The sequence below is a fragment of the Ornithorhynchus anatinus genome, chromosome 5 (assembly GCF_004115215.2).
Source record: "Ornithorhynchus anatinus isolate Pmale09 chromosome 5, mOrnAna1.pri.v4, whole genome shotgun sequence".
Lineage (NCBI taxonomy): Eukaryota > Metazoa > Chordata > Mammalia > Monotremata > Ornithorhynchidae > Ornithorhynchus > Ornithorhynchus anatinus.
Window position 1 is genome coordinate 44,939,329 of NC_041732.1, and position 71,460 is coordinate 45,010,788.

At 47.8% G+C, this 71,460-nt stretch overlaps 1 protein-coding gene across 1 annotated transcript; it reads right to left on the reverse strand.

Moving 5' to 3' along the window:
* Positions 1-711: 711 nt before the first annotated feature.
* Positions 712-43,010, reverse strand: LOXL1 (lysyl oxidase like 1). Its single transcript, XM_029066441.2, has 7 exons — positions 41,320-43,010; positions 15,450-15,558; positions 10,651-10,788; positions 9,680-9,836; positions 8,554-8,649; positions 6,724-6,839; positions 712-1,019 (listed from the first exon to the last, which is right to left on the reverse strand). Exons 1-7 carry the CDS (start codon positions 42,569-42,571, stop codon positions 1,013-1,015), a joined length of 1,875 nt encoding a protein of 624 aa, XP_028922274.1. The 5' UTR covers positions 42,572-43,010; the 3' UTR covers positions 712-1,012.
* Between the last annotated feature and the right edge of the window lie 28,450 nt (positions 43,011-71,460).

Here is a 71,460-nt window from a genome sequence, read left to right on the forward strand (position 1 = left end):
GAAAGCTGCTGGAACAGCTTGTGTTGGGCAGATGCCTGTTACATAAGGTCCTGTTTGGAGCTGAGAAGCCCCCCAAACTGAGGCCCCCTGGGGTGAGGACTCGGGGTACCCGGCAATCCGTTCATAGAAAACCTCACTTCCACCCACATCTGAGCTCTTCCAGGATGTGGTCAGGTGGGGAGGGGAGCTATCTATGCCTCCAGATGTGGGCAAGACATCTGCCAGGGAACAGGGAGGCTTATTTCCTCCATTCATCTTTGGCCGGAAACTCACATCTGGGCCCAAGATGTCTCCTGCTTGACCCCAAGAGAGTTATTGACTGGCAAGAGAAGACATTCACATGTCATGGCCCGGGAAGACCTGAGGTCATTCTGGATTGCTAATACATTCAAGAGGTGGACCAAAGGGCTAGGCCCCTCACTTGGCTTTCTGAACCAGCTAGAACTGGGGTCTACACTGGTGGGTACCCCTAGGGAGGTTGGGCCTGGAAGGCACAAGATGGGTCCAGAGCTGGTCTGGATGAGTAGTAGTTTCAAAGCCCTGGAGACTGAGTGACAGAGATGTAAAAGGATTAACCATCCCTCTCCCTGGGCCTGATGATCCAGCACAGACCCGCTCGTCTTCCTTCTGAAGAGCACCTCGTTGCTGAGCTGGAGAGCTTATGGAAATTCTACTGCTGCTTCCCTAGGCTTCAGACGACCCAGAGATCAATGGAGAGTAGAAATCCTGTTTTATTCTACCTACATGATCAGCGATCTCCAATCAGCAATGGGGACAGAAACAAGTTTAAAGGAAAGTTAAGTACAAAAATATGAGCCAGAATCACTCTCATTTCCTTCAGCTTTGTAAAATGAAGCCAGGTTCCCTTTTCTGTTTAGGTGCCAGGGCCTGCTGCCGCCTGCAGTGTCTGTAGGAGGACCCAGGTCTCAGGAACATCTCCCCGGACAGAAGGGGGGCTGTGGGGCACAAGAGGGAGGCTGGGCATGTGTGGGACCTTCCAATCCTGAGAACATCAAGATCTGTGGAAGGAAAGCAAAAACCTCAATGAGTCAATAGGTAGTCATCCCCTTTCTCCTCAGTAAAATGCTTCCTTCCCCGCTTCACCAGTTGCTGGACATCCTGGGAGGATGGTATGGACAGAGGCCCGGGGATTTTGCCACACTACAGGATGAATTAGGATAATTTGCAGTCGGGGTGGGAGAAGGAAAGGTCAAAATTGTCCCCCTCCCTCCCTCCCTCCACTCAGAGATCAGAGACACTTCCTACTTTGGAGCCAGACCATTCTACGAGGCTGCCCAGCCAGCAAGGACTGAGACTTCCTACCCTCCGCCAAGACCCCAAACACTGGGGCACCTGGTATTCCGCCTTAATGGAGGCAGGTCCTGGGGCCAAGATACATTATTAGGTCCATCACTCCCCTTGAGTGATGCCATGACAGGTAGCCCATAGGTGTCATCAAGCCTACCAATATTAACCAACCCCTCTTTGACGGTCTGGCCCAAACCTCCACTCTCAAAGAAGCTTTATTGGAGGATGCCAGAGATCCTGTAATGGAGAACCCAAGTCTCCTGACACTCTGTCTCTACAAGATTAATCTTCACCAGTTTTGGCTCTCTGGATTATTTTCCATTCCCTAACCAAAACTGGGGCTGTCTGGAAATATTTTTTTCTAAGGCCATTTTTTCGGCCTCTCTTTTCTTTTTCAGAAACTTGGTCAAAATCAACCAAAGTCACGTGGCCTTTCTGGGAAAGCTTTACTCCTGGATTCCTGTTTGTCCTGGCTTCATTTTTGTGTGGTTAGCGAGGCAGAGGAGTATTAATAGACTTGCTTCGTTGAAAGCCCAAGTCCTTTCCAAGCACTTATGTAAAGGACTCAAAATGAGTGTCTGAATTGATTCCTGCCAGTGCTGATGATTTATCCCAGGGCAGAGGTGGCCCCATGCAGCAGGAGGAAGACAGAGAGGGTTGTGGACTGTGCCCGGGGTCTTTGCCCCAATTCTGCTGTGGGACTGGGAGTCAGGAACTCTGGGTTTTAGCTCTGGTTCTGTCACACACTTACTGAGGGTCTTGAGGTAAGTCATTTAGTCTGTGCCTCAGTTTCCTCACTTGTAAATGGGGGAAAAATATCTGCTCCAACCTGCCCTATGGGAGAGCAGTATGTCTTCATGGAAGGAGCATGGGACTGGGACCTATGGCAAGTATTATTATTATAAGAATTATTATAATATATTTAAGCGCTTATTATGTACCAAGCACTGTACTAAGCCCTGGAGAAGCTAAAAGTTAATCAGATCGGACACAGTCCCTGTTCCTCATGGGGCTCACAGTCTAGAGGAGGAGGAAAATGAGTATTGTATCCCCATTTTATAGATGAGGAAACTGAAACACAGAGAAGTTAAGTGATGTGCTCAAGATCACACAGTATGCAACTGGCAGACCTGGGTTTATAACCCAGGTCCTTTGACTTCCAGAACCTTGCTCTTTCCGCTAGGCCATGTTGTTTTTCCAATCTCTCTGGGCCTCAGTTTCCTTACCTGTATAATGGGGCAAGAGAGATTGGGAGCCCCATGAGGGTTCTCATAACCTTTTATCTTCCCCAGTGCTCATCCCTTGATAAATGACATAATTCTTATTGTGAGGATCCAAAAGAATATGTGAAAGGTGTGGAAAAATACAGAGCACTGTATACTGCTCTGAAATTCAGGCAAATTTTGAGTGGAGTGCTCAACAAAAGGCATTGTCTCAGTGAGAGAGCATAGGTGAAGAGACCTGGCAAAGCCAAGTGGAGGAATGAAGGTTTTTGTTTTTTTAATGGTATTTAAGCACTTAATATGTGCCAAGAACTGTACTAAGTGCTGGGGTAGATACAAGTTAATCATGTTGAACAAAGTCCCTCTCCTGCATAGGATTCACAGTCTTAATCCATATTTCACAGATGCGGTAACTGAGACACAGGGTAGTTAAGTGACTTGACCAGGGTCATACAGCAGACTGTGGAAGAGCCAGGATTAGAACCCAGGTTGTTCTGACCTCCAGGCCAATGCTCTATCCATTAGGACATGTTGCTTCACTAGTGAACCCCCTATCCGGCCACCACCAAACAGCAAATTGGAACTCTGGGTTCTACTTCTAGAGTTAGTGTGGCCTAGTGGAAAGAACACAGAACTGGGAGGTAGAAGACCTGGGTTCTAATCCTAGCTCTGCCATGTGTCTGTTGTATGACCTTGGGCAAATCATTTAACTTCTCTGTACCTCAGTTTACTTATCTGTAAAATGGGGATTCAACCCTACCCCTCTTATTTAGACTGTGAGCCCCATATGGGATAGGGACTGTGTCCTACCTCATTAACTAGTATCTACCCCAGTGCTCAGAAAAGTGCTGGCATAGAGTAAGCACTTAATAAGTGCCAAAATTTGGGACTCACCCCCCCCCCCATAAATTCAAGGATATTTTTTCCTAGACAAAAGGGATGATTTTCATGGATCAGAGATATCCATTGCTAACAGAAGCTACAATTCTGGGTGTAATCCAATAGTGATTCGTGGTCCTTACTCCTCCGGAGGTCAAAACACTTTTCATAGGTGGTTTAATGATCTGTCTCTACTGGATGGAGTTGGAGAGAAGGACAAGTGAGCTCCCTGCCCTACTGCAGAGAAAACAGGAGCCTGAGAAAAGGGAATGACTGGCTCAACTGCATCCCGGTGACAGCCCAGATATCCCAGGGTAATTTATGGCCTAGCCATCCAAAATATGTCTTCATTACCAAGTATGACAAGTGTCTCAACACTACCAGATCAGGCTGAACTCATCTGGATTAGGGAGGGTAGTATTAAGTCACTTCTGAGTGGTTTGACTATACACTGCTTGTAATCACTGGTCTTCACAGAAGTTGAAGGTGATGCTCTAGGAGTTTTATCCTTTAAAAATTAAAAAAGCACAGGCTAGATAATCTTGCATGTTGTGATGCATCTACCAGGAGACAGGGGACTGGACCTCTTGAAGTGTCTTTCTGCTCTTCGATTCCTCCAAAAACATTCTACCAGGAGTTTAACCCTGCTCTAGCTTCTACAAATGAGACCTCTAGTAATAACATTTATCAAATGCTGGTGATCAAAAGGACTAACTTTGGCAAGAACTTCCTTGGGGCCTGAGACTATATCCCAGGATATCTGCTTAGCACCCTAGAAATAGTTCAGGTCAAAGGAAACCTCAGCTTTCAGTAGTTACAAGGTGTCCACTTAGCTGAGGTAATCCAGTGGTATGGTTTGTTTTAAAGGCTGTCAGTGTCACAGCAGGTAGAAGACCTTTCATTATTATTACACTTACTATGTGTCAAGCACTGTTCTAAATGTTGGCTTAAATACAAGTTAATTAGGTTGGACAGAGTCCTTGTTCCACATGGGGCTCAAGTCTAAATTGGGGGGAGGAGGATTTAATTCCCATTTTACTGTTGAGGAAACTGAAGTATAGGGGAGGAGGATTTAATTCCCATTTTACTGTTGAGGAAACTGAAGTATAGGGAAGTTATGTGATTTGCCCAGGGTCACACAGCAAGCAATTAACCAAGCCAGGATTAGAATCCAGGTCTTCTAACTCTTGGGTCTGAGTTCTTTCCACTAGACCATGTTGGTTCTTTTTAATTCCATTTAATTCAATCCAGTTGCTAATGGGAAACGCTGAAGTGGGGAACAGTCAGGATTGGTGGAGACAGGATGAAAGGCTTCAGATTCCAACTCCAGGGGTTGATGGGGATGGTTGCCCTCCTCTTCCCCTCTGCCCCCATATGGGGTTTCCAGATGTCTGTGTCATGATTTCCACTTCCACGGCCTTGTGGGCTCCCAGTTCCACTCATCCTGGCTCTTACCTGAGGTGTGACTGCTTCTGAATGGGCCTGAAAGAGTCCTCCATCACATCTTTCTGGTTTACTAGTCTGCCTGTAGCCTGCCTGTCACCCCCATGCCTTGCCCTTTTGCTCCCCACTAAAGAGCCCCATTATTTCCCTGCTTTGCACTCACAGTGAAAATTGAGCCGCTGCCAAAGGGACACCTCATTCTGAGGCAATCACGTATGTATCTTTAAATGATCTATTATGAATTATATATTATGTGTTATAGTGGACAGAGCATGACCCTGGAAATCAGAAGGATCTGGGTTCCAATCCCGGCTCCAGCACTTGTCTGCTGTGTGACCTTGGGCAAATCACTTCACTTCTCTGCCTTAGTTACCTCATCTGTAAAATGGGGATTAAGACTGTGAGCCCTGTGTGGGACAGGGACTATGTCCAACCTGATTTGCTGTTATTTCCCTCAGGGCTTAGTTCAGTGCCTGGCACATAGTAAGTGCTTAACAAATACCTGTTATTATTATTATTATTCATATTGATGTGTCTCCCACTCTAGACTGTTAGCTCCCTGTGGGCAGGGAACATGTCTGCCAACTTTGTATTGTAGTCTTCCAAGTGTATAGTACACAGTAACTGCTCTATAAATACCAATGATTGATTGATAAGTAATGTCAATAAATCACTACCAAACCTAGCTGTGCAGGGAGGAGTCACACAGTCCAAATACATACAAGCAAATTACCCAATAATTCAATCTCCTACATTCACTTTGTTGAGCTAAGAAGCTGCTGGTCTGATGACCACCAGCAGGCCCTGGAGCTGCGGGACAAAGGATTCCCTCCCTGACAAGGATGGGGGCATTAGAGCTGCATAAATGAGTTTACAAGAGCCAAAAGGGGAGTTTCAAAAGCAACTTGGAAAACCCAGTTAAATGGAGGTGGTGTTCTACAACTGCAACAATGGTCCTGAAATTGTGTTAGTAAGCCCTCTCACAGTGAGAGTGGTGTGGCCTACTGGAAGGAACTCAACACCGACCGTCAGGAGACCCAGGTTCTAATCCTTCCTTGGCCATTTCTTTGCTCTGTGACTCTGGACAAGACCCATAACTTCTCTACACCTCAGTTTCTTCATCTGCAAAATGGAGATTTAATACCTGTTCTCCCTCTCCCTTAGTCTGAGAGCTTCATGTGGGACAGGGATTGATTACCTTCTGATTACATTTTTCCCAGCACTTAGCATGTAGTAAATGCTTAAATACCACAATTATTATTGTTATTATTAGTGGTGGCTTGCTCAGTTTATTTTTTGTCATAATTACCATCTAGGAAAAGATGTCAGCTATTGCCTCAGGAGGCAACTCCTGTTCTACCCAGGAAGAAAGCAGAGTTTTTTAAGGAGGAAAACAGCCTGTACTCTGTGGGCAAAACAGAACCAAAAGACCTGAATTGTTCCTTGTCTTGTCTTTTGCTGTTGAGTCATCTCCGACCCATAGCTACCCCATAGCCACATCTGTCCCAGAATGCCCCACCTCCATATGCAATCATTCTGGTAGTGTATTTGAATCATCCTTATAATATCCCAATGTATGGTTATTGATTATTTAGCGACTTAATATCTGTCTCCCTCTTTAGACTGTTAGCTCCTACAACTTTGTTGTATCTTACGTTCACAAGAATTTCAGTGCTGTGCACACAGAAGTGCTCAATAAATACCATTGATTGATAGATCGATTTTGAGCAAAGGGTGTGTTCTTGGGGTCTGAATTCTCCATATCGTTTGTCAGTGTGGACCACCCATTCTCAGCCTGGGTGACCTGTCCATCAGACTGGAGCTGCTCCGTAGGGACCCAGGAAGACAGGAAGCAGCGAGGGGCTCTTACTGGGCGATTTTGCAGTTCGTTGCGGCAACATAGCGTCCCGTATAGTGGATGTTGCATCTCACCACATTGTTGGTGAAGTCCGACTCCAGCACGATATATTTGGGGTTCACTTGCACCTGCAGGAAGGGCGGAAACAAAGAAGAAAGTCCAAAATCAGCATGGCAAAACCAACAGAAAGAAGCTCTTCCTCATTGAATAGATGGTAGATGCATGACATTTGTTTCTTTAGGAAGTGGTTCAGGCAGAAAGTGGCAGGAGACTCATAGAGGTTTAGATAAATTCTCAGAGGAGAGGTTCAAAACAGGTTACTAGAGAAGAAGTCAGACTTGGTACATAGTACCTCCCCAACAATGAGGATGGAGCCAAGGAAGCAGCATCGCTGAGTCCCTTCAAGCATCTGTTCAGAGATGGACTATGGGGTCATGGGTTGCTGGATAGATCCAGTAATGGCAGTGCTAATGTGTTTAGGACATCTCTTTATCTTGTCATGAAGCAGGGGTGAGGGTGGAAGACACTGCTTGTGAGAGAGAGAGAACAGAAAAGGAGAATCCAAGGAAGTTCAGTTGTGTGTTGGGAGAGTTTATTCATTTGGCTGGAAGTTCCCTCTGGTTCCATGATCTGTGAAAAGCCCATTTTTTGGCTATCAGGAGACCTTGAACTCCAAGTTAACATGCTTAGCCCTTATTTGAGTTGTAAGTCATTGCCAGAAAGGAGTTATTGAGTTATTTAATAGTAGTAGTAATAGTATTTACTAAGCTCTATGTGCAGAGCATTGTACTAAATACAGGGATAGAATACACAGGGGGAATAAGACATAGTTCCTGTCCCTTGAGTGACTCACAATCTAAAAATAAAAAGGGTAAAAGAGGACTAATGACAGATATATAAGGAGTTGGGAAACAAAACATTAAGACATGTAATCATTCTGACCATTCATAAGGGGCCAATCATGGCACCCATCTATCACATGGGTGGGCCAGAGTGACAGAGAAAGATCTCTTGTTTCCAAAGGGCAGATTAAGAGGAGATGGGTATAAATTCCAGCCAGGAGGGATTTAAGTTAGATGTGAGAGAGAACTCCTTGTGGCTATCCCTTGTGAAACATCAAGAGGGGTCATCAGTTGAGGTTGTAGACTCTCTTTCTTTGGATATTCTTTGGAAAGAGAAGGAAGGGAAGCAGGGTAGCCGATTGGAAAGAGCACAGGCCTGGGAGTCAGAGGATTTAAATTCTAATCTTGGCTCTGCTCATGATCTAGACCAAGTCATTTTAATTTCTCTGTGTCTCAGTTCCCACATCTGCAAAATGGGGTTCAATACCTGTTCTCCTTCCTACTTGGACTGTGAGCCTCCTGTGGAACCTGATTATCTTATATCTACCCCAGTTCTTAGTTCAGTGCTTGGCATATAATAAGTGTTGAAAAAATGCCATTTCATTATTATTAGCTATCAAGGATGGTTGAGTGCAATCATACCTAGAGGCAGAGGAATGGACTAGATGACTTCTCAAAGTCCCTTTAAACCCCAAGTGGCATTGAAGTTAGCTTTCAGTCTGGTATCCCAACCCTAAAGCTTCCTTCCCCTTACAGATAAACTTTCATGGACTAGGCTCTTTGGCTATAGACTCAAAACAGTCCTCTAGACTGTAAGCTCACTGTGAGTAGGAAACCAGTCACCAAGTCTGTTGCACTGTACTCTCCTAAGTGCTTAGTTCAGTACTCTGCACACAGTGAGCACTCAATAAATACAATTGATTGATTGATTTGGTTCTGTCAAAGAGGGTAGCAACCCTCCAGGCTCAGAGATGCTCCCTCCATGATCAAGGAGACCTACCTTGAGGATGTAGTTTCCTGGTTGAACATCTGTTATATCAATCCACTGGCAATCAATGTCAGCGTTATACGTATCATAGCAACCTGGACTCAGGCCCTGAGAAAAGGAAAAATTGTTGAGGGGTCAGTTGGCTTCCACCTTTCAGAATTTCCCCCTTCCCTCATGCTGGGCTACCAGATGCTAACGCTGAGCCCCATTTTCCTCTGGGTCTCTGTTCCCCAGGAGTCATTCTGAGTTGGTGCCGAATTCAGCTCTGAAACCTTTGTCCTTGCAAACAGACTTGGGCCCCACAAAGCAGACAAACACACCCCCGCCATCCACACTTCTCTCTCTCAGCCATTTCTATTCCTTTCCAGACTTAAGCACCCAGACAGGCAGCTCCTCAGCACGCTCCCCAAGATCCCAAGTCCCATGAACACTGCCCCACTTTAGCAGAAGCTGGAAGCGGTGGGGGGCAGAGGGCTGTGTCATCGGGTAAGTGGGTGAGGAATGGAGCAATGAGCAAGCTGCCGTTTCTTGTGGTAGTTCAGCAGCAGCCATGTCCCCACGGGGCTCCAGAATCCCATTTTATTTCACCCTTCACCTCGGCCACCTTGGTATTCTGGCTCCCCAGAGTTCATCTGCCTCCTGAGAAAGGTAGGGGTGACATCGGAGAGTGACACAGGACACCCAGGATGCAATGAAGAAGCAGCATTGCCTAGTGGAAAGAGCACGGGCCTGGGAGTTGGAAGACTTGGATTCTAATCTCAACTCTGCCAATTGCTTGCTCTGTGACCTTGAGCAAATCATTTAACTTCTTAGTGCCTTAGTATCCTCAACTGGAAAATAGGGATTAAATAGCTGTTTTCCCTCCTATTTAGACATGAGCCCCGTGCTCGACAGGAACTGTGTCCTAGCTAATTAACTTGTACCTACCCCAGCGCTTATAACAGTGTTTGACACATTGTAAGCACTTAACATATACCATAAAAATTTAAATAAAAAATGAGTTGAAGTCTCCAGAGCTCCGGCAGCCAGGGCGGGCCACTTCAGAAGGATGTTGGCAGTTTCCAGTCCACACTGTCACTTTCCTGACCTCTGCCCCCTCATTCACATTTCCCACTATGCTCCGTTCCCTCCTGCTCACCTGTGTATGAGAGGTGCAGGCATAGCGCTTCAAGTTGCCAAAGTCACAAGTGGTGTCCTCTAGGCAAAAACTGGCCTTGTGGCCCTCTGCCACCTTCCGGCCTGTGGCTGCATCCAGTAGGTCATAGTGGCTGAATTCGTCCATGCTGTGGTAGTGCCTGCCAGACACAAGGATGGACAGACGGTCTTGTAGGGGTTTCACCTTGGAGTCAGAACACCCTGTTTCTTCTTCTAATCCTGCATCTGCTCCCTCATGTCTGCTTAGTATCCTCTTTCAGAAAGCAAATTGCAACTCCTTTAGTTTAGTTTAGGCAATACATAGTGATACCTCTGGTCACCCTTCTGTAACTATCCATTAATTTGTTTTGGATTCACTTCTTTAAGATATCTAAATCTCTTCTCTCACTCATCATCATTAGTGGTATTTATTGAGTGTTTACTGTGTACAGAGCACTGTACTAAGTGCTTGGGAGAGTATGATAAACAGAGTTGTTAGACAAGTTAACTGCCCACAGTGATCTGGCAATCTTATTCACTGTCTGCACACTAGCTAAGCTCCTTGAGGTCCGGGATTCTGTGGACTAACTTTATAGTACTCTTCCAAGTACTTAGTTCAGTACTCTGCACACAATAAGTACTCAATAAATACCATTACGATTAACTGATTGTCCATCAGAAAATAAATACTTCAAGGATAGGGCTCAGAGCCTTAAATGCTCCTAAGTGCCTAGAACAGTGCTTTGCACAGACCAGATGCTTAGTCTGGTGTTGTGAACACTAATACTAATGCCAGGGTTTGGCTAGATGCTATGAACCTTTGAAGCTGGTTGGTCACTAGGATTTCCCCAGCTTCTCCAAGGGGTAATACCTCCCTTCTCACTTCTCCATCCTGTACTCCTCTCAACTACCCTCCTCCCCACCTCCAAAGCCTTCCTCTCCACCACCCTCCTCACCACACCCAGTGCTTCTCACTGATGGCAGCTGTGCCATTCCCAAGTGTGGCGGGGACGATTGGGTAGGAAGTCAGCTGTGCCCTGGTTCTTCACCCTCTGAGGAAACCGCAGAAGCACTCGAATGTCATAGTCTGTGGCCTCGGAGGTATAGGCCGTGCTGTCGAGAGGGGAGAAAGAGAGGTTAATTCCAGACCAGATCACTGCTGCTTCTCAGAGCTCAGGGATTCGGGGGTGGGTGGGTGGATGTGGGTGTTTGTGTATGTTTGTGCATTGGCCCAGACAGGGAGAGTCAGGGTGGTGAGAGTTGTGGGCTCACTTGAAGCCAACCTTGGAAATTGACCTAAAGTGATTAATAGGAGACTAGGAGGTTTCTGGGACTCCTGAGTTCTAGCTGGGCAGAATGATTTTATTTTTAGACAATGAGCAGCAAATGGGAACTGCCCAAAATGACCCTTGTCAAGGTGGCCCTCCTTCCCAGAGAACTGTAGCTGCAATGGATCAGGCCTGGAGGGGCCCTGAGCCTTGGGCACAGAAAGGACAGGGATCTTGTGATCTCAGGAATCCCTTCTCAAGAACTCATCAAAGGAAGCTGATGCCACTTTAACCTGCTCAGCTGCCTCTGGGGCTGGAGAGGGAAGAAGCTAATCAGGGCACCAGCACTTGAACCTATAAGCAAAGGCCTTTCCTGGGTTTTCTGCACTTCTCCACCACTCAATTCCACCTCTCCCAGGAAAAATAAAGATCAGACAGAACCTCCTAACATTCCCCTACTTGCTCCCTGTAACATCTATCAGACTGTGAGGACAGCAGAGCTCCTGAGAGGCTGCAGGGATCACATCCCCCAAACAACATTGGCTGAGAAAAGGGCTTTCACTACCTCTTTTAGATTGTAAGTCTCAATGGGACAGAGACTGTCTCCCATTTAATGATCTTCTTATTGACCTCAGTGCTTAACACTGGACTTGGCATATAAAAAGTTCTTAATAAAGGCTGTGGGTTCCAGTCAAGTCAGAAAGTCCTTACTGATGTCTAACTCTAATCTTCCTGGCTGAAATCCTCTCTCCTTTCCTCTGGTTCCACCATCAAGGGAAATAGGGAATGCCTAGTTCCAGGACTGTGAGTTGAAAAGATAAGGTTAAGAAGCTTCTCCACAGGACACTCCCCTGGCACAGAGGCTGATGACTAGAATCTTTTTATGACTGCATCAGTTCTGAGTGACCTCAACTCCCGCTTTGGGCATGGCTCTGTTTTAAGAAAGGCTCAGCTTCAGAGCCAATTAAAATGGTGACAGCACCCTGGAAGGCTGGCACAGAGCTACAGGGCCCAAACTGATGGGCAGAAAGTGCTGATACTGAGAGGGGCTCTCTCCTCATGTCATGAAATTCCACTTGCACCCCACCTCTGTGCCCGTCCCTTCCGCTTGCTGTTCCCACATCCCCCATTATCCTGGTGGCTTCACTCTGACTTTGGAGGGAGTAAGGGGGGTTCCAAGATGGGACCAACTCTCAGGGGCTGGGGACTGATCTATCACTGGCTGAAAGAGTTCCCAGCAGCAGGCTGCTGGTGCAGCTTCTTTGTGTTTCCACCCAAAGCAGGATAGGCTGGAGCTCTGTTGGAAAACCAGGCCAGATACAAAGCACTGAACTCACTCACTCAGAACAAAATGTTTAAGGGAAAACTAATGAAAAAGGTTCTTAGACTCAATCTCCCCTTGATCCTTGATGGCATGGTGATAGAGTAAGTAGGAGAAGGCCTGCTTCCTGACCTAAGGCCTTCTCATGGAGGGTCTGGAAGGAATTCAGGTTCATAATAATAATAATAATAATGTTGGTATTTGTTAAGCACTTACTATGTGCAGAGCACTGTTCTAAGCGCTGGGATAGATACAGGGTAATCAGGTTGTCCCATGTGAAGCTCACAGTCTTAATCCCCATTTTACAGATTAGGGAACTGAGGCAGAGAGAAGTGAAGTGACTTGCCCAAAGTCACCCAGCTGACAAATGGCAGAATGGGGATTCAAACCCATGACCTCTGACTCCCAAGCCCGGCCTCTTTTCACTGAGCCACGCTGGTTTATCCAGGGAGAGGCAGCCTGCAGGAAGTGGAGCAGGCTCAGGTCCCTCTCCCCACCACTCTAACTCAGGGGCTTTAATCGTCTTTCCCTTGGTGCTTCAAGTTCCCCTCTCTTCCCTCTCCTTCTCCCTCTCTTCCCTCTCCTTCTTCTCCTCTTCTTCCTTTTCCTCCTCCCTGCTTCTTCCTCCTCCTGTTCTTTCTCACTGTCTCTCTCCTCTGTTCCCTCTCTGTGTTCTCTCATTTGCCCGTCACCGTCTCTCTTTCATTGGGAGTTCCCTGCTTTCTTGGAACAGCCTTGGGGTCTTGGGAGAAGGCTTTGAGTCATCTTGGATGTTTCCAATGGGATGGGATCATTATTTTAGGGAGGGAACACATTCTGGACCACAGAGCATTTCTTAACCTCCCACTGTCAAAGAACAGCCGCTCCATTTCGCTTTTTATTGAACTCCTTTTCCACAAAAACCCAAGGCTCACTTCCAGACACCAACAAAGGGGTAGTGGGGGCCCAGAGAATCTGAGTGACTTACCCGAAGTCCATCAGGAGAGTTGGAGAAACACACTGGCCCTCTCCTATAATCCTGGCCCGAGGGTCTCCCATTTCCCAGTTCCTGACTCTCATAGACAAATTATCAAGAAAATAACTTTAAGCACAAGAGAGAGAGAATAGGGGCTTACAGCAAGAGTTTGGAACAGAGGACCCTACGATGAAGGCAGCAGGTCTTAGTGAGTGCTTCAGGGCCAACAAAGACAGCCAACGGGTGATTCTTTGGGCTCAAAGAGGACACTGTTCACAGTGAGCACCACATTCCAGATCCTGAGCCTGCCTTATGGACATCTGGTGGACATCATCACCCTATACAGAGCCCTATAGGCAGAGGATGTTTATCAGCTCTAGAAATCTCTGGCTTGACCAATAAAGTGGAGTCTGGTTCCTTTCCTCTGAGCACAGTGGAAGGCCTCAGCAGGAAGCCATCAGCAAGAGAAATGTGATTTTCTTCTGCTGTTGGGAAGCCCCTGCAAAGGGGCCAGAGGCCACTTAGGACTGGCACCTGGGACTCCCTTTACTCCTGGATTCCTGCTTGTACTGGTGGAGGCTGGTGTGTCTGCAAGGTCCTCAGTCCTGAATACTGTCTCAATACCCCAGCATTCCTTTCAATAACAAATGATCTGATTAAAAAACAAACAACAACAACAATAAAATGGAGACCACCCCCCAAGAAGTAAGTCCATCCCAGGAGCATTCCACCAAACTGCCCTTGGGAGATGGGATAGCCAAACTTTCCTGAGAGGAGTCTCAGGGAATCCTTTTTTCCAGGGTCACCCAAATTTTCAAGAAGAAAATTCTACAAAATGCTTAACCTAAGCCCTGCCCCCGTCTTTTCTTCAAAGGCAATAAAACAGCTGTCCAGAGCTTCAGATCTCCTGGGTCCTCCCTCAAAGAGGAGTTGATAACAAGAGGAATTTTGACAGGATTTCACTGAGGTTGCTGCCAGCAGAACTTTGCTGTGTTGAGTGAAGTCACTTAAATTCTTTGTGCCTCAGTTACCTCATTTGTAAAATGGTGATTAAGACTGTGGGATATGGACTGTATCCAACTTGACTAGTTTGTATCTACCCCAGTGCTTGTACATTGCCAGAAACATAGTAAGGTCTTAACAAATACCATTTAAACAACCCCCACAGCATCCTGACTTCCTACTGGAACTCTCACAAAGCCTGAACACTGGGTAGTGAGGAAAGGACCATGGAAGACACTTTTCCCTCTAGTGGTTTCCCCTGACACTCTTCCCACTTCTGATGGGCCCTTCAGAGCAGCAGCTTGGTTTAGTGGATAGAACACGGGCCTGGGAGTCAGAATGTCATGGGTTCTAATCCCACCTCTGCCACTTGTCTGCTGTGTGACCTTGGGCAAGTCACTTCACTTCCTGTAGCTGAATTATCTCATCTGATAAATGGGGATTGAGATTGGGAGCACCATGGGGGACAGGGACTGTGTCCAACCTGATTTCTTGTATCCACCCCAGTGCTTAGCATACTCACTGGCATATAGTAAGTATTATCGTCATAGCCAATAGCATTGACTGAGTGCGTACTGTGTGCACAGCACTGTACAAAGCATTTGGAGAGTACAATGACATCATTATTATTCACAGCAGTAGACGTAGCGACTGAGGCACAAAGAGCTGAAGCAACTTGGCTGGAGTCATGCAGGAGCTGACCTGCGGAGCTGGGTTACAAACTTGGATTTACTAATGCCAGAACCTGAACTCTGCATGCCCTCACTTGCCTAATGGATAGAGCATAGCCCTGGGAGTCAGAAGGACCTGGGTTCTAATCCTGACTCCACCACATGTTCACTGTGTGACCTTGAGCAAGTCACTTCATACTTCTCTTTGCCTCAGTCCCCTCATCTGTAAAATGAGATGTATCTACTCCTTGTCTCTACCCCAGTGCTTAGAGCAGCGCTTGACACACAGTAAGCGCTTAACAAATACGAAAGGCTTCTCTGACATGGCCATGGCTAGGAAGACAAGTCATCTCCTAGTATGGCTTGGAATTGAGGGTTCCATCCTGAGAGAGGCGGGTTCCCTTACCAGCATGCCAAGATTGCCCAAGACCTCTGAAGCCAGTGGATCCTGGTCAGGACAGCACGTCCTTGTCAGCAAGTGCTCAACCTGAAGAGGAGCCCTAGCACTCTTACTCCACCTAATTCTGCTTCAACCCCGAGACTGCACACCTCTTTACCTGGCCAGGCATTTCTCCTCTGCTGCACAACGGAGGGAGTAGAGGTGGGCTCTCTGGACATAGGTGGAGGCCTGCACGTAGTTAGGATCTGGCACCAAGTCAGGGAGGCCTGGAAGAGAACAGTTGAGTGGGTGAGACCTAGGCTGGTCACATTTCATTCGTTCCTGATAGTGGTCACCTGTTCCACCTCCCGACCAATTCCAGCTCCCCTTGTTCCTTTCTCCAACTTCACCATTATCACTAGCACCACCACTACTAACACCACTCCACTACCGCTATTGCCACCACTACCACTACTACTGCCAACACCACCAACATGGTCACCACCATCACCAACACCATCATCATCACCACAATCCACCAACAATATCAGTACCACCACTGCTATTTGTTGAGGATTTTTGGTTTTCAAAACACTGTAGGAGGCCCAGAGGAAAATGATCAAAAATAAATAAGAAGACATTTCTCTCCCACAAAGAGCTTTTAGACCAATGAAGATTGGCCAAACCAAAATATACCATAGATACACCAGAAGAGATGCAAAATGACTTTTAAAAAAATCCAGTATCAGAAGTGCACAGCTCAGAGTTACACCTTATAAAAATAATTGCTCCTTCCCTCCTCGCCTCAACTTCTATCTTTAACCGCTCACTCTCCAATGGCTTCTTCCCCTCTGCCTTCAAACATGGCCATGTTTCCCCCATCCTAAAAAAACCCTCTTTTGACCCCACTTCCCCTTCCAGGTATCGCCCTATCTCCCTCCTACCCTTCCTTTCCAAGCTCCTAGAATGAGTCATCTACACTCGCTGCCTAGAATTCCTTAACTCCAATTCTCTCCTGGACCCCCTCCAATCTGGCTTCCGGCCCCTCCACTCTACCAAGACTGCTCTCTCAAAGGTCACCCATGACCTCCTTCTTGTCAAATCCAATGGCTCCTACTCTATCCTAATCCTCCTTGATCTCTCAGCTGCCTTTGACACCGTTGACCATCCCCTTCTCCTCCACACCATATCTCACCTTGGCTTCACGGACTCCGTCCTCTCCTGGTTCTCCTCTTATCTTTCTGGCTTTTCATTCTCGGTCTCCTCCCACTCCCATCCTCTAACTGTTGGGGTTCCTCAAGGGTCAGTTCTTGGCCCTCTTCTGTTCTCCATCTACACTCACTCCCTTGGTGAACTCATTCACTGTCATGACTTCAACTATCATCTCTATGCAGATGACACACAAATCTACATCTCTGCCCCTGTCCTCTCCCCCTCCCTTCAGGCTCGTATCTCCTCCTGCCTCCAAGACGTCTCTACCTGGATGTCTGCCCACCACCTAAAACTCAACATGTCCAAAACTGAGCTGCTCATCTTCCCTCCCAAACCCTGTCCTCTTCCTGACTTCCATATCACTGTGGATGGTACGACCATCCTTTCCGTCTCTCAAGCCCGCAACCTCGGTGTCATCTTTGACTCAGCTCTCTCATTCACCCCACACATCCAATCCGTCCCCAAAACCTGCTGGTCTCACCTTTATAATTTCGCCAAGATCTGCCCTTTCCTCTCCACACAAATGGCTATCTTATTGGCACAGGCTCTCATAATATCCCGGCTGGATTATTGTGTCAGCCTTCTCTCTGATCTCCCTTCCTCCTGTCTCTCCCCGCTCCAGTCTATTCTTCCCTCCGCTGCCCGGCTCATCTTCCTTCAGAAAAGCTCTGGGCATGTCAATCCCCTTCTTAAAAACTTACAGGGGTTGCCTATCAACCTCCGCACAAAACAAAAACTTCTCACTCTAGGCTTCAAGGCTCTCCATCACCTTGCCCCCTCCTACCTCTCCTCCCTTCTCTCTTTCCACTGCCCACCCCACATGCTCTGCTCCTCTGCCGCCCACCTCCTCACCGTCCCTCGGTCTCACCTATCCCGCCGTCGACCCCTGGCCCACGTCCTCCCGCGGTCCTGGAATGCCCTCCCTCCTCACCTCTGCCAAACTCTCTTCCCCTCTTCAAAACCCTATTTAGAGCTCACCTCTTCCAAGAGGTCTTCCCAGACTGAGCTTCCCCTTTTCCCTCTGCTCCCTCTGCTCCCCTTCTACCCCCCCTTCACCTCCCCTCAGATAAGCCCTCTTTTCCCCCCTTTCCTTCTGCTCCTCCCCGTCTCCCTTCCCCTCCCCTCAGCACTATGCTCAACTGCTCAATTGTATATATTTTCATTACCCTATTTATTTTGTTAGTGAGATGTACATCACCTTGATTCTATTTATTGCTATTGTTTTAATGAGATGTTCATCCTCTTGATTCTATTTATTGCTATTGTTTTTGTCTGTCTCCCCCGATTAGACTGTAAGCCCATCAATGGGCAGGGACTGTCTCTATCTATTGCCGATTTGTACATTCCAAGCACTTAGTATAGTACTCTGCACATAGTAAGCGCTCAATAAATACTACTGAATGAATGGAGAAATGTAAGTGCTCGGTTATTAGGGTGGATGGGGATGGAGAGGGCAGGCCAGTGGGATAGGCAATCCTGAAAAGCATCTTGGGAGTCAGAGGTTGTGGGTTCTAATCCCAGATCTGCCACTTGTCAACTGTGTGACTTTGGGCTAGTCAACTTCTCGGTGCCTCAGTTACCTCATCTATAAAATGGGGATTAAGACTGTGAGTCCTACATGGGACAACCCCACGTTTAGAACAGTTCTTGGCATATAGCAAGCATTTAATAAATACCATCATTATTATCATTATTATTATCTTGTAGGAGGTGGGCTTTTAGCTGAGCTTTGAACAGATGGAGGGAATGAGGTGAGTAAAGGGGAGGATGAAGGGCTTCTCAGTGGGAGCCATGGCACGAGGAGAGTCAGTCATCAATGGTATTTATTGAGTACTTACTGTGTGCTGAACAATGTACTAAGAGCTTGGGTGAGTACAGTATAACAATAAGCAGACACATTCCCTGCCACAATGAACGTATAGATAGAGGAGGAGACAGACATTAATATAAATAAATAAATTACAGATATGTATATAAATTGTGGGACTGGGAGGGGCATGAATAAAGGGAACAAGTCAAGGCGATGCAGAAGGGAAAAGGGAGAAGAGGAAAGGAGGGCTTAGTCAAGGAAGGCCTCTTGGGGCCGAGAGGCAGCTATTTTCATCCCTACCCTCTTTTCCTGCAGTGGGATCAGGGTGTGGCATCTTGGTTTAGTGGACAGAGCATGGGTATAGGAGTCAGAAGTCGTGGGTTCTAATCCTGGTTCCACCACTTCTCTGCTGTGTGACCTTGGGCAAATCACTTCACTTCTTTGGGCTTTAGTTACCTCATCTGTAAAATGGGATTAAGACTGTGAGCCCCACGTGGGACAACTTGAATACCTGTATCTACCTAGCGCTTAGAACAGTGCTTGGCACATAGTAAGTGCTTAACAAATACCATCATTTTTTTTTATTATTTCTACAGAAACGCTCTGGGCATGTCACCCCCCTCCTCAAAAATCTCCAGTGGTTGCCTATCAACCTTCGTATGAAGCAAAAGCTCCTCACTATTGGCTTCAAAGCTCTCCATCACCTTGCTTCCTCCTACCTCATCCCCCTTCTCTCCTTCTACAGCCCGGCCCACACACTCCACTCCTCTGCTGCTAACCTCCACATTATGCCTCATTCTTGCCTGTCCCGCCGTCGACCCCTGGCCAAGTCCTACCTCTGGTCTGGTATGCCCTCCCTCCTCACATCCAACTCTCTCCCCGCCTTCAAAGCCCTACTGAGAGCTCACCTTCTCCAGGAGGCCTTCCCAGACTGAGCCCCTCTTTTCCTCTGCTCCTCCTCCCCTCCCCATCACCCCTACTCCCTCCCTCTGCTCTACCCCCTTCCCCGCCCCACAGCACTTGTGTATATTTGTACATATTTATTATTCTATTTTGTTTATTAGTGACGTGTATATATCTAATCCCGGCTCCGCCACTTGTCAGCTGTGTGACTTTGGGCAAGTCACTTCACTTCTTTGGATCTCAGTTACTTCATCTGTAAAATGGGGATTAAGACTGTGAGCCCCAGGTGGGACAAACTGATGACCTTGTATCTACCTACCGCTTAGAACAGTGTTTGGCACATAGTAAGCGCTTAACAAATACCAACATTATTATTATTATCTATAATTCTATTTATCTATTTTGATGCTATTGAAGCCTGTCTACTTGTTTTGTTTTGTTGTCTGTCTCCCCCTTCTAGACTGTGAGCCTATTGGTGGGTAGGGATTGCCTCTCTCTGTTGCTGAATTGTACTTTCCAAGTGCTTAGTACACTGCTCTGCACAAAGTAAGTGCACAGTAAATACAAGTGAACGAATTGAATGAATGAATGAAGTGTTTGCCTAACCTCAGGTGTCAGAGACCCTGGTTCATACCTTATTACATTTCAAAAGCTGCCTGCTTTCACACCTACTCTGCCCAACCTAGGCTTAATCCTATTCACTGGTCTCTTCACTGGTAAAGACCCAAGATTTCCCTAAATGCTGGTCTCTTCACTCTCCCCATCCATAGTACAATTCAACCATCACAATTCAACCATCGTCTCAAGGCTTCCCTAGTTCCTGGCCTTTTCATTCTCAACTACCCAAGGACAGTTCAACTATCTGCTCTGGGTATCATAGGATTAAGTTGTTATTGGGGCCATTTACCTTATTGACCCCACCATGACCCTTCAATTTCCCCCCCTCCTGTCAGCCCATCCCAGTCCTACTCTCCCACCCCTCCTCTTTCATTCATTCATTCAATAGTATTTATTGAGCGCTTATTGTGTGCAGAGCACTGTACTAAGAGCCTGGAATGGACAATTCGGCAACAGATAGAGACATTCCCTGCCCATTGATGGGCTTACAGTCTAATCGGGGGAGACAGACAAAAACAATAGCAATAAATAGAATCAAGGGGATGTACATCTCATTAACAAAATAAATAGGGTAATAAAAATATATACAAATGAGCGGATGAGCACAGTGCTGAGGGGAGGGGAAGGGAGAGGGGGAGGAGCAGAGGGAAAGGGGGGGAAGGGGGCTTAGCTGAGAGGAAGTGAAGGGGGGGCAGAGAGGCAGCAGAGGGAGCAGAGGGAAAAGGGGAAGCTCAGTCTGGGAAGGCCTTTTGGAGGAGGTGAGCTCTCAGTAGGGCTTTGAAGAGGGGAAGACAATGAGTTGGCAGAGGTGAGGAGGGAGGGCACTCCAGGACAGTGGGAGGACGTGGGCCAGGGGTCGACTGCGGGATAGGCGAGAATGGGGGACGGTGAGGAGGTGGGTGGCAGAAGAGCGGAGCATGCGGGGTGGGCAGTAGAAAGAGAGAAGGGAGGAGAGGTAGGAGGGGGCAAGGTGATGGAGAGCCTTGAAGCCTAGAGTGAGAAGTTTTTGTTTTGTGCGGAGGTTGATAGGCAACCCCTGTAAGTTTTTAAGAAGGGGATTGACATGCCCAGAGCTTTTCTGAAGGAAGATGAGCCGGGCAGTGGAGGGAAGAATAGACTGGAGCGGGGAGAGACAGGAGGAAGGGAGATCAGAGAGAAAGCTGACACAATAATCCAGCCGGGATATTATGAGAGCCTGTGCCAGTAAGATAGCTGTTTGGGTGGTGAGGAAAGGGCAGATCTTGGCGATATTATAAAGGTAAGACCAGCAGGTCTTGGTGATGGATTGGATGTGTGGGGTAAATGAGAGAGCTGAGTCAAAGATGACACCGAGGTTGCGGGCTTGAGAGATGGAAAGGATGGTCCACCATCCACAGTGATACGGAAGTCAAGAAGAGGACAGGGCTTGGGAGGGAAGATAAAGAGCTCAGTTTTGGACATGTTGAGTTTTAGGTGAGGGGCAGACATCCAGGTAGAGACGTCCTGGAGGCAGGAGGAGATGCGAGCCTGAAGGGAGGGGGAGAGGACAGGGGCAGAGATGTAGATTTGTGTGTCATCTGCATAGAGATGATAGTTGAAGTCATGACAGTGAATGAGTTCACCAAGGGAGTGAGTGTAGATGGAGAACAGAAGAGGGCCAAGAACTGACCCTTGAGGATGGGAGGGGGAGGAGGAGCCTGCAAAGGAGACCAAGAATGAATGGTCAGAAAGATAAGAGGAGAACCAGGAGAGGACGGAGTCCGTGAAGCCAAGGTGAGATAAGGTGTGGAGGAGAAGGGGATGGTCAACGGTGTCAAAGGCAGCTGAGAGATCAAGGAGGATTAGGATAGAGTAGGAGCCATTGGATTTGGCAAGAAGGAGGTCATGGGTGACCTTTGAGAGAGCAGTCTTGGTAGAGTGGAGGGGCCGGAAGCCAGATTGGAGGGGGTCCAGGAGAGAATTGGAGTTAAGGAATTCTAGGCAGCGAGTGTAGATGACTCATTCTAGGAGCTTGGAAAGGAAGGGTAGGAGGGAGATAGGGCGATAACTGGAAGGGGAAGTGGGGTTGAGAGAGGGTTTTTTTAGGATGGGGGAGACATGGGCATGTTTGAAGGCAGAGGGGAAGAAGCCACTGGAGAGTGAGCTGTTGAAGATAGAAGTGAAGGAGGGGAGGAGGGAAGGGGCGATGGTTTTTATAAGGTGAGCAGGAATGGGGTCTGAAGCACAGGTGGAGGGGGTGGCACTTGAGAGGAGGGAAGAGATCTCCTCTGAGGATACTGCAGGGAAAGATGGGAAAGTAGGGGAGAGGGTTGATGGGGGAGGCAGAAGGGGGAGGGTTGACTTTGGGGAGGTCAGACCTCCCTGCCCCATCCCGTTATCCTGTCCCAGCGCCAACCTTCTCCCCCTCGCCCTGCGCGGGCCCCTGTCAACTCACTCTCAATCAAACCCTCCCCACCCCTTACATTGTCCCCTCCCACACAGCCCCCTCAACAGTTTCAGCCAAGTGTGCTCTGTGCAACTCCTGCCCTCTCTTGGAGAAGCTTCCCTTCATCCTTGGCCTGATCCTGTCTCAGTCACTACTCCTCCTCGCCAACACTGAAACCTGGCTCTCTGAATGCGACACAGTCTCCCCTGCTGCTCTCTCCAGAGGGGGCTTCATCTTCTCCCACTCCCCCAGACTCACTGGGAAAGGAGAAGTTGTTGGCTTCCTTTTCACTCTTCAATGCTGTTTTCTCACCATTCCAACTCCCCCATCCCTTTCTTTTTCTTCATTTGAAGCCTCTATCATCCTTCTCCACCGCTTACTGTAGATTCTAATAATAATAATCATGGTATTTGTTAAGCCTTTACTGTGTGCCAAGCACTGTTCTAAGCGCTGGGGTAGATACAAGGTAAGCAGGATGTCCCATGTGGGGTTCACAGTCTTAATCCCCATTTTACAGAAGAGGTAACTGAGGCACAGAGAAGCAAAGTGATTTGCCCAAGGTCACACAGCAGGCAAATGGCAGAGCTGTTATCTACCACCCCCATGGTCCCTCCTCCAATTTCTTTAACCATTTTGATCCTTTTCTCACATTCCTTTTCTCTTTCTCCAAGCCCACATTGATCCTTGGGGACTTCAATAACCACATAGATGTTCCCAGTGACCTTTCTGCTCACCACCTTCTATTACACCTCAACTCCGCTGACCTCCTGCTCCACCCCTTCTTGCCCAATCACCAATTTGGACACACAATCGTATCATCTCTATCTCTCCCCTCACCAGCTCTGAAATTCCTCTATCTGACCACAAGCTCCTAACCTGCCTCCTCTCCCAAATACCTCCTCTGCATAAATCTGTACTATTCCTCCACAGAGATCTCCAAATCTTTTGACCCCATCCTATTTTCTCAACTCATGATGCCCATTTAGTTTTCATACCCAATCTACCCTCACCTGATAATTAAATAGATGCTCTCAACACCACCGTCACTACTGAACTCAACTCACTCGCTCCCCAGTCCCTCTGCTGATCTCATACCACTAACTGACAGCCCGGATCACCTGCAGAGTTTACCTCCTTCACTCTTGTGCTCAAGCTGCAGAGCACTGCTGGCAGAAATCTAAATATAAGACGAACTTTGTCCACTTCAAATTTATCTTTGCATGCTTTAATATTGAGCTGTCCTCTGACCAGCAAAACTATTTCTCCACCATTATTGATACCCATGCCTATCACCCTCATCAGTTGTTCCAGACATTTAACTCCCTCCTCAGTCCCCCTGTCCCCCCCGCCTCCCCTCTCCCTTTCCCCAAATGACCTGGCCACCTACTTTATTTAGAAAATTTACACTATCAGGCATGAGTTCCCTGCTCCTCTTTCGTCTCTCCCCCTTCCTATGCCCTCTTCAACTCACCCATCCTTCCCAGCAGTATCTCTAGAGGAGATCTCTTGCCTCCTCTCAAAAGCCACCCACTCCACACACACATCCTACTGCATTCGTTTGCACCTTATCAAAACTCTCGCCCTATCCCTTCTTTTCTCCCTAACACCTATCTTCAACTGTTCGCTCTTCAAGGGCTTCTTCCCCACTGCTTTCAAACTTACCTTTGTCTCCCTTAGCCTAAAAAAACCCTCCCTTCACCCAGGGCTCCCTCCAGTTATCGCCCTCTCTCCCTCCTACCATTCCTCTCCAAGCTCCTTGAGGGATTTGTCTACACCTGCTGCCTCAAATTCCTCTCCTCCAATTCTCTTCTTGACCCCTTCCAATCTGGCTTCCATCCCCTTCATGCCACAGAAACTGCACTCTCAAAGATCACCAATGATCTCCTTCTTTCCAAATCCAATGACCCCTACTCTATCCTAATCCTCCTCGACCTCCCAGATGTCTTAGACTTTGTGGACCACCACCTTCTCCTAGAAACCTTATCCAACCTTGGCTTCACTGACTCTGTCCTCTCCTGGTTCTCTTCTTGCCTCTCTGGCCATTCATTCTCAGTCTCCTTCATGGGCTCCTCCTCTGTCTCCTATCCTCTAACTGTGGGGGTCCCACAAGGGTCAGTTCTGGGTCCCCTTCTATTGTCCATTTAAACCCACTCCCTGGGAGAACTCATTCACTCCCATGGCTTCAACTACCACCTCTATGCAAACGATACCCAAATCTACATCTCCACGCCCCATCTCTCCTCTTCTTTCCAGTCTCACATTTCCTCTTGCCTTCAAGATATCTCTAATTGGATGTTCTCCAGTCGCCTTAAATTTAAAATGTCCAAATCAGAACTCATTATCTTCCCACTCAAACCCTGTCCTCCTGCTGACTTTCCCAACACTGTAGACAGCATCCCCAACCTTACTTTCTCACAAGCCTGTAACCTTGGCATTAATCTTGACTCCTCTCTCTCATTCAGACCACATATTCAATCCATCACTAAATCCTGTCAGCCCCACCTTCACAACATCACTAAAATCCTCCCTTTCCTCTCCATCCAAACTGCTATCATGCTAATACAATCACTCATCCTATCCTGCCTGGATTACTACATCAGTCTCCTTGCTGACCTCCCAGCCTCCTGTCTCTCCCCACTCCAGTCCATACTTCACTCTGTTGCCCAGATCATTTTTCTACGAAAGCATTAAGAACATGTCACCCCCACTTCTCAGAATACTCCAATCGTTGCCCATCCACCTCTACCATCAAACAAAAACTCCTCACCATTGACTTTAAAGCACTCCACTACCTTGCCCACCACCACCTCATCATTCTCCTTCTACAACCCAGCCTGCACATTTGGCTCCTCTAATGCTAACCTTCTCACTGTGCCTCAATCCTGTCTATCTCACTGCCAACCTCTAGCTCACTTCCTGCCTTAGGCCTGGAATGCTCTCCCTCCTCAAATCCAAAAGACAATTACTCCCCCACCTTTCAAAGCCTTATTGAAGGCACATCCCCTCCAAGAGACCTTCCCAGACTAAGCCCCTCCTTTCCTTTCCTTTCACTCCCTTCTGCATCCCCTTTGTTCTTCCCCTCTCTCAGCACCACAGCACTTATGCACATATATGTAATTTATTTATTTATATTGATGTCTGTCTCTCCCACTCTAGACTGCAAGCTCACTGTGGGCAGGGAATGTGTCTATTTATTGTTGTATTGTTATTGTTATACTGTATTGTTATTGTTATACTGTACTCTCCCAAGCGCTTGGTACAGCCCTTGGCACACATTGGGCACTCAATAAATACAACTGAATGAATGAATGAAAGGAGATGTGCCTTCAATAAGGCTTTGAAACTGGGAAGAATAATTGTTGCATATGAGGAGGGAGGTAGTTCCAGGCCAGTGGCAGGACACAGGTGAGAGGTCTGTGGAGAGCTAGACAAGATCAAGGGACAGTTAGAAGGTTAGCATTAGAGGAGTGGCATGTGCTGGCTGGGTTGAGTAGGAGAGTAGCAAGGTGAGGTAGGAGGGGCAAGGTGATGGAGAGCTTTAAAACCAATGGTAAGGAGTTTCTGTTCGATGCATAGGTAGATGCACAACCACTGGAGTTCTTGAGGAGTAGAGAAACATGGCCTGAATGTTTTTGTAGAAAAGTGATCTGGACAGCAGAGAGAAGTATGGACTGGAGTGGGGAGAGACAGGAAGCAGGGAGGATAGCGAGGAGGCTGATTCAGTAATAAAGGTGGGTTAGGATAAGTGATTGGATTAAGATGGTAGCAGTTTGGATGGAGTTGAAAGGGCAGATTTTAGTGGACTTGTGAAGGTCGATCCAATAGGATTTAGTGATGGATTGAATACGTGGGTTGGATGAGAGAGAGGAGTCAAGGAAAATGCCAAGTTTACGGGTTTGTGAGACAGGAAGGATAGAGGTGCCAACTACACTGCTGGGAAAGTTAGGTGGAGGGCAGAGTTTGGGTAGGAAGATAAGAAGTTCTATTTTAGACATGCAAAGTTTGAGGTGACAGGAGGACATCCAAGTAGTGATGTCTTGAAGACAAGAGGAAATGTGAAACTGCAGAGAAAGGGAGAGATCAGAGCAAGAGTATGATCAGAGAAGGGCAATGAGGGTGGGGAAGAATTAGGGGAGAACCTGAGTGTCTGTGGTCCAGAGTTGACATATAGCATTAGCTGCTGCAAGAAGTCCCATCAAGTTTTGGAGCCGGTAGCTGGGAGAGCTGGAGCCGAGGAGGCCTGTGAAGATGAGGTATGCAGCTGGGAGGGAATAAGGGTCCACTCTTTAATCTCTTGTCCCCATTTCTTCTTTTCTCTCCCAGGCATTCCCCAGCTCTGGGTTTCTCAGCCCTTCTGAGCCCCACTAAGGTGGAACCCCCAGATCTGTACCTTTAGAACAGACTCATTGGTCCTGGGATTGGCTGACTGGCTTTCTCTCTGAGCCCTGTTATACCTAATGTCAACAATAACAATAGTGGTATTTGTTGAGCGCTTATTATGTGTCAAGCTCTGTTCTAAGCACTGGAGTGGCTACAAACTAATCAGGTTGGACACAGTTCCTCCCTATATTCCAGAGCTGTTTCTTCCCCTCCCTTTATCCCTTCCAAACCATCTCCAGATCTCTGCTCCTTCCTTCTGCAATGTTTCCCTGACCCTGTCCTCTCACTCTCCTTGGTCCTTTTTGGACCTCTGCACAGCTCCATCGGGGTAGCCCATCCCTTCCCCTTCACCCCGACTCTGGCATGTGAAATGGCAGCCCCAGAAGAACCTGGGCGGTCGAGGGCAGGGCGTGGGGCTGGGGCAGACAGGCAGGGAGGCAAGAATCCTGGACAGCACATCTGCCGGTATGGGTGAGTCCCTGGGGAGGAAATGAAAGGCCTTCTCCTGGGGCCGCTGACACGGCGAGATTCTCAGACTTGGCGGCAGGGCTGACCTTTTCGGCGTTTGCTTTGGTCGCTGTAATGTTTTCTTAATTTTAGCTGAAGATGGAAAAATACTTTTTTTGGTTCCCTCTTTCCCCTGGCAGCCCCCTCCCTGCCTTCCTGTTCCCCTGGTCCCTCTCTTTGCTGCTCCCTACCCGGCCTCTCTCACCCTCTGGAACCAATTAAACATAACCTGCCCCAGCCAGTAGCTGAACTGGAGGACCGCTTAGCCCAAAAAAAGAGGTGACAAGACCCAGGTAGAGGGTCAAGTGGGCCAGCAGCTGTCCACCTGGGCATGTTGGTCTGACAGGTCACTGCTCCTGGCTGTGAGTCAGGGGCCCATGGCTGCTTTTTCATTCCCAGAGGCCGGTGGTGTTCTCCTTCCCAGCTGGGAAGTTCTGAAGAGAAACCCCCAGGACCCATGTCCCCTACCCTTTATCTACCTGTAATTTATTTTAGTGTCTGTCTCCCCCACCAATTCTAAGTTCCTCAAGGTTGGGAATTGTATCCACCAACTCTACTATACTCTTTCTTAGCACTTAGTACAGTGCTTTGCAAATAGAAAGTGCTCAATAAATACCACTGATTGATGGATTGGTATAATGACCCCAACAGAGTCTTTTAGAATTTGTCCTTTGGCATCTGGCTAGTCTCCTCTTTTTGGATATCGACCCTTCTGGAGGCGGACATTATCTCATCCTGGGAAAAGGAACAACCACTCCCCGAGAGTCTCAACTTCTTTACTTTCCCCTTTTTTCTGTACTGGAAAGAGAGATGGGAGGGGAGAATGAAAAGGGTGGGTGCATGGGGGAGGGGAGTGAGAGAAAGGGGGACCTAAAAGTCCTCTATGGGAGGGCTGTATCATAAACTCCAGCTTACTGTCCTCTCCAAACTGAATGTTCTCCCATCCAGATGAAGAGGTCCAAGCCTTTCAAATGAGCAAGAGCACCTTGAGATAGAGGTAGACATAGAAAATCCAGGCAAACTGGGGAAGTTTCAAATATTTATATATTTTCCTAAGATCATCCAGGACAACCCATGAAAACCCAGAATTTCCCCAGCTCCCCCAGGATATACAATCAACCAACATGCAGACACAGGGGAAGGTGAGTCATAGCATCCCTGTTCAACTTGCTGGTCTGTGGCAGCATCAGAAATACAAGTCAGGTGTCCTGACTCCAGGACTGGGTGGTCTCTGCAGGACAGGCTGGCCACTGACTTTCTCTGAGCCTGGAGCACTGCCATCCCAGAATGGTTGGCCACAGCCCTCACTGGCTCCTGGAGGGGCCCCTAGGTGAGGGACGACCAATGCAAAGCCCCAGTCTCCCTTCCGGGGCATTCCCTGGGCCAGTGTTTGGAAGCAGCTTAGCCTGGTGTGCACAAAATGGGTCCCGAGGGGCTCTTAGACCCCAGGAATGAGGCCCAAGATTAGGGAGCAGGGAGAGCGGGAGGAGGGCTTCAGAGAAGCCTCAGAGGGGAGGGAGGGAGGGAGTAAGAGGATTATCTCGACAAGGGACAGGTGGGGAAGCCTTGGCTTTCAGAATGAACATTACCCAAGGCTGCTGGAACGATTGCCTTTGGAACAATTGTCTCATTCCCTCCTGCCTCGGCCTCCAGAGCCCTGGAGGCTAAGTACACTCACTCATCTGTGTGAGCTGGGGGCAAGATGCCTGAGGCCCTGCTTCTGGCTTTGTGATCTCCACAAAGCCCAGGGAGATAGTCTCTGCTTGGTCACTTGCCGCTGGCCCACCTGGGAAGTGAGCAGTACCAAAGCGAGCTACTGTAATTCAGAGAGTAGGGCAAGGGGAGGAAGAGGGTTGGGAAGAGGAGGAGGGTTGGGGGGAAGCAAGAAGAGGTGGGTGGAGGGGGGGAGATAAAGAGGAGATGGGAGGATAGCGGGGAGGGAGGGACAGGGAAGTGTGGCGCAGTCTGGCTTCAGTCAGGCCTAGCATCATTGCTGCAGCCCTCCCCTGTCTTATGCTCAGTGCTGAGGAAGCCAGGAGTGCCCCTCACCCATTCCCTTTCCCTGGAACCCAGGCCTACTAGGGCCCCGACTCATCCTCCTGGTCCTGGATATTAGGAGATGAAAGAGAGGCCCAAGCCTGGGAGGTTTGGCTCAGGAGGAACAGGCAGAGAAGCCGACCTTCAGTCTTGGGAGGATTCTCCAACTCCAGGCCTGGCCCAGGGCTCTGGCTCCTGTCACTGTGAGCCCCCTTTCCCCTTCTTGCCCCCGATCCCTGACCCCCCTCTGCCCCTCTCCGGAGCCTCAGGGGCCTCCGGGGCTTACTCCAGAGTTTGTTTTTCTGAGAAGGAACAATGCCTCCTTATTTCTTGGCCTGCTCTCCCCCGAGGAATCCCGTCAGCACTGTGGATCTCGTTTCCTGCCGCTCTGCTGGGTCACGACTAGTGATGTAATACACGGGGGGAATCCGAACAAAGTGGAGGGGGAAGGGCCCAGGGGGTGGGGTATTGCATGGAAGGGTTGCAGGGAGGGGGAAAAAGGGGAGGAAAATGTCTGCTTAAAGGAGCTGCTCTCCAGAACTGCAGCCAGGGGAAACCTCACCCAAACTCCTATGGCATTTTCCTAGCACTTGTCCCGAGCACGAAGGTCCCTTTGGAGGTAGAGCCCAGTAAGCAGATCAGCTCCCAGGGCCCTCCTCCCACTCCCTAGAGCACCTGGGTGTAGCCATGGAAGACTGGATTCCAGACTTCTGGCTGAGTCCTTCCTCCCATCACAGCTCACATAAATGACAGCTGGCATCTCTCCTCACAGATCTCTCTCCCTGCTACCTTCACTCCTCTCCCACTACAAGCTAGCCCACACATTTTGTTCCTCTAATGCTAACATACTCATTGTTCTCTGCTCTTCCTTACTCATCATCCGACCCCTTACTCACACTGGCCCTCCTGCCTGGAATTCCCTCCCCCTTCATGTCGGACATGTCAAACAGACCACCACCCATTTTAAAACTTCTAAAATATCTCCTCCAGGAAGTCTTCTCTGCCTAATTCCTCATAATAATAATAATAACGGTACTTGTTAAGTGTTGGGGGAGATTCAAGTTAATCAGGTTGGACACAGTCCCTATCCACATGGGGCTCAAATCTTATCCCCATTTTACAGATGAGGTTCCTGAGGCACAGAGAAGTTAAATGACTTGCCCAAAGTCACTCAGCAGTCCTTTAGAAGCCAGGTTCTTCTGACTTCCAAGCCCATGCTCTATCCATTAAGCCACACTGCTTCTCCCCTCCCCAACCCATTTTCCCTCCCTACTGCTTCACCCATGCACGTGAGTCTGAACTCCCTAATCAATGAGGTACTACCCCTCCTACCAGCCTTTCTGCACATAGTCTTATACTATTACCCTGTAATTTATTTTAAGATTTGTCTTCCCCACTAGATTGTAAGCTCCTTGAAGGTTTATTCTACTGAGCTCTCTTGAATGCTATTGTACTCTTCCAAGTGCTTATACAGTGCTCTGCACATAGCAAGCACTCAGTATATACCAATGATGGATTGATAGATCAAGTACAGTGTACATCCTCCTAACAGACTGAGCCCCAGATTGGCCATGCCAGTCAAAACTTGAGCCCCAATTTTTGCCACCTGGTTCATTACACCATTACCATAAGCTTCATGGAGGTAGGGAGCATGAAGCTGGGGAAAGATCCCTGGTTGCCAACCGGTCTACTCTGCTCCATCCCAGGGATTGAATAATTCCAGGGCCTTGAGATCTTTGAGGAAGATGAAAAAGTAGCAATGACTGGGCTAAGAAATAAAAGGATTCAAATACTGTGAACGAGGAGTGTGGCCTAGTGGATAGAGCATGGGACTGGAAGTCAGAAGGACCTGGGTTCTCAACCCAAATCTGCCACTTTTCTACTGTAACCTTGGCCAGGTCACTTAATTTCTCTGTGCCTCAGTTATCTGTAAAATGAGGATTAAAACAATGAGCCTGGTTAACTTCTATCTATACCACCACTTTTAGTACAATGCCTTGTGCAGAATAAGTGCTTAACAAATACCACTGGAAAATAAAAACCCCAAAAACCAAGCAGGAGAAGGGCAAAGAATAAGTCTACTGTAGGTCTGACTTTTTGATCCAGCCTCAGGGACAGGATCTTCCAGACAGGGTCTAGGGTGGATGGAGGTGCCTTTTGCATGGAGTGCTGCAGCCGGCCAGGCACGGGGCAGCCTCAAAGACAGCCTGCAGTGTCCTGTTATTGTCTGGGTTTCTGAGGCCAGACAGCCAGATGTCTCTCTTTCTCGGAGGAATCGATGAAAGACCTTGGCTTCCATCCTTTACCCTTGAAGCCAGTATTTAGTGCTGACCTTAGAACGCATCTGTACGGAAATGGAACTGTCAATTGGGGTGAGGGGGTCACCACCTGGCAGCTCAACCCAGCTCCTCAGCGATCCACCCTCCCAACAGAGGCCTGGCTCAGCTCCTCAGTGATCCACCCTCCCAAGAGGGGCTTGGCCAAGCTCCTCAGAGATCCACCCTCCCAACAGGGATCTGGCCGAGATCGCCTTTGCAGTGAAGAACAGAGGAGCTCCTTCCAAAGTGAGAGGATGTTCCACTTTGAATTAACTTTTTGTTCACTTTTCACTTTGTTAACTATTTAGAGCTGACTGCCTCAGGAAAAATGACTTTCACTCTATCATTTGCAGCTACAGGGCATCCAGTTTCAACTACTTTAAGCTAGTTCCAAAGAAATGTGGCTTCACAGGGTGGGAAGGGGCATAGAGTCCCACCCCCAGCCTCTGAGCCAGACTAACCTCAAACTCTCCCAGAAAGATCACTGAGATGCCACCTTTCCTAATTCTTGTTACTGCCTGATTTAAATCTCCCTTTGCTACAGTTTAGGCCTTCTTCCCAATTCCCTATGTCTGGTCTACTTATTGCTGAGCTTTTCCTTTTGAAGCTTACAAGAACTAAGCCTCAAGGAGAGTGAGAGATGCTGGAAGCTGGTGGCTTTAGAATCTCTGCTCAATCTGAGCTGTGCCAGGCCTCAAGAGGCAAAGGGTAGCAGAAAGCTGGGGTAAATGAGAGTTCCTCTGCCTGAATCACCCGACACTGAACTTCTGAAGGGAATCTAGCAGGGTGTTTGAGTCCCAACAAGCTTTAGCTTTAACAAAGACTAATAAGAGGCTGCCCCAGGGCCTGGACTGGTGTCTCAGCTCTGGAAATGATTATTATTTAATAATAATTAAATGAAATTGGCATCACCCACCACCACCGCTCCATAAAACACTTGGAGATGCTCTGAGCATGGCAGGTGGCTGGGAGAAACCGCACTTCCTTTCATTATTAATGCTGGAGAGCTGGAGGAGAAGGGTGGCATTTATATTTGAAATCAATTATTAAAAGCAGGATCATTGGGGCTGAACTTGGTATTAGTTATAAACGTCTGGGATGCGTTTGTTAATCCTCAGTCAGTGTTTTCAGTCACTGAGGGGTGGCAGTGAGTGCCATTCAATGAGAATGGCAACTCCATCTAAGGCTCCTTAGCAACAGGCTTCCTTCCCAGGAGCTCCAGAAGAGGATGGGGCAAGCATCTTTCTCCACCTAGGAAAAGGAGAAGAAGCAGGGGAAAGAGAGCCACCAAGCTTGGGAGCTTCCAGTGAGGCTGATCATGGGACTTTTGAGGAATGGAGTCCTGAGCATGCCCCTGATTCATCTTCATCTCACCACTCAGGCTGGGTGACTCCGACAGGCCCATCTGGCCCACCACAGTGGTGAACTGAAGGGGGTCTGGGACTCCCGTGGCTTCTTGATCACCCCAGGGTAGCTCAGGGAGACCCTGGCTTCCAGTTTGGGGCCTTGCCTTGGGACCCAGGCAGAGGGAGTGGGATAGTTCCAGGGTTCCTAGCAGTTCTGATGGATTGTGGGTGAAGGCTGAGGGTGGAGGTGGGGCCAACTCTAAAGGGACCCCTGACCCTGGAGTCAGCTTAACCTAACTTAAACTCTCCCTCAGGCTTACATCAGGACCTCTGTCAGTGCCCTAAACCACCCAGGTGGTCCATAGAGTTCAGGACACTGGCCTCCATGAACTTTAGAGGGGGTATCCTATCACCATTGACCATTTGGCAGGGGGATAGAACAGATATGGAGGAGGTAGGGGGTGGTTTGGATGATGCGTGGTGAGAGGAAGAGTCTTGGACTAGATGAGAATCAATGTCTCTATGAACCTCCACTCTGGAGTTCTGTGTTTCCCAGTTACAGAACCAGAGCTTCATTCCTGCACCAATAGCAAAAGTAGGAAGAAAGATAAAGTCCTTGAGGGCAGGGATTGTGTCTACCTACTCTATTGTACTTTTCCAATAGTACAGTGCTTTGCACACAGTGTTCAAATACCATTGATGGATTGACTGATTGATTGAATGAAGCTGCACCTCAGCCCACCCTCAGACCCATAGCATTTATGAATCTATCCGTACTTTATAGTAAAGTCAGTCTCCCCTTCTAGACTGTAAGCTCCTTGTGGGCAGGGAATGTATCTACCAACTCCGTTATAGCATACTCACCCAAGCATTGACTACATTGCTTTGCACATAGTAAGCACTCAATAAATACAATTGATTGAAACTACTGCATTTAGCTTAACAATGTAGCATTTATGTACATATCCTGATACTCTACTATTTCTCCTATTTGTAATTTATTTTAGTGTCCATCTCCCCCCATGGGCTGTACGCTCCTTTTGTGCAGGAATCTCATCTTCCAACTTTATTATATTGTATTTTCCCAAGTGCTTAAGACAGTGCTCTGCATACACAAAAGCTCTCAAATACTATTCATTCACTGATTGTTTGGGCATTTAGACTGAGCATACAGAAGAGAAAAACAGGTTAAATACAGGGTAACTAATCAGGAAACTAAAGAATTTGAGAAGCTTTTGGTGAAATTTCATCTTCAAATTAGTGGGGCTCAGTGGGTTGGATCTACCCAAATCCAAAACGAGAGGATGACCCAGATAGTTGGAGCTAGAAAGCCAGCAGGGAGGAACTGGAGAATCAAGGTGACAGTTAGTGGATCCTAACACAGATTCCTGAGAATGAGTCATTGGTGATTGTGTTAAATGTTTTTGTGAGGGGATTTGAGACCAAGAAGGCACATTGATTCAATAAAGAATTCCTGGTTTGCTCTCTGCACCTGGCTCTGGATCTGTTCATTTGCTTCTTCATGCTCACAAGTGGATGGATGGAAAAGAGCTGGGAACTCTGTGAGATTGAGTGTGGCCAAGAAATCGTGGGTTTGGGCTGGATCTATATTCTCCAAAAGAAGCTGGTGACTTGTTTGAGTCTGCCTCAGTGATTCAGGCCCAGACTCACTGTGGAGTTTCATTAGAATATGGACCCAGTTTAGGGAGATCAGAAGGAAGGAGCAGGATTTATTTTCTAATTGGACTTCCTTTTGGAGGGTAAAATCCCCCTGGCACTTTGGTTTAAAGATATGAATCTAGATGATTTGCTTGCCTTCAAGGGTAACAGATCAACTGTTAGATGACTTTGGGACTGATCATTTGGGGTGAAGAAGGTGACTCTACCTGGATCTGGACTCACATTTCCTTTGCAAGACAAGAAAAAAAATAGTGACCCAGAGGCCAAAAACCAAAGAGCATGGCTTTGTGGCCAGCTGAATTCTTTGGGAAGTTTTTCTGCCCTGTGAAGAAGCAGCTGGGGTGAGGAGGGTCAGGTTTGCCAGAAGAAATGCAAAACTTTCTTCTCTCCCCTCATTTTTGTTCTTCTCCCTCTCCCTCCCCATACCCCCCTCTCACTATCTCCCCTTTCCCTCCCCCTCCTCTCCACCCTCTTTCTCTTCCCCTCTACCTTTTTCTCCCCCTTGATCCCAAGTGCTCGTCATAAGCATGGACAAATATTTACTTCGATTAATACCATAATTGAAAGTGGGCATGGCTGGTGAGAGGTCTACTGGGTGGAGAGGACAGTGGGTTTTTCTGCCTTTTCTCATCTCTTACTCCCAGAGCCAGGTGCCAGCTTAAGCTATGTTCAGGAATGTCCTCACAAAGTCCTGGAAAAACCAAGACTTGGATGGTGAAGAGGCTAAACCAAGAGTGACTTCCTTAGAGCAGAGTCTATTCACCCCAGAGTCATGATGTCCCAAGGGAGGGCAAAGACTTGAGGAGAGAAGAGTGGTGGTCACATATGCCCAGGTGTTTTGCAGCTGAAGGTGATGTCATCTGGGCAAGCCCTAATAAGCTTGCAGTTCTCTTCAGTCCCTGCTCAAGGCTCAGGGTGATGAGGATTGGAAACAGGCAGAAAAAGACCAAATTCAAATGTGAAGGAGAGGACAGAACCTATGCTATGGCCCCATCTTGCTCATCTTTGATAGTAAGGGGCTCACCCTTCTTTCTCTTCTGCAGCTTCAAGATCTTGGATTCTAAGGGGTTCGGGCTGCTTCTGAGGGGTTGTGGCTTGGCAAACGGGTGACTGTTCTAACGCCAGAGTTTCACGGAGGCCTTGGAGGAAATCCATCATGGGGTTTTTCCTTGTGCCCACCCTGAAATCAATTTTACCCAATGAAGCCAATCTGGGATTTTCTGGATCTGGAAAGAGGTTTGGTCCAACATCACTGGGGGGTCCTTGTCTTTGGGGATCCTCATCTCCTGGGAGAAGCAGCCCCTCCAACATCACTGGGGGTCCTCATCTCCTGGGAGAAGCAGCCCCTGACCCCACAGGGAAACTTGTCCTGGATACCAAGGGAGGGAAGAAGAAGGGAGAGAAAAGGGACAAGAAGGACTGTCCCAGCTTGCCCTTTGCCTGTGCACCCACCATACTAGTAACCATCCAGGAGAAACCCCAGGCAACCCACAGCCTAGCAATACCTAAGGAATGCAACAACCAATATGCTGGGCTGCAGAGTTGCTAGGTGACCCGGGCAGAGGCATAGGATTATAATGAAAATAAATCTAATCAGAGTCATGTGGTGGCCAGAAGCCGGAGAAACACCCTCTCCCTTCCTCTCTTCCCTCATTGGCAAGACGGGTCTGCTCTGAGCTTCCTTTCTGAGGGTCTAGGCCCTCAAGGGGTGGCAGGGGCTCTAGGCCCTCCTGGGCTCAACTTCTTGCAGTCCCCTTCATTCTCCCCTCTCACCTGTCTATGAACACAGATTCAGACTCTGAACTGTGAAACTTGGCAGTGGGAGTGAGGCAGAGGGAGGCTTGCAACTTAAAAGTACAGGGCAGAAGGTCACCGGGTGCTGCATCGGTAATGGGTAGGGGACACCCCAGAGGAACATGTGACTTGTCTCATATAAAATGGGACCAGTTGCTAACCCAGAGGTAGAGAGAGGCCAAATAGGGAGAAAGGGCAAGATAATGAAAGAAGGACAACACACAACTAATCACAGAGGGAGAGGATGTAGTGAAACACAGACAGAGGAGTAGCGATGAAAGGAGTTAGAGAATAGAATCCAGTGAGCAGAGAGAGAGACCAGAGGGAGAGACACGGTGGTTGATGAGCTGAAGATGTCAGGGGCCAGGGCTCTGCTTGACCCAGTAGGAATGATGTTTGGACAAGGACTACAGAATCAGATCAGGACATGGGAGAAAACCAAACACCAGTAAGAGGGATAACATGGCAGAAGCAGCTCAGACAGGTCAGCTGAGGAAAAGAGGCAGGACAGATCTGGAGCCAGTGTAAAGGGTGAGAGAAGCAAAAACAAAGGAAAGCAGGGGCTCAGGGAGGGTGCTGTTGTGTTGTGGGGTTTTTCTTGGAAAACATTCAAATGTGTTTAGCTTTTCAAGTTGACAAAAATACACACGCATGCACACACACACACAAACACACACACACTAAGTTGCCTAAGACTCTGGACCTCTCGAAGCTGGGCCAGAAGGAAATGAGGTCAAGCTCATAAAATTAGCCTTTTGTTCAGTATTGCCTGCATGAGACTCAGGGTCTGATCTGGAGAACAAGCTCAAAGTCTGGCATGCCCATGGAACGCTGGAATTTTCCATAGTCACGGCACCATGGGGGGGAGAGGAATGGGAGGGGAGGAGGGGGGCGGGTGTCAGGGTTTGCTTTCTCCACACAGTTCCTGGAGCCGTGCAAACTTTCCTCTCCCGGCTCATCCCCTTTCCACCTCACTCACTGCCTCACCATATAGAAATGAAATCAAATAATTTACAGTAGGGGTGACTGGGAAGTCAAGGAGGGAATCTTTAAGTAGTGTCTGTGAAAAGAAGCAAGAAGGATCATTGGCCTCTCTGCACGTCTGTCCCAATTTGACTTCATGAGAGTCAGTCAGGGTTAGATGAGGTGATGGGGAAGTTGGAATGTGCCTTGGGGTTGGAAGGCTTTGGGAGGAAAACAGGGGATTGGAGACATAAATACATCAAAAGTCCCCTTCCTCTCCTCCCTCTTAGAGCCACTTAGCCACTCTTGACCTCTAGCTCCCATTTGCCCTATGCAATAACCATAATGAAAAGTGCCTTAGACTCAGGGGATGAAAGAGACCAAATGCCATTGTCTTCTGTTGTAGTTTGGCAAGTAAAGAGAGATGAGGCAGAGTAGCAGGGGCTTTATGGGCCATGAGACAGTCTCCCCAACCTCCGATCTCTTGATTATCGCACCTTTCGAGTTGCGCACCAACATGCCTACTCTCAAAGGGGTTTGGTCCATCCCCACCTGGACTGAATTACCCCAAAGGTCCTTCCCTGTATTAATTTTCTCCCCAGGCCCTGGTAACCTAGGAACCACCTCTATAGAGGTAGCACCGTGACAACTGTACCCAGGAAGGATGCTCCTACTGCTGATTTCTAGAAAGTGGGGAATGTTGGGTATGGGTTCAGTTGTTGTGTATCTTGTTTTCTCCTAAAGATAATGAACTGCCTAGTGAGCAGGTCTGCTCTTATGTTGAGGCCCTTGGGGTGGTATGGGACATTAAAGGGGTCAGGCACACCCTTGGTGGGCAACATAGCCCAACAAGCCCAGATGTGTTCTACACTGGATATCAGCTCCATTCCTGTCTGACCTTGTCTGGGGGCTGTTTTCTAGCAGGAATAGAAAAAGGGGAAGACACTTCCCTGGGAATAGAGAAGCTAGGGGAATTGCAGTGATAGTCTTCTCAGAGTCGATGGATCATTACACAATCCATTCTTTCTGAGATAAGGATGGGAAGAGGATTTCAGTGATTGTCTCCACTCTAACAACAGACCACTCCAATTGGCTGTCGACAGAGTTCAGCTGAACTAAGACACTTGGAAAAGAAAGGAAAACTGGGGCTTGGGGGCTGAGTGGGGTCGTTCTCGGCATTAATCATCATCATTAGTATTTTCTCTGCACCTACTGTCTGCTGAGCACTATACTAGGTGCTTGGGAAGGTACAGTAGAAGTAAAAGACATGGTGCAGTCCCTCAAGGAGCTTACACAAAAATATTTACAAATATACCTGGACCCATTATAAAGTGAGGGCTTTACTCTTGTAGTATCCTATAAGAAGGAAAATTCACATTGTATAGGCTTATCCTAGGTCCAGTGCCACATGCAAACACACAGTCATTTCTTCCAACACAGCATGCTACTCCAACCAGTTACTCGAAGAATGTCCCTAATTCTGCTATTATGTTCTAGCCAAAATGCATAGTGGTAGACACTTTCTGAGAGAATGAGTGGGGTGAGCACAGGGTGAAGAAACAGGAATGCAGCTGGTAATAGGGTTTGGAAAGACAAGAATCTGAAAAGGGAACATGAATTGTTTATCCATAAGTGCTTGCTGCCGGATGCTATAAATGCAGGCTCTCAGGGATGTGAAAGCCAGTGTAGAAGGAACTGGAATATGAGGGTCTGAGAAGAGAAGGCAATTGGGGAGGAGGGAAGATTGGCATTCTTAGTAGATGTAGTAGTATTATTAGTAGTAGTAGTAGAACAGTAGTAGCAACAGTATTTATTAAGTGCTTGTTATGTGCAGACCACAGTACTAAGTGTTGGAAAAGAGTACAAGGGTGAAAATTAGACTTGGGCCTTGTTCTTCAAGGATATTCCATTTCTGAATATAAATGAGGGAGACAGAACTGGAGACAAACACATTGGGAGCAATAAAACAATAAAACATTAAAGCAACATAAGACACAAGGGCAAATGACCAAAATGAAAACAAAAATCTTTCTAGGTATAGGCAAAAACAGATTGGGGAAGCCGGCTTCCCTTAGGAGACTGAATCTCTGCCTAACGGCACTCTTCCAACACCTCCCACTCTATAACCTTCCTAGCCACATTAAAGAGAGAGTTGACTTGCTGATAGCCACAAGGCGATGGACAGAGCTATGTAGATCTCTTCACCCTCCTGAATGGTGGGCATACTTCTTGACAACGTGCTTGTTGTCAGCCTGTTATGGTCTCTTGCCTCTTTCTCCTTGCTACAGTTATTGATAAAGTGACATCATCTTCCTCAGTGAGCAGGTTGGGTGGTCACAGGCCCTTTCTGCCCACAGTGAGACTGAGGAATTCAGTAAATTGACAGTAATCACTCAATAAATACCTTTGTCTGACCTTAGACTATGGGCAAGGGTTGCATTTACCAATGCCATTGTATTGTAATTTACCTAGCACTTATTACAGTGTTCTGTACACTGTAACTGCTAAATAAATAGTATTGAGGACTGAAGGCAGGAGGCAGGATATTCTGATGGAAAGAGCCCTGGACTGGATTTCAGGAGGCCTGGGTTCTAATCCCCGTTCTGCTACTGATTTACTGTGTGACACTCCAAGCAAGTCGCATCTCCTCTTGGGCCTCAGTTTCTCTAGCTGAACAGTAATAATAATAATCATAATTAATGATTATGGTATTTGTTAAATGCTTACTATGTGCCAAGCATTGTTCATTCGTTCATTCAATAGTATTTATTGAGCACTTACTATGTGCAGAGCACTGTACTAAGTGCTAGGAATGTACAATTCACTGTTCTAAGTGCTGGGGTAGATACAGGGTAATCAAGTTGCCCCAAGTGGGGCTCACACTTTCAATCTCCATTTTCCAGATGAGGTAACTGAGGCACAGAGAAGTGGCTTGCCCAAGGTCACACAGCAGACAAATGGCAGACCGGGATTAGAACACATGTCCTCTGACTCCCAAGCCCAGGCTCTTTCCACTAAGCTACACTGCTTCTCTTCTGTCAGTAAGAATTCTTCTCCCAGTAGAAATTCACTCAATCAATCAATCTTAATTATTGAGCATTTACTTTGTGCTTGGGAGAGTACAATATGACAGATTTGGAGTACATGTTCCCTGCCCACAAGAGTTTACAGTCTAGAAGGGGAGACTGACACTAATATAAACAAATTACGTTTATATACATAAGTGCTGTGAGGCTGAGGGTGGGATGAATAAAGGGAGAAAATGTAAGTGCAAGGATGATGCAGAACAGAGTGGGAGAAGAGGATATGAGGGTTTAGTTAGGGAAGGCTTCTTGGAGGAGGGATGTGATTTTAAGACCTCGACTTCCCTCAAGGCGATGGACTGAGAAATGCAATCTGAGAAATGAAGCCATCGTCCTCATCATTCCCATCAACCCAACAAGAGGCTCCTAGTTCTGGGAGCAGAGTCCAGATACACCAATAGACAGGCAGGTGGGGCAGCTAGCTGCCCCCAGGTACACAGACCCACCTCGTTGGAACATCCAGGGGGTACACCACACCCCTAAAGTTTGCATCATCTCTATCCCTCAGTTTCATCATCTTCTGGAGATTTCCCCCTGTTCTCTACCAGCCTTCTGAACTTTCACAGCCCAGCCTGGCCCTCTGGATCCTCCCCAAGAGATTCTCCTTACTGCTGAGAAGTAATTACTGCACTGATTCAGGCCAACCTCCTGCCCAAAACCCTACAGACCCCTCCGGCTAGGACAGGGGTAGGAGAGTAGGAGGGTAGGAGAAAGCACCTTTTCTCAGGGTGAGATCCTCTAACAATGACAGACACTGTTGGAGAGTAAGAATTAGGGGTTGGGGGAGAGAGAGACCAAAGGAATGAAAAATAGGGCCTTCCTTCTTTGGAAGGGAGAGGGCTGGAGTGGAGGGCCTGGGGAAGGAAGAAGCAAAGATTCTGGAATGAAGAGAGAGTTTGTGAGGCAGGGGAGGCGGGAGTATTTGGGGCAGGGGTCAAAGGTCAATGCTGCAGATCACGATCCCCAACCCATGGAACCCGCCGTGGCACTTACCTCTCCCGTTCTGATTGGGCCTGTACACGCTGCCCACGCTGACACGGCCCTGCTGGGCACCCTGGTTATCAGGATTCGGCTGGACACTTTCAGAGTTCCTGATGGGGAGGTAGGGCTCTTGCCTTGGCATCCCATAAGGATCCAAGGCCCGGAAAGGTAACTGGGGCTCCACAGCCCGGGGCTGCACATAGGGCTCTGAGGGTACATTGGCGTAAGGTGGATATGAGCCCAGGCGCGGGTCAGTCCCGTACCCGGGGCCCACCCCAACTGGGGGCCCGGGATTGACCTGTAAATTGTCGGTGGAGGGCAGCACCGGGGCTGGGGCCGGCTGATTCAGAGCAGAGTTGTAAGGGTCCTGGTATGCTTGGTCAAAGCCCGTGGAACCATCATGGTAGAGGCTGTGGGAATACCTCCTGTCCAAGCCATCAGAGGGCTGCGGCTGCGGCTGCGGTTGTGGCTGAGGCTGTGGTTGTGGCTGCAGCTGGGGCACCGATATGAAGGACCTCTCCTGACCTGGATGGAAACCCTGGGACTGGAACGGGTTTTGTTGCTCTTCGCCATACTCCTCGTACCTCACCCGGGTCTGGAAGGGATAGATGACTCCGGCAGACGCAACGGCGGCCGCCCCGGTACCCCCGCCCCCTGTGCTCCGGTAGTACACGTAGCTCTCGTCGTAGGCCCTGGGCGTCTCATAGTTCTCGTACTGGTTGGCGAATGGGGGCTGAGGGTAGGGGAACTGCTGCGGGTATGATGGCTGCTGTCGGTAGGTGGACTGCGCGAAGGCCGAGGCCGAGGCCGAGGAGACCGAGGAGGTGGAGCCCCCCTGCCGTTGCCGGGCAACGGAGGCGCGGGCCCGGGAGGAGCCAATGCTGTCCCCGATGGGTCCTTCCCGCCAGTTGTCCGGGACCTGGCCAAACCCGAAAGGATGCCGGGTGTGGCCCCGGATGGTGTCCGAGCCGGCCCGGACCGGTAGGGAAGGGGCCTGTCTCCTGATGGTGGCCCCCAGGCCTCTCCGGCTGTGGCCCTGGGGGCTGTCGTCCAGCAGGACCCAGGCACTGCTGTCTGGGCGGTGCTGCCCGGCAGGCACATACTCCGAGCCTGAGTTGAGCAGTCTGTACACCCTCCCATTGTTCTCCCACTGGATCATCTGCCTCCAGCGGTTGGCATCGGTGCCCTGTGGCTGCTGTCCACGGGCCAGGAGAAAGAGTCCGCAGCATATCAGAGCCCAGAGGTCCCAGAAGTTGGGAGCCATGGCCTGCCCTCCTTCGGTACCACCCCTCCGCTCTGAGGAGTTGGGGAGGCAGAAGAGCAAAGATGCTTCTGGGCAGTCCTCTGCCTAGCAACGCCGCTCTCCCTCAAGCCTGCTGGTCGGGCTCCTTCCTCCCAGCGCTCTAACTCTGCCCATCCCCAGCTCGCAGGGCCTAGCGAGAGGGCTCTCCCACAGGCAGCATCCCCAGCCGGCCGGGGCCGGGCCTGGAGGTAGAGGGACGGGTGTGGGGGGAGGGCAGGGCCGTGAGGAGGTGTGTGGGGCAGGAGCTGCGGCAGATCTCTGAAGGGTCGGGAGGATGCGCCGGCTGGCGGGTGGGCAGGCTGCTTCCACGATTTTTACATCCAGGCCGGGTCCTGTGCAGACTGCCGGCTGGCAGGCTCCCTCCTGCTCTAAATGAATAAGCAACAGGCTGGGAAAAGTTTGGAGCTTTCAAGGGTAGCCGGCCTGGGCCAGGCCCTGGCTGCTCTGCAGGGCCCTAGAGTCCACTGGATTTCAGCTATTTGGCCTTCTGGCCGTCCTCTCTCTGAGCTGGGAACCTGCCTCTGGCTGAGGAAGAAAGAAAGTGGACGGACTGCCATCCTGAGGATGGGAGAGTCTCAAGGCTCAGCTCAGAGTCTAGGAAAACAGATTCCTGGGCACAGGGTTGAGGCTGGGGCAGAGCCAGATTTCTGAAGCTCAATCAGAAGTCCTGAGGGCTAGGAAGGATTGTTTCCTTCCTGCTGTTATCAAGCTCTGGGACTTTCCCTCTGTACAGCTTCAGGTCCAGGATAGTTTCACCATAACAACCCCTCCTCTGTGTGAGCAAAGGTGGGGAGCAGGGAACCTGAACCAGTCCTGCGAGGACACAGGACCTTGGGACCCAGGGGAACCAACCTTCCTATTTCCTCCTCCTAAAAACCTAGCAAATCCCCCCAGTCCTATGCTCAGGATACAGTTCCTTGCTGAGTTCTTCACTGTTCCTTTCCCTAGACTGGCAAGGATGTCATGGGTTTGGATCAGTATCAGCTTGGTTGAGGGTTATTTAGGATTTCTTAGGAACATGTGGGAAGGAAGGGAGCCAGTCCCAGGTGGTTTCCATTGAAGAGAAGCCTGGCTTGTTAACATTGCAAGACAATGCTCTGGGGCAGGAGGGGTAGGAGAGGGTTTCTGTTTCCTGCCCCAGGAGTGGTTAGGGGATTTTGGTCTGGGAATGAGGGGACCCAGGTTTCATTCATTCATTCATTCAATAGTATTTATTGAGCACTTACTATGTGCAGAGCATTGTACTAAGCGCTTGGAATGCACAATTTGGCAACAGATAGAGACAATCCCTGCCCATTGACGAGCTTACAGTCTAATCGGGAGAGACAGATAGACAAAAACTATAGCAATAAATAGAATCAAGGGGATGTACATCTCATTAAAATAAATAGGGTAATAAAAATATATACATATGAGCAGACGAGCACAGTGCTGATGGGAGGGGAAGGGAGAGGGGGAGGAGCAGAGGGAAAGGGGAGGAAAAGGGGGCTTAGCTGAGGGGAGGTGAGTGGGGGGCAGAGAGGGAGCAGAGGGAAAAGGGGAAGCTCAGTCTGGGAAGGCCTCTTGGAGGAGGTAAGCTCAGTTTGATTCAGTTTGATTGAGAGGTTTGATTTTCAGTTCCATCTCTGGCATGCTGATTATCTGCAAGCAGATCACTTCATGGCTGCTGACCTCATTGATCCTCCCTATAGAATGAATGACCTTTGATACCAGATAAAGGTGTGTTGGACTCAGGTTTAGTGCGGCCACTGTTGGCTCTTGGTAGTACTAGGCAAAGAGATGAATATGGTGTCACATCTGATACACCAGGCAAGTAACATAATGCAATGACATCACAAGTACTATTTTGTGAAAATACTCTGATTTTGCATGATTTTAGAACATTTCTTCGTGGGGGTGGCCTGAACCCCTATTTGATCCAGAGCTATTCCATTCCCCTCCCAGTTTCCCATAAAAACAACCCATTTCTGAGTCACAGGACTAAGCAACAAGAGCTGCAGTGGAGGAAGGTTGGCCTTGAAAAGTTAAAAAGTGATATAAAATAATAATAATAATGTTGGTATTTGTTAAGGACTTACTATGTGCAGAGCACTGTTCTAAGCGCTGGGGTAGACACAGGGGAATCAGGTTGTCCCACGTGGGGCTCACAGTTTTAATCCCCATTTTACAGATGAGGTAACTGAGGCACAGAGAAGTTAAGTGACTTGCCCACAGTCACACAGCTGACAAGTGGTAGAGCCAGGATTTGAACCCATGACCTCTGACTCCAAAGCCCGTGCTCTTTCCACTGAGCCACACTGTTTCTCCAGCATGGCTCAGTGGCTCAGTGGCTCAGAATAAAAGGATTCTCACCATATTGGCTCCAGATAGGGGACAGACCAGCTGAGAACTGGACTCTCCATTGTAAAACTGATTGACTGGCCACACTATTTACACTAGACCTGGTTAGGATGGCCATCACTGGCACTAACGAGTTCTGGACAGCCCTTTGCTAAACCTGTAAAACAAGCTGCATTATGGAAGTGAGGCCGTCATATCTGTGGCTTACAGAACCTCCCCATTTGTCAAGCAAATGCTCAGGGTTCCCTTGCTTCAGAGCCTTTGCAGTCCCCTCCCAGGTAAACATGGGTTGCACTTCCAAGCTGGAAGAGTTGGAGGCCAGAGTCAAGGTGCAAGGAGGTTAGATGTATTACAAAAAAATGCCAGTTGTAAAGGGGAACAGTGCCATTTCTGTCTTCCCAGGCAAGGGAGGGGCCAACTGAAACTGGCTGGATGGTCACTTCAGACCCAGCCAATGTGGTTTCTGGGTTGAAAGTCTCAAGTGACTCAGTGGGCTGGGGTGCTCCTGTGGACACGTGCATAAGTCCACACTTGTCCCCTTTGCCTCTTGAGGCTTGGGTTCACAAAGGGGAAGCTGAGGGGCCCAAACAAGACCTGTGCAAGGGTCAATGAATCTGGCCCAATCAATCAATAATATTTATTGAGAACATACTGGGTGCAAAAAATTGTACTAAGCACTCGGGAGAATATGTTAGAAGATATAGTCCCTATCCATAAGGACCTCACCATCTACCAGGGGAAACAGACATAAAATAATTTAGTAAAGGAAGAAGTAGCAAAAAATACAAAGTGCACAGGCCTGGAAGACAGAAGATCTGGGTTCTAATCTTGACTCTGCCAGTTGACTGCTGTGTGACCTTGAGCAAGTCACTTAACTTCTCTGTGTCTCGCTTTTCTCACCTGTAAAATGGGGATTCAATACCTGTCCTCCCTCCTACTTAGGCTGTGAGGCCTATATGAGACAGGAATTGTGCCCGACCTAATTAACTTGTATATCCCCAGTCCTGAGACCAATACTCAACGCATAGTAAGCTCTCAACAAATACTGTAATTATTAATTATTAAAAGTGCAACACCAAGTGGTGAGTGTCAAGGTACTAAGATCGTGCAAAAGTGCTGTGGTGAAAGGAGGAAGAATCTGACCTGGGGAGATGGAAAATTAACCAGGGAAAGCCTCCTGGAAGAGATGGGATTTAGGAAGGATTTTTTTGAAGACAAGGAGTACTACGGCCTGGTGGACTTGAAGTGGGGAAAGATGCAGAACAGGAGGAAGGGAGTGAACCAGGAGTTGGAGGTGAAAGAGTTAAGGATGAGGCAGGGTGAGAAGGTGAGCTTGAGAGGGAAGAAGAGTACGAACTGGGATATAGTAGCAGAAGACAGTGGATAGGTAAGAGGGAAAAAACAGATAGTGGAATTTAAAGCCAAGGGTCAGGAGTTTCTGTCTCTCATGGAGATGAATGGGCAGCAGTTTAGAAATATGACTGGGGTAGGAGAGTGGAGTACCTGTAGATCGGTAAAGAGGCTGTCCAAGCCAGCTGGTTTTTCCATGACTGGACTAGGGCCTTCAGATCAGTCCCACCGGTGAAGGGCCTGCTCCTGGACCTCAATTTGCTCAGTTGGAAAATAAGGACAGATAGCCATCCCACTTCCCTCCTCCCCTTTGAGTGCAGGAGAGCCAAGCAATGCACCCTCCTGGGGGTGAAAAGGAATCTGTTTCCCCCATGCCTCTGGAACCCATCTAGAATCCCCTCCAGCTGGCTTGGCTTACTTTCTTGAACCCCAGTACGAGCTGAGACTAAAGTCAAATGACTTGATGTTTTTAAAGGTACTGCATGCTGTCGAGAATGGCATTTGAGAAAAATGAAATAAACACGATCCCAGATAAGTTTATTTTTATGTTAAAAATACATACAAACGTTTTCTGAGCACTCTGCACTCAAGTTTATGGGTAGAAATGAGCATTTGCTCACGTCAGTCCCTATGATCTGAAGCGCTCTCTGGAAAGGCTACTTGGTTGGAGATCCTGTAGCTGGCATTCAGCATTCGGTCTTTGCAGTGGGAGACATGATACAGATCATGGGAAGATTGGCAGGCTCTCTCCCAGGGGCTGGGGTTGCTTTGGCACAACCGTCATCTAGGAAAATTCAGCCAAACAGGGCCATCTCTGTGCTCTGATGGGGCCCGGCCTCTCTATAAATATGAAAGAATTAGGATGACATTAACATGAGCAAATTAGAACTGGCAGTCCCCTACGGAGCCTGAATGTAGGTTGGATTGGGAAGTCATTTTTACTGTCTCTGCTTTTACCCCATTGTGGCCTGGAAGTGTTCTCATGCTCAGAGTATTTTTCTCAGTATGAGATCCTAATCAGGAAAAATAGCATGAAATATGTGTGTATGTGTGTGTGTGCGTGTGTGTGAGAGTGTGTTTTAAATGCTTCTCCGTGGGTTTGTTATTGCATCACAGAGTCTGAAACTGGAAAGCATCTTTTAACACCTTCAGCTCCTTCCCATTCCCCACAGTTGTTGGGTTCTCCTTTTCCCTGGACTCAGGGATTTAAGGACTCTGGGCTGGATCTGTTTTGCTGCCATACCCTTATCCAGATCCCATGCACCATTAAACTTCAAAGAAGAGAGGTTACACTGGGCCCAAAAGGAATAGAAAGGAAAATTTGGCAGTCCCTGTTTGAAATTATAAATTTTCATTAGAGGTTGGTGTGCCCAAGTTTAATCCCTCACTCTTCCCTCACAGTTTTTAGTCTTGGCATCTCCCAAGGCATGACCTTTACCCTGGGGTGCTCTGGGGTGTGGGGAGGGGCAGAAGAAGGCCAGGATCCATGTAGGGGAAGGAAAGGAAAAAGGGGAAATAGGACAGAATAGCGAGGGAGTGAAGGAGAAGTAGTGTGACCTCATGGAGAGATCAAAGCTCGGAAGTCAGAAGGTCATGGGTTCTAATCCTGACTCTTCCACTTGTCTGCTCTGTGACCTTGGGCAAGTCACTTCACTTCTTTGCACCTCAGGTACCTCATCTGTAAAATGTGGATTAAGACTATGAGCCCCTTTGGGACACTGATTGTGTCCAATTCGATTTGCTTATACCCACCCCAGTGCTTAGTACAGTGCCTGGCACATAGTAAGCGCTTAACAAATACCATCATTATTATTTTTAAGAGAAGATTTGGGAATTGAGCCATATAGTAAGTACTTAAAAATACCATCATTAGTATTTATTATTAAGGCAGAGAATGGAGAGTGGAGCTAACACTGAGGGGAAGCAATCTTGGACAGAGGGCAGGAGGGGACAGAGATGTAGGGTGAAAACAGAAGTTGGAGTTGAGTGGTGAGCTGAGAAGAAAGGCAGGATCCTTAAAGCATGGAAATCCCCAGATCTTTATAGGGCTCTTTGCTCAGAAATGACTGCTCCCAAGGGGGCATCAGAATGCTGGTTTGACCTGACTTTGAAACCACCATTAGAAGTTAGACCACAGTTGTGGTTGAGCTTTTCTTTCCTTAAGATCGAATGAAAGTGAGACCAAGTGATTGATTGACTGATGGACTGATTAAAGGATCAGCTTCCTGTTCAATCCCGTTTGAAAACACCCTGCTCTGAAAGACGATTCCGGTATCACAAAGTCACATTCACAGGGCCCAGCCGTCCCCAGACATAGTAGTAATTATGTTAAGTGTTTACTATGTGCCAAGCACTGTATTAAGCTCTGGGGTAAGTTCAAGATAAGCAGGTCAGACTCAGTTCCTCTCCTAGGAGAGGTTCACAGTCTAAGTAGGAGAGAGAACAAAGAGAAGTAAAGAGACTCTCCCAAGATCACTCAGTAGGCGGATAGCATAACTGGGATTAGAACCCAAGTCCTCCAACGCCCAGGCCTATGTTCTTTCCTCTAGGCCACACCATTTCCTGTACAACTGTCCTTGAAACCGAGGTTAGAAATGTCCCCATCTTTTTTCCCAGGTTTGCTTTTCCTCATTATTCACGGGAGAGAAGTGGCAAACATATCCTGACCGTGCTCATTACTTTCTGCCTTCTCTCTAGGTCTTAGGTCTCTTGTCTTCTTTTTCCTCCTTTCCGGCTACCTCTTCCCTTTTTCCATCATTCCTGACTCTCAGTTAGCAGCAGCAGCAGCAGCAGCAGCAGAAGCAGCAGTGCTTACTTACTGGGTGCCTAACAAGTGCAGAGCCCTTTAAGGTAAGCTCTAGATGGGGAGCACACAGAAAAGCACACAGAAGAAAGAAGAATCCAATCCCTACCATCAAGAAGCATACATTCTACTGAAGGAGTTTACAATCACATATGATCCTGACTTTCCTGGGGGACCAGTCTGGTAGCATATGGGGTTACAGTCCTGCTCCTATTCTGAGTCCTTTCTGATCACCCTCTCTGGATGGGCCCTAGTCTGGAGAGATTTCAAAATGTGCAGTTTTCTGGGAATCATCAGGAAACGTGTCTCTTTTCCGGCCCCCAGTGACCTTTGTCTCCTTGGATTTGTTCCCTTGTCGTTTGGGTTCAGAGTGCAGCTACTCAAAGTTCATTACAAGCTCTTCATGATTTAGTCCAGGCCAGGCTTGGCGGGGGCTCTGGTTGGTAATGTAACCTCATTCAGGATTTCAATCCATTGGTTTGGCCCAGTTTACTCCCTCCCTTCCTTTCTTCCTCTCTTCCTCCCTTTCTCTCTCTCTCTCTTGTTCTCTCTCTGTCTCTTTCTGTCTCTTTGTTTCCCTCTCTTTCTCTCTGTTTATCCCTCCCTCTGTCTCTATCTTTCTCTCTCTGACTCTTTCTCAACCACTACAGCTCAGTACCACTGCTGTAAGAGTGAAGAGGTGTTCCGCCTGTCCGGTCCTCTCCTAGTGTCTGGGCGAGGCATGAGTTTTGTCTGACTCCAAACATGATGGATAGCAGGCAGAGAAGAGACCAACATCGTCTGCTGGTCGGAGTCTCCACAAGGCTGGGCTTGAGGCTGGCTGGCTCTGTTGCCTTTTCTTTCATGTGGGGCGGCTCGGGCAGGAAACCACACGATCAAAGGCAGAGGGAGGATGGGGGCAGGTGCTGGGAAGGGTGACTGGCAGGCCCCAGTGCATCGACCCTGAGCCTGCTGAGCTCTGAAACCTGGGCTGAGGCCAAAGACAGACCATGCCCCAACACTGAGGGAATGGGAGCTCTGGGCCCTGCCCCACCAACCCAGCTCACTTCCTTCCCTGCCATATGCCGAGGGGAGAGGGGAGGCGGGGGAGGAAAAGGGAGAGAAGAGGAGGGCAGCCTTAACTCTCAAGTGTTCTCTCATGGGCCCAGCCACCACTGGGCCTTGGAATTGGCCCCAGTTTGGGGAAACGGTTGTGGGTTTCACCACTTCGGGTGGCCTGAAAGACAGGCTCGAATCCTTCTACCATAGGACTCTAGCTTGTCTGATTTGACATTCCTGGAAGAGTCAGGGCCTTTGGTCCACTGCATGAAAATTTATGAAAATGAACACATGTTTGAGAGAATTCCTATGAGAACATTTGTGTTGGGTTTTCCTGGCAAAAAAAATCTGGTGGCTTATACTGAGGCCCTATTACATTGCCTCTCTGCACCGGGGCAGAGGGCATTATTACTCTGATTTCAGAGACTTAAAGAGGCCTTTCCAGGGAAAGGAAGTGATTGAGCAGTTAGATAATAATAATAATAATGTTGGTATTTGTTAAGCGCTTACTATGTGCCGAGCACTGTTCTAAACACTGGGGTAGACACAGGGGAATCAGGTTGTCCCACGTGGGGCTCACAGTCTTAATCCCCATTTTACAGATGAGGGAACTGAGGCACCGAGAAGTTAAGTGACTTGCCCACAGTCACACAGCTGACAAGTGGCCGAGCTGGGATAGGGGAAGAGGATGATGGTGGGATTGTGGGAGGCTGAGTGGGAAGCCCCCAGGTGTTTCATTGAGCCACTTCCTGGTTCTTAACTCCAAATCAGGGGCATTTTGTATCATTCTGTTACACCCCCTTTTCTACTTCTCTTCCTCTGTCTCCTACCCCTCCTGTGGGTCTAGGGTCTCCAGACAGCCATATTAATGCCTGGACACACTCTGCTGGGAGCAATTCACCTTACAGAGAAGCAACTAATTCCAAATGGCAGGATGCTCTTTAGGAAGCAGAGAGGAAAGAGTGTATTGTCTGGGAATTCTTGGAGGCCTTCAATGCTCTGAAAAAATACCCATTTTATATGATTATCCTTTCAAATAAATGACTTCACACTGATCTTCAAATCATTCATTTTTGGGCTATTTCCATTCTGAGCTGAAAAAAAGAAAGAAAGGAAAAAAGGAGTCACGATAAGCAACAGGCCGTGTGGAAATCCTGGAGCTGAGCCTCTCTCCAAGGCCAGGCATGTTGGCAAAGAAACTGATGAGCCTGTGGAGGGAGCCCCCTAACCCCCACACTCAGCCGCCCAGGGGGCCCAAATCCCACCTGCCAAAACGGCCCAGAGGGCCTGGCAGGGGCCGGATGGGGGAAGCGGGAGGCAGGGGACATTCCAGCTCTCTGAGGGAGACCTGAGTTAGTCATTTGCATGTGTATTTATGTTCTGAAGTGCTTCTCCAGCCGGCTTCCTTTAAAGCCTGGCCGCTTGCTCTTGGCTTTCTATTCCTGGATCTAGGGAGCTGGGGCACTGGGATGCTGAGGACTGTAGAAGGAAGACAAAAAGCCCACACTGAAGGAGGGCACAGTCTATTTGAGTTGGAGAGTCTCAGCTCTCCCGGATCCTCTGATCATTCTCCTTTGGGAATCTGGAGATCCAGGACCTTTGGTCTCTTGGGTTTCATGCCAGTCGGTTTCCCCTCTGTTTCCCACACTGTCTCTGGAAGATTGGGAAAGGCTTCAGCTGATAAAATAGGCAGTCCGGGCCGGGGGCTAAGTCTAGGATCAATGAACCGGCCTCTCTCCCTCCTGGCCCCCACTTTCTGAGCAGGAACACTAGCTAACACTAGAACACTAGCTCTCTACCATGGTACTTAGCACACAACTTAGATTTCCCCCATCTCATATTTTTCTTGGCTCTGGCTGGGTCCCCTTGCTGACTCAATAATGTTGGCTCTCTTAACATTGGCTGTGGCTGCTCACCATCTTCAGCTCTTGAACAATGGGCCTAATGGGCCACTGTCCAACTGGGAGTGTTCTTTTCAGTCAAGCAATAGTATTTATTGAGCGCTTACTGTGGCAGAGCACTGTACTAAGAACTTGGGAGAGTACAGTATAACAGTGTTGATAGACATGTTCCCTGCCCGCAAAGAGCTTACAGTCTAGAGGACTTTCATCTCTGGCTTCAGTGAAAGAGGCATGGGGGAGCCAGCCTAGGGGATACAGGGAGTAGTGATGGGGAGCCATGGTAGACTAAGAGGAAATGCAGAGTCCCTTTCTGGAGGATTTCTCAGTGATGACAGTCTGATGCATCCTTCCCTTTCAATATCCCTCCAAATCCATCAATTAATCAATAGTATTTTCTTCAAATGCCATTGAATCAGAAGGCAGCCATTTCCACCCTTCAGAACATCCCATATTCTGTCATAAAGTCATTTTGGTATGTGTATCCATAGAGTTTTCTTGGTAAAACTATGGAAGTGGTTTACTATTTCCTTCTTCCATGCAGTAAAGACTTGAGTCTCTGCTATTGTCTTTGATCAACGTTTTGATCATTTGATCATCCACCTTTGATTCTTTCCCAAGCTGCTGCTGCCCAGCACAGGTGAATCAACTTTTTCTGATGCTTCAGCTTAGACCTTTCCATTAAGGGTAGCCCTGTGTGGCATATCTTTAAGCTTCATTAGCATAGGCAAACTGTCCTGTCAATTTAAAGGAGAGCAATAGTATTTATTGAGCACCTATTATGTGCAGACCACTATACTCAGCCCTTGGGGAAATATGATACAGTGAGAAGACACAATGCCTATCCTCAAGGAACTTACTACCTAGTGTGGGAGACAGAAAATAAAATAAATTACAGTTAGAGCAGTCTACCAACTACCTTGTACTCTCTTAAATACTTAGTAAAGTGTTCAGCACAAAGTAAGAGCTCAATCAGTCAATCATATTTATTGAGCACTTACTCTGTGCAGAGCACTGTACTAAAAGCTTGGTAGAGTCCAAAGCAACTGAGTTGGTAGACACATTCCCTGCCCACAAGGAGCTTACATTCCAGAATCTGAATACAATTACAGTCTAAATACAATAGATCGATCAACTGGTAGGCAGAAGAAAGCAAAAGAATAAAAAGATCAGTACATAAATGCCACCAGTGCCGGGAGGCAATGAGAGCTTGGGTGTTGGGTAAGACAGTGGTGGGGGAGATAGGGAATAGAGATAGGGAATCACTGAAGACCTTCCAGAGGAGATATGTTTCAGAATGATTTCCCCTTTCCATGGAACTGGGCAAGGAGAATTCCCTGGGTGATAGTGGGCATTGCAGATGGCTGCTGGTCTGAGCTGCTCTGTCACCACTGTCACCACAGCTGCTTTCTGGTGATCACTGAAGTCCTACAGAGAGGTGAGGAACTCACTGGTCCTAAAGCCAAAAAGGAGGCAAATGGACAGGGACAGGACTTCTGAGTTCTCTAACCAGTACTATCTCGAATGCTCCCTGGGTAACCATAAACAATTCCTACCTCTTTTTGGTGCCTCAGTTTTCCCACCTATAAGGTAGGAAATGTAATATCATTCAGTAGTGAGCAGAAAAGATCTAAGACATGGAGCAAAGAGCTAGTTCTTAGAAATAGAAGGAAGGCTAAAGGGGCTGGATTGATTTGGAATATTTTTGGTTTGTTTAAAGTACTTTGGCATACCTGGCCCAGCTTTTTGTATAATTAAACTAAGACCCATTCCCCACTCTTCAGGAGCTGACAGTTTTAGTAGACTGTAATAATAATAATAATAGTATTTGTTAAGTGTTTGCTATGAGTTAAGCACTGTACTAAATACAGAGGTAGCTACAAGATAATCAGGTTTCACATGAGGCTCACAGTCTAGGTAGAAGGAAGAACGGGAATTGAATACCCATTGTGCAGATGAGGAAACTGAGGCACAGAGAAGTTGAAATACTTGCCCATTGTCCCTCAGCAAAGTGGTGGGCACAATAGAGGTTAGCTTTTCCAAAATGCACTGCTTTAGGAAATGGGGCAGGAGCTTGCACATCTTTTTTAAATGTTTGGCATCTTTTGCTCTTTTTTTTGTTTTGTTTTCAGGATAATAGAAAGAAAGAGTGAGGATGGAAGAGGGGATGTTGTTAGGAAGAGGGGAAGGTGGCAGCCACTGGGAGAAGATGCAGCCACATGCAGGAGGGCACTGGAAGGAGAGTTTGAGGTCCAGCAGGGAGAAGCCAAGAGGAGTTGGACAGACAGTGGAGAGAGAAAAGAAGATCAAATGCTGGAGAAAATAGGTGAAAAATTCCTAATTTGGGTTAAACTTTTGAATGGGAAAGAGAAGGAAAAGTGCTGAATGGATTGGTATTCTTTGTCTCTAACTGCAGCCTAAAAATTTTATATCCTCCATGTTGCAGGCTCAGAGGTCAGCGAGATCCGTGTTACTGGAGGTGTGAGTTGGATTAAAATATAAATTCTTGACTGGAAGTTAGAAGTTGAGAGAGGTGGCATCACCCCCGAGGATCAATGTTTTCTCAGGAAAAGATCCCAGGCAGAGTTTAGTCATTGATCTAATTGGAGGTAGGGGGCTGGATAACTTGGCCTCTTAGTTTGAACCGAGATTTCGTGATTCTCCTGACCTAACCTGCTGCAGAGGAGAGGGGCCCTGAAGTCAAGGGACTAAGCGCTGCTTGCAATTGTGCCTTGTGCCTTCGGGACCACTAGAGGTCGCTACAACCTTCTTTAAAGGTCACCTTTTAAGCAGGAGCCTTACTCAGTTCTAGCAATGTCGGGGGTAGCTGGGGGACAGGGGGATGGGAGAGAGTAGACTTCCCCCTATCTTCTCCAGCATTTGATCTTCTTTTCTCTCTCCACTGTCTGTCCAACTCCTCTTGGCTTCTCACTGCTGGACGTCAAACTCTCTTTCCAGTGTCCTCCTGCATGTGGCTGCATTTTCTCCCTATGGCTGCCACCTTACCCTCTTCCTAACAACATCTCCTCTTCCATCTTCACTCCTTCTTTCTATTATCCTGAAAACAAAGAGTTTAGAGGAACGAGGACAGTAGGGAATGAGGAAGAGGATTAGGGGAGGGTGGGGAGAGTTTATTCTGGTCCTTATAATAATAATAGTAATGGTGGTATTTATTAAGCACTTACTAGTGGCGGGAACTGTACTAAGTGCTGGGGTGGATACAAACAAATCGGGTTGGACACAGTCCCATGTGGGGCTCACAGTTTCAATCCTCATTTTACAGATGAGGTAACTGAGGTACAGAGAAGTGTAGTGATTTGCCCAAGGTCACAGGGCAGACAAGTGGTGGAGTCAGGATTAGAACTCTTGACCTTCTGACTCCCAGGCTCATGCTCTATCCACTACATCATGCTGCTTCTCATATGAATAATAATAATAATGATAATAATTGTGGTATTTGTTAAGTGCTTACTATGTGCCGGGCACTGTACTAAGTGCTGGGGTGGATATGAGCAAATCGGGTTGGACACAGACCCTGTCCCACACAGGGCTCACAGTTTCAATCCCCCTTTTACAGATGAGGTCACTGAGATCCAGAGAAATGAAGTGACTTGTCCAAGGTCACAGAGCAGACAAATGGTGGAGCTGGAATTAGAACCTATGACTTTCTGTAATCTATCCACTAAGCCACGCTGCTTACCTGAAGTGCTCTTTAACTGGACGGTTCCTAATTGAACTTTTTTTTTTTTTTGGTGGTGCTGCGGCAGAAGGGTGGAGTGGGGGATTGGTTCTGGGCCCCAAGAAGCCTTTGTTGGATGGCAAATTTCCTCTTTTTTGATCACTGACAGCAGAGCTCCTTGGCTGATGCGGTCCTGTAATTCCAGGGGCGTGGGTTGACGGTCAGAGTACAAAGTTTAGCCCATTTCTTACCCTACTGCCTGCTTGGTACAGGTCCTCTCTGGGGCAGGGCAACAAGGGTCCTGTTTGGTATAATTCTCCTGTTTATTTCAAGTTTACTCAGTCTCCTAAGAAATACTTACAGCAAAGTCCTTGGGGCTTCCTGTGGTCCCCACCCCATCCTTAAAGAAATGATCCTTTCCTGGATTTTCAGTGGGCAAGTTCCTATGAACTTGATTTTTACTTCTTCAGCAGGCCAGATTCTTCTCAGAGGGCTCAGTGCATAAAGCAGGATTGGTGTTTTCCTCAGAACTCACCTTCTGCTTTTGCGTCTTGCCAACCCAGCCCCCTGACCTTGACCACTCGGCAGCCCCCAGAAATCCCCCCTCCCAGGCACAGTTTGGATGGAACTGTCAAAGCTGGGGGCTGGGCTGGGGCCTGAGGGCACCCTGTGGCCCGTGGCTGTTGTGACATTATGCACCATCCAGTCCCCCAACCCCATAGTAAAGCCACAGCTTCCAGGGTTCATGGGGCCTAATTTGAGGTCTAGGCTAGGGCAGCAGGGAACCCTGGGCTTGTGGAAGGGGTGCAGGGCGCTCTGTGGGGAGGGGGAAACTGGAACCTCCCCTCACCTCAGCCAGTGCAAGTCCCAGCGGTTGCCCTGCTTTTCTGTCCTACTCCCCCATCCCATAACTCTTACTTTTGTCCGCCTTCTGCCCTTCCCTGCTCCCTTCCCTCTTTCCCATTACCTCCCCCTTTCATTCTTTTGCTTTCCCTCCCCATCTCCCAAGCCCTTCCTCCTGCCCCCACAGGGATCATTGTGGCATGGCTGCCCTCCCATATCTAGAAATGCCCTCCCCCTTCCATCTCACCCCCTGCCCCTAGGAAGCAAAAAATGGGTGGGGTGGCATTATGGGATTAACATTTTTAAAGAAAGGAACAAATGATTATATCTCTGATTTCTCTAGAGATCTATTATGTGGCTTAACAATACACCTGCCATCTTCCCAGAAAGGGAAATGATTACCTTGCAGGAAGCTGTTAGGAAGGTATCTATTATCTGTTGTTTGCTTGCAACAGCCAACAATAGACCCCTTTTCAATGCTTCTGCTGGGCAGAACACTACAGACTTAGCAATTGTTGTTTGGGTAAGGTTCAGCTTAGAGACTAATAATACCCCTGCGTTTCAGTGGGCACACAACTTCAGCATGAAGTGATGGGTGTGTGGGGAGGGGGAAGGGCCCTGTCCCGGGAGAATCTTCCCCAGGGTTAAATCTCAGCTTGTGGATAAGGTGAGGAGACCAAGGCAGAGTCACAGCGGGTTCATTATTTCTAAGGGGTTTGTGTGGCTGTGGAGGCCAATAGTGATTTTGATGCACCTGTGGTGGGGAGACAGAGGAGACCCCAGTAAGTTTCACTCCCAGGGTTGATCGCCTGCTATCCTCAACTAGTAAGGGACTTTGCAGAGAGTGGCTTGCTGCACTGAGGGCGGTCTCTGGGGGAAGCAGTGCTGCTCTGCATGGAATCTGCTCCAAGGGAGGTTCCATTAGCTTTAGAACCTTTGAGAATCTGAACCCCAAGTCCAAGTGGGGACTCTTCCACTTCCCTGACCCAGAAGGAGTCACAAGGAGGGTGGAAGGGGGCCCAAAGGGTTTGCTTCAAGACACTTGGACACCTCCGTGTAGGAGACTGAAGAGGGGCAGTGGCAAGAAAGAGAGTGGGTTAAGCGATAAAGAGAGAAGTTTAGTGGGACAAACATGGGATTAGGGGTCAGGGGACTTGGGTTGTGTGACAGGAAGTGGCAGATTCCCTGAAGGATTACCATCATTAGGAACTATGTCCTTCTTATTGGGCAAAGTCCCCTGAGAAGAGCTGATATGCTTTCATAGTATCTCGCTGCCTCATTCCATTGTCCAAGTGCTTTAAACTGCATTAGTCGCCGTCTAATGACAAGGGAGCATAGCTGAAGAAGAAGAAAGTTGGGACATTTGATGAACCTTATTCCCAACCCTCCCAGAGCCACCTGTGTAATAATAATAATAATAATAATAACTGTGATATTTGTTAAGCACTTACTAAGCTTTTTCTGTTCAAAGCATGGGGAGGGGCAGGGGGTGCCCAGGGGGAGATACAAGCTAATCAGTTTGGACTCAGTCCTTGTCCTACATGGAGCTCACAGTCTTAATCCCCATTTTTACAGATGAGATAACTGAGGCACAGAGAAGTTAAATGACTTGCCCAAGCTCACACAGCAGACAAGTGGCAGATCCAGAACTAAAACATAGGACCTTCTGACGCTGAGACCTGTGCTATAGCCACTAGACCACACTGCTTCTCACTGTCCTCATCCACTAATACTACTCTTTTGGAGGCCCCCTTCACCTCCTCTCTGTCCCCTCCAGGGCTGCAGCACTGATATAATCCTCCTGGAACCCTTATGGAGGGAGATCGTGAGGCTCACACAGGCAAGGTGGTGGAGGCAGTGGCGGTGGTAGTAGCTTTCCACTCCTGGCTGGTAGGAGATGAGTGGGGAGGCAATGAGTGGGGACAGGGAAAGATAGAATTTTGATTTTTCAGAAACATTCTCTCTATTAATCTCTCCATCTCTGCATTCCACTATGATTTCATTTTATCAGACAATTGGCAGATCTTTGCACTCAATCAGAGCTTGTCTGCAGGATCCAATCAAATGATGCAGCTCATGAGCATGCTGTAAATCCACCCCTTAAACCTGGTGGAAGAAGATCAATTAAGGGCACCAAGGGATGCCCATAATCCAATCAAATATATAGTAACCACTGTGTACCTGTATCATGTACCCCTTGAACAAGCCACTTAAATGATCTGGGCCTCAGTTTCCTCATCTATAAAATAGGGATATGGTACATGTTCTCTCTCCCCTTTACACTGTGAGCCTCATTTAGGAGAGAGACTGTGTGTCCAGTCTACTTATAGTTTATCTACCCTAGTGCTTAGGACAGTAATGGACACATAATGCTTAACAAATGCTACAGATATTATTATTATTATTATAATAATAAAGCCAATAGGAGATCGAAATTTGGCAGTGAATAAACTCATTGTTCACCAACCCCTGCACCTCAAGAATAGCCTAGAAAAGCAGGTCACATGACAGGAAGTGCAGTGGGGAGCATTGGGCAACTATGTTGAAGCTGGATTTGCATTTGTGAGGCCCCTGGGGAATGGCAGCATTTAAAAACATGACTCCACCTTTCTCCAAGTTGTCTGTGGGTCCCTGCAAATAGCAGACTCACTGCAGGTAGAAGAATCATGACAAGGAGGGAAGTAATGATTAATGCCATCAGACCCATCTTTCCAGCTGGGGACATAGAGGCAACAAAACTATCCACCCCACGGGATTGAGCCAAGTGAAGGAGTTGTGGCTGAGGACAGAGCCCAGGAATTCTGGCTCATGAACTGAGGCCCATCCTGCACCATTCAGGCACCGTTAGAAGAAACAGAACACAGGTTCGGGTGAGAGAGAGAAAGATCAAGAGAAGAAGGCATAGCTAAATTCCAGGAGTAGCAGCTGGTGCGCAGCTGGGCTGGCTGGACTGAGAAATTAATATTGTTCGACAGTTGGTGACCAATTTTCCAAGAGTCAAGAAACAACGGGCTATATTTAGCTGCTTATTATAAACGAGGAGACATCTAAGATAAAGTATAAAATTTGGAGTCCAAATTGCTGCAATGTTCCCTCCCTGCCTTAATCTCCCGCAACTTCCAGCAGATCTGGTCCTTTTGATATACTTACAAATCCACATTCTTGAGAATATGAATCTGCACTAGCTGGAACCATTTTTTTTTATTTCCTTAGGAAAAAGAGTCATTATCATGGTTTGTGCATATTCAACCCTGTGATTTGGGGCCTCGCTGAGCCTGGGCCTACACAGGCAGAGTGAAGAAGCACCATCTTTGGCAACTATCTGGTAAATTTAGGTGACAGAGTCAGACAAGCTGTATAATTCAATTTCATTTTTTTTGTAAGGTTGGCGGTGTCTGAATATGCCTCAGTCACTTGGAGGTCTTGCGTAGAGTGTTGGTTTGCTTCCTCCACTGGCTGGAAGGGAAGTCAGGTTAGGGGTCCCAGGGGTCCCAGAGGTTAGGGGCCTTGCTGAGGAAGAGCTCCTGAGCTGGTGGCAGATGTAGATTTAATTTCTACCTCTTTCATCAACCAGTCAAGTCTGGGACTCTCCATTTCCCTCAGGCTACTAACCCTGAAAACCACATGCACAGGGATCCTGGCTTTGCCAGGCAAGCTGGTCATCCAGAAATTCCCCTTTAAGGAGGGTTTCTGTCACCTTCTCCTCAGGCAGGGCTAAGGCAGTGTTGTCCTGAAACATACTCTCCTGGCAGGAGGGCTGTGGGGCTGCCATACTGGGAGATTATCCCCACCTCTAGCCTTCCACCTCCACACCAGCTTCAGGAACATTGAGATCACTTGCTGGGCAGAGTAGCATCTTAAGGTTTGCCACCCCTCATCTCTGTCCCCTCCCATGTTGCCAGTCTCAGAGCTACAAAGCAGCAGTCAGTGGGGGAAAGGAAGATTTAGGGAGGGAGGCGAGGGAAAGACAGAGAGGAGGGTACTCAACCACCAGTACCCCTGATCTTTCTCTGTCAACCGAATAAACCTCCAAGCCAATCAATCAGTTGGAGCACTTACTGAGAACTGAGCACTGTACCAAGTGCTTTGGAGCATAAAACAGAAACAAGACACAAAAGCCCCCTTAAGAGCTGTCAATCTTTCAAGAACATATGATGATGTCATATCAAGGCATTAATAATAATTATTGTGGTATTTGTTAAGCACTTACTTTTTGCCAGGTGTTGTAATAAGTGCTGGGGTGAATACAAGCAAATCCAGTTGGACAGAATCCCTGTCTCACATGAGGCTCACAATCTTAATCCCCATTTTACAGGTGAGGGAACTGAGGCCCACAGAAGTTAAGTGACTTGTTCAGGGTCACACAGCAGATGAGTGGCAGAGCCGGGCTTAGAACCCAGGTCCTTGTGCCTCTCAGGCCTGTGCTTTATCCATTAGAGCATGCTGCTTCTTCTTGTTGACCGTAGGACCTCTAGACTGTAAGCTCCTTGTGGGTAGGGAACGTGTTTACCAACACTGTTGTATTGTTCTCTCCCAAGCAAATTGATTGATTAATTGAAGGTTCTTTGTCTCCAGGAGTGTTTTGAAACAAAGTAGTAGTATGTATTGGGAGCAGAGCACATACAAGTCTCTCGGATAACGTACCAAAGAAGCCAGCAGTGTGGTTCTTGCCCTTGAGGAGTTTACATTCCAGTGTGGGAGACAGTAGCAAACTCATTCAGGAACAAAGGGCATCAGAGATCAGTTTGGCAGATTGAAAATTTGGCTGGGAATACAGGAGCATTAAGCTGCAGGTGGGTTCCACTAAAAGGTTTCTTTTCCAGCTGGCTGCACAGTTATCCTGTAGAAGAATTGGTGAGAAATGTCTGAGTGTCTTCCCTTGTACTGTAAATTCTTTCCTAGCCTGTCCATTCATCGTTTATTCCATCTCTTCCATAAATAGTCCAAAAGGCATCACTCTGAAAGGTAGAAGCTTGACAATCATAACCTTATTCCTCTCAGGAGGAAGCAGGCAAGAAATCCTTTCCCAAGTAATACACAGAACAATCATTGGTATTTATTGAGCACTTACTGTGTACAGAGCACTGTACCAAGAACTTGGGAGAGTGCAATATCAAACAATCAATCAATAGTTTACTAAGCACTTACTATTTGCAAAGTTCTGTATTGAGCATTTGAAAAAGTACAATATAACAGAGTTGGTAGGCATGTTCCCTGCTCATAATAAACTTACAGTCTAGATTTGGGGAAACTGAGGCTGGATCACTGGACTCCATATAGGAACAGCACCAAAGCTGACCTCTGCAGGGTCCCCGACCTGTAATCCCTGGACCAGGAAGGAGTGAAGAGCATCAAAGCCCTAAGGTACTGGAGTCAGGGGCTAGTGGGTGGGTGAGTGGGCGAGGTTGAAAAGGATGCCAAGTCAACTGGTATCGAACCATCAGAGAAAAAGAAATCACGCAATCAAGCAATAATGAAGGACAGAAAATCAAGCCTAGAGGGAAATAAGAAGAAAAATGGGCAACCAAGAACTAAAGAAAGCAGTAGGAAGGAATATTTATGATCAAAGGTCCCTTAAAGGCTGGCCTAGTGAGATCATTCTAAGCATACCTTTAGCCCCAATTTTCTGCCCACCCCAACTCTTGCATTGCTTCTTTAAATGGGAATGCACTAAAAAATTGCCAAAGATTCAGCATAATCACAAGTCAGTCATTCAGGGTTTACTTTTTCTCCTGACTTCTCACTGTTGCTTATTCTTCTCATTTTTTTTCTTCTTTTCTTGTTGCTTGGTCTTGTAAGTGGGTATATATGAGTATGGGTATTTGTAGCTCTGTGGCAGTATCTCAAAATGGGTGTAGGAGTCTGAGGTTCCATCAGAAACTATGAATGAGCTCCAGTTTGGAAGAGGGAATGGACACTGAATCCCCATTTTACTGACAAGAGAATTGAGGTATAGAGAAGCTATATGATTTTCCCAAAGTCACCAAGAAGGCAAAGTGGTTGGGCCAGAGATAGATTTCAGGTCTTGACCTGGAATCTAATTATGAATATGTCCCTCTAGATTGTAAGCTCATTGTGGGCAGGGAATGTATCTGTTTATTGTTATACTGTACTCTCCCAAGCACTTAGTTCAATGTTCTGCACCCAGTGTAAGAGTTCAATAAATATGACTGACTAACTGACTAAATCCCAGGCCTGTGCTCTTTTCATTAAGCCACACTGTATCTCTATTCAAAAGAACTGAACGAAGAGATGAGGTTTGCTCACTGCCACCCACACAACCTCTGCAACCCTGTCAGGCATGTTCCTGTTGGTGTTTATGTAGGAGGATATGGTAGTGCAAGTGGCCCCATCTTGTTCCTGAAGCCCCTGTTGTTGCTGTAATAAACCCCGACATTCTGTCCAAGGCATTGGCCACTCCCAGGACCCAGGGACCCATTCTCCTAGCCATTCCCTTGACCCATAAAATGATCCCATGGTTTCTCCATGCCTGGTGGGGAGATGAGTCTTTCTGCCTTTGCCTCTGGCCCCTGTGTATCCTGCAACTGGGTCTGAACAGTGGATTTAAGAGTGGGTTGGGGCTTGGGGCGGAATAGCAATGGGGTGGGAGTAGAGGTGAGAGGTGAAACTAGGCCATTAGGGAGAAGAAGCAGAGGTTGAAGAAGCATTATGGGTAAGGTGAGGAGGAGGTCAAGGAGTGGGGCTAAACCCAAGACTCAGTGGTCATCATTCTTGTCACTGTTCCAACCACTTCTTTCCTCTTTCCCCCAAACTACCTCCAGGGTGAACTGTCGATAAGGCCGGAGTATCAGAAATGAAGTCCAACCCCACCTGCAACTGGACCCTGGGTGATTTCCACACCAGCAGGCTGGGCAGAAAGGGAGGTTGGGGGAAGAGGGAGTGGCATAGAAAACAGCAGCTTCTCAGAAGCCAAGGAGAGAGACGTTGGCTTCAAGGAGGAGAAGGTGGCCAGCAATGTCAAATCCTGCAGACTGTTCTTAAGAGGATTAGCACTGATAAGAGGACATTGGAAACTTCAGAAGATGGTTTAATTGGAATGGATGGGAGGAAAGCCAGATCGAGGGGAAGTCAAGGAGGGAGTGGATAAAGAAAGTGGGAGCAGGGAGAATAAATGGCTTACTCTCAGAAGTTCACTGAGAACAATGAGGATTGGGGAGTCACATTTGGAGGTACTTTAGAAGTGAGCAAAGATTTCTAAAAGGAGCTCTTTTGGCTAATGACTGATGTAACATGCATCTGAGAGAAGGGCAGCACTCATCCCAACCAGAGACTTTCTCTGGCCTGTGGAAAGAAGAGGACTGATTCCCCAGGACTGTACAGCTGGGTAGAGAGTTAGGGGTTCAGGCCTTAATGGTAATAATAATAATAATGATGGTATTTGTTAAGTGCTTACTATGTGCCAAGAACTATTCTAAACTCTGGGATAGATACAAGGTAATCAGGTTGTCCCACATGGGGCTCACAGTCTTAATCCCCATTTTATAGATGAGGGAACTGAGGCCCCAGAGAAGTTAAATGACTTGCCCAAGGTCACACAGCAGACAAGTGGCAGAGTGAGTTTATAACCCATGACCTTCTGACTCCCAGGCCTGTGCTCTATCCGCTAGGCCATGCTGCTTCCCTTACTACCTGCTGCTATCCCGGTAGGTGATTGACAACACACGCACCATCAGCAGTAACCAGGTGACCCAGTGCCCAGCCCAGAGAGCATCTGGGATTGGGTTATCTTGTGGAGTGTGTTGTCTGAGAACTGGTGTGTGTTACTTGAATTTTTCTCATCTCCTGTTAGCAAATGGGTGTGTATTGAATTCCCAATTTACAAATGAAGAAACTGAGGCAAAGGAAAGTTGAGTGATTTTTTTTATGAAATTTGTTAATACAAATTAATCGTTTTTATTGAGTGCTTACTGTGTTCAAAGAACTTGGGAGAGTACAGTAGAAAAATAAAAGCACTTACAATGTGCCATACATGGTAATAAACACTGGTGCAGATACAAGATAAACACGATGAACACAGTCCTCATGCTACACAGGGCTCACAGTCTTAATCCCCATTTAACAGATGAGGTAACTAAGGCACAGAGAAATCAAGTGACTTATCCAAGATCACATAATAGGAACATGACAAAGCTGGGATTTGAATCCGGGTTCCCTGAGTCCCAGGACCGTGCTCTTTCCACGAGGCCACAGTACTTCATTTGCTGTCAAAGTATTACCTGAATGTGTGGGTAAATGGTGGGAGAGTGTGTGAGCAAGAGAAGGAGGGAGGAGGAGTTAAGAGAGGGACAGAAAGAAACTGTAAGTCTTGTTTTCTGCAGAGACCTCCATCCCTCCTGATCTGTGATTAGATTGGTATAATAAATATTTTACATCTTGGACACATTGTGCTTGTGAATGCTGGGTTTGCAGACAATGGTAGTAGGTGTGCTAATTCACTTATCCAAATCTCTCTAGGAGAGTCCACAGTACTCTAATAGCTCTTGACTCAACAAAATACTATCCTGGGGTCTATACACTCATGTAGCATGCTTTCCCATTTCAAATTTTATTTTCCTTGGCATTTAGGCCTTGTAGATTTTACTGCAATGAGTAGAGAAGTTAGGGTGCCCTCAGGATGCCCCCGCCCCCCAGGACTGGCCTCCGAATGTCCCTCTCCGTCCCAGGGATCAGCACTGCTGGTCTCTCGGGGCCAAACCTCCAGACCTCCATGATCTTCCTCAGTTGGAGAAAGAAGGTTTGGTCCCAGTGGAGAGGGAAGGAGAGATGGAGGAGCCCACTAAAGCCTTACTGGTTCTGGGTGCAATATAACGAGTGGGTCCCCAAACCGCATCACCTATAGCATGTCTCTCACTCTTCGCATGCCCACCCACTTTCCCACTCACCTGTCAGCCTCTGGTGGTCCAGAGCAGTGGCATGCTAGCAGCGGGGAGGGGGTGTTGCCATGGCTCTTTGCCTGCTTCTCTGCTCAGGCTACAAAACAACTCCCTGCTCTGCTCTAGGATGAATGGATGGGCATTAGCTTCTCCTCTGAGACTCATGCCTCCCTTGCCTCTCTGATCCCACAGCCCCAGGGGCTAAGGGGAAGTCAGAAGTGTCCCTATAGGGCCAAGGGTCTCTGTGGGGCTGCCCACTCTGCCCAGGGGATAAATGACACTGCCCCTAAGGGCACCCACTCTGATTGTTTTGCCCTGGTGGTCTCTGGCCTGCTCTTCTGGGTTTCTTCTGACTTTCATTTGACTTTGCAGTTTGTTTGCAAGGGAAAGAGATAAAGGGATAAAAGTTAGATTTGAAGGGAATCATTATTTAATTCCCAAACCAAGGAGTGTTTTGTTCATGGACGGCTGCATTTTCAAACATGGGGCAGGGCCAGGAGGGAAGTAAGGAGTGGTCCTGGATCTGTGGAAGCAATGTGTCTCCTTCCTCTCCCCAGACCATGTCTCTTTCCACTCAGCTTCTCAGCTTCCCACTTCTCAGCTTCCCACACAGTTTTAAGAGCTGGGGGAGATGGGGAACCAAGAAAGTCTTTGGGGATGATGGGGAGCAGTAGGATTAGAGCTATTGAGTTCCACTCACCTAGAAGAGTTTGTACCAAATTCCAAGTCCACATGGGTTGCGACTATGGGTATACAGCAGCCTGAAATGGTTTGCACTTGGATTCTTCCACATTCCCCAATCCCAAGCTTCCCTGTGCTGTGTGAGGGTGGAAGTTTTGGCTGTGGGAGGGGCAAAGTGGCCTGGAAGAATCAGGAAGGAGTCAAATCAATTGTAGAGTTTTGTTCCTGAGTTGTGCTGTGCTCAACATAATAAGCAAGCAAGGAAGCAGAGCTGACTCTGTCAGGGAGGGGGTTAACTCAGGCTTCTAAGCTTCAGTGGATGGAGCTGTGAGAGAGAGTGAGCCAGAGACCAGCATGTGTTTGGACAAAACTATTGGCTGATGTAAAAGGATAATAGCTGTACCTGAGGAGAAGACAGAGAGAGAGAGAGAGAGAGAGAAAGAGAGAGAGTTTGGGAGAAATAACATATCTGCAGGAATGAAAAAGATAGCTCCTTTCCAACCCATGAACTACCCAGAATCAGACATCTGTTCTGCCTGTCTGTCTGTCTGGGTTTGCACCAGAGCACCCAGGCAACCATATCCATAAGGGAGACCCCAGCATTATGCTGATCCAAGGAAAATAGATCTCATTTGCTTCAGAGCAATGGAAAATAAATAACAGGCATCAGCTATTTCATAATATTTTGTTTGCGCAACATAATAACAGTTTGTACTAGCCTAACGCTTCGGAGTCAAGAGCCAGATATATAGATTTCCCAATGACTCCTAACCCAACCCTTTCCAGTCATTTGGCAGTATAGCCAGATTGGCCTTTTGTAGGGGAAAATTGAAGGGTCTCCCATCTGTGCAGTCTCTTAGGCTGGAGGCAGGATAAGATTTTAAGATTCCCAGATGTTTTCCAGATTCTCAAAAGAATGAGATGAAAATTGCAGCAAGAGGGATTTGGATGTGACACAAGGTAGAACTTCCCAAGGGTTGGGAGACATCAATAATGCACAATTGCTCAGGATGGTATTGACCTAGAGCTGTTTGTCAGCAGAAGCTGAGTTGGATTGGAGGCCCAGGGAGGGAATGGTCCCTTGGGGGAATGGTTCCTTTTTGGCTAAGTTCCAGCTGCCCATGAGAAGACAATTAATCTGGGCAGAGAATTGGATGGGGGTGGTGGTACCTTATGCAGGAGACAGGCAGTCCCTACTTGGAAGCCTTAGATATGCTGCCTGTTCAGGACAAACAAGGTTGGAGGGGTGGCTGCAGGGACCAGGCCAAGGCTCAGGCTGACCCAACTTGAGGGAAACATCATGACCATGGTGGCTAAACTTTGTCCTTCCCCCACCACTCTTCCCTCTGGGGTATTAACCATCTCCTCTCTTGGTCTTCAGCTCTCAAAACCATGTGTCTACTTGTACAGCTCTAATCAGGAGTTCCGAGTCTCAGATTGGTAGATCACCAGACCACTTATAGACATTCATCTCACTGGGATTTTGGTACATCGGGGATATGGGTAGAAGCCAGGAGGAGGGTGGGAAATGTGCCTTCAGGTAACAACTGGGGATCCCTGGGCCTTCTTCCCCTACATGTGTTTTTGGACTCTGGGATTCTAACACTGCACCTGGCTTGTCCCTCTGAACCCTTTCCCAGTCTCCCTGCCTGTGGCTGCAGGACCTCCACAGGGTCAACCTGACACAGCAAGTGTCACGGTCCTGAATGAATGTCATTAAGAAACTATCCACCACTGGAAGCTATCTGAAGCTCCCACCGGAGCCTTGGCAAATGGCCAATGAGGCCTCAATTGAGAGGGGGTTGGGGCAGATTTACAAACCAATGCAGCAGGCAGGCAAGGGGCAAAGGTTTTCTCTAGCCTCGGCCTCCTGCCAAAATCCAAGCCCCACAGCCCCCAGATTTCTGTTGCTGCTTTCCCACTCTTATTTAATCAGCGGGCAAGGACCTGAGCTGTGGTTCTATGATTCATGAACCCTCTGGGTAATTTGTTCTGACCGTTGGGCCAGGAAAGGTAATGAGCAAAAATTTCTGCTCCTTCATTAGCTTGGCCTCATTTCAGCCCATGTTTGGTGGTTCCTGTAGGTGCCAGGAGACCCTCACAGTGCTTCTCTGACTCCCCTCCTTGCCTATGCCCCTCTCTCCTCCAGACCTCCTAACTCACCTTGATTGAAGGGCCAGTGGAAGTCACGCTCCTGTGCTAGGGTGAATGGAACAGGCTCCCCCACTGACCTGGCCTGCCTCTCACATTCTCCCCGCTATCTCTGCCGCCTTCTGGATGGGTCACCCAATGGCAGACCAGACTGACCACTTCCATAACGGACCCTGTGGCACATAAAGCCTGACTGTCCAGGGCCAAGAAACAGCTGGAGGGCTTCTCCCCAGAGGGAATCAGGTAGCAGAGTGACCTGGTGATCACAGACTGGGCTTCTTGGACCTCTCTTCTAGTGGGAGGAAACAATTGCATTAGCCTGCTCAGGAACAGTGGTTCAAATTAGCCCAGGAATCTGCCCATTTTGCCAACAATTTGTGGGAAATTAAAATAATTGGTAGTGTTGTGAATTCATTTATTTCAGAAACGATTAAATTACTTAGCAACTTAATTACCTAAATATTTTTTTTAGCTAATTTAAAATAGCTAGTCATGTGAGTAATTGGGTAATATGTTATTGAATTACAGAGTGATTTAGTGTGGTTAAATTTATGAAGCAATCAAATCTCCAAACCCAAGTAAACTGATTTAGTATTGGCTCTTGGAGGCTCTTGGAGCTGGGGAGTTTAGGGTTGGTTTGAACAGTGGGGAAGGAGGGATCGATCTAGAAGAGGGAAGTAGTTGCCTAGGGACCTGCAGAGGCAGTCACCATCCTGGTTATCAGGACTCTGGGACAAAAGAAAGCTGGGAAATTCTTGTCAACAGGACTACAGGCTTCTGTTCTGAGTGAAATGGCCAATTCTAGGATTGGGGATATTTTGGGTTGGATGTGCTCTTTTGAGGTCATCTCTACCAACCATCTGTCTCCACGTAGCCTTACCCCTATGGTATTTAGGGTCCCTGGAGACATGGGCAACTTCACAAACAATATGCCATGTACACACCGTGTTTGGATGATATCACTCCTTGCCATTCTGTGGAAGTTCACTGAGCTTGTCAGAACTGAGATTATGTCTCTGGGAATACCCCTGACGCTCCCACTTGTTCTAGAGCCCTTGGGTTCCCTTTTCTGGACCAAGTGAACAAGCATGTGTACTGCATCTGTGTTGCATAACATGATGGGAGGAACCGAGGCACCTCAAAATAAAAATATGGGACATTAAGTTCTAATTCCAACTTGGCCACTTGTCTGCTATGTGACCTTGGACAAGTCACTTAACTTCTCTGTGCCTCAGTTGCCTCATCTGTCAAATGGGGATCAAGACTGTGAGCCTCATGTGGGACATGGACTGTGTCCAATCTGATTAGCTTGTACCCACCCCAATGCTTAATACAGTGCCTGGCCCATAGAAAGGGTTTAACAAATGCCATTTAAAAAAAATTAAGGCATCAGGGCAAATCCACACTGGACCTGAGGACACACCAGCTGAAAAATGGATTGTCTGTGATTCAGTACAAAGCCAGGTTCCCCCTAAATACACCCAAACCACGTAATCACATGAAGGACCAAGTGTAGGAGGTTGCTCTGCTTCCACTGATGACTCATTCCAGAGCTAAAGCAAACCTCATCGTCTGGAAATGCCATGTAAATGTTCCTTGTTTATGAAGATAGAGAAAGAAAATCAAAGGCAGGAGTGAGGGAGGGAAGTGGGGGCTGTCAGGGCCACGATGGGTGCCTCACTCAACCTTACCTGTAGGATAAGGAGGATAAGGAGGCATTCCATGATGGGAAGGAATCCAGACCAGTCCTGCTTGATTCTTTACTGCCTCCACGAGGTGGAAAGGTAAGAGAAAAGGCCTTCCAAAGCTGAGGGAAAATGCTTATGTTATGGCTTGGCTGCTGTAAACTGAACACACCCTGGATTCATCGAAATCAGTCAGGGGCCGCAGCTCAACCCAGGTCTGGTGAGCCTGAAGAATTCCATCTGCTTCTTTCCTCACCATCCCTCCACCCTGTTCAGCTTCCATGTCTGAGCACATCCCAGACTCAAGCTTGTGCTAGTCCAGGGATCCTTCTTTGAACTCTTAATCCCTTTGTGAAAACTCTTTGCAGACACATAGCATCACCAAGAAACTAAAAGTATTCATGAAGTCCCTTCGTGGCCTGGTTCAGAAGACCACTGATAGCACATGAGAATATTTGATCTTGAGATGCATGTGATATCCCATGTTAGACCAGAAATTCAGAATAATATGGTGGTGTCTTTTGTTGTAAGTCATGTGTGCCATTTTGTTCAGTATGCTAAGTTTGCCTGAGTCTAGAGCACTTCTCCAGGAGAACCATGACTTTCCACTGTCTCCAGGGCCTTTGCATTTCCCTCCCAGGTCCCTCTGAACATGGGGACAGCTTCTGAACCATGGAAGTTGGTGACTGAAGCCACAGGGGAGCGAGGCTGGGGACTGAGAAGAAGACTAATGGACATAAAACCATCTGGTGCCATTTCCTGTCCGGACAGGGGACAGGCCAGATGAGAACTGGACAGTTCACTATAAGTCCAGAAGAATGGCCACCTTAGGGAAGTGCTAGAATACAAGAAAAAACTTAATAAGCAGAATTTAGGGAGAAGTTGTGGACTTTCTCAAAGGCTTTCAAAAAGAAGAAATGGTCCTCTCTGGACTCTTCCCTTTTTTCACTGTTTCGGGTTTGAATGCATTTGTCTCCTAAGCCTTATTAATTCTTTCTTTAGCTTAGTTTATTGGGTATTTTCCTTGGAAGTTTGGCCCATGTGCACACGCTTTTTTTCACCCTGTGTTCTTTTTCATGAACGCATATACATAATGTCATACACATAAATGCATAAAGAATACTCACAAACACAAAGTCACTCATTGGCATAAACATTTCAGTGTTTCCACTCTACTGTGTTCCTTCCCTTTCTCTGCCTCCCCTACCTCATAATGCCCAAACACATCTTCGCACATACATCCTCCACACCTAGAGGAATACCCTCATGCAGGGGCAAAGACCCTATGTGCCACCTTAAATTAAATCAATCAATCAAGAGTACTGAAAAGCAGCAGGTACTAGTGGATAGAGCACAGACCTGGGAGTCAGAAGGACCTGGGTTCTAATTCTGCTCTGCTGCTTGTTTGCCGTGAGACTGTAGACAAGTCACTTTACTTCTCTGTGCTTCAGTTAACTCATCTGTAAAATGGGGATTAAGACTGTGATC

Coding starts and splice junctions, on each gene's coding strand:
- LOXL1 (XM_029066441.2), bottom strand. CDS start 42,571: ATGGCTCCCAACTTCTGGGACCTCTGGGCTCTGATATGCTGCGGACTC. Junction 9,837..10,650: donor GAATGGCACAGCTGCCATCA/GTGAGAAGCACT, acceptor TGTGTCTGGCAG/GCACTACCACAGCATGGACG. Junction 6,840..8,553: donor CAGGAAACTACATCCTCAAG/GTAGGTCTCCTT, acceptor CCCTTCCTGCAG/GTGCAAGTGAACCCCAAATA.